The 70,997-nt window shown below is 44.6% G+C and overlaps 2 protein-coding genes and 1 pseudogene across 3 annotated transcripts; 1 reads left to right on the forward strand and 2 right to left on the reverse strand.

The window, feature by feature from the left end:
• Nucleotides 1-209: 209 nt before the first annotated feature.
• On the reverse strand, nt 210-21,029 carry VAMP7 (vesicle associated membrane protein 7). Of its 2 annotated transcripts, none has more exons than XM_062584346.1 (8): nt 20,951-21,029; nt 15,488-15,642; nt 12,283-12,340; nt 11,517-11,654; nt 6,600-6,690; nt 5,896-5,963; nt 3,064-3,156; nt 210-2,390 (listed from the first exon to the last, which is right to left on the reverse strand). In XM_062584346.1, exons 2-8 carry the CDS (start codon nt 15,631-15,633, stop codon nt 2,322-2,324), a joined length of 663 nt encoding a protein of 220 aa, XP_062440330.1. In that variant the 5' UTR covers nt 15,634-15,642; nt 20,951-21,029; the 3' UTR covers nt 210-2,321. The 2 variants fall into 2 exon arrangements, with proteins under 2 accessions (XP_062440330.1, XP_062440329.1); XM_062584345.1 differs by having other exon boundaries at nt 15,488-15,646; nt 20,951-21,020.
• Nucleotides 21,030-21,064: 35 nt separating this feature from the next.
• On the forward strand, nt 21,065-30,036 carry LOC134145437 (DNA-directed RNA polymerases I and III subunit RPAC2-like). The gene is made up of 5 exons (XM_062584923.1): nt 21,065-21,159; nt 26,257-26,354; nt 27,697-27,773; nt 28,798-28,880; nt 29,843-30,036. Exons 1-5 carry the CDS (start codon nt 21,121-21,123, stop codon nt 29,888-29,890), a joined length of 345 nt encoding a protein of 114 aa, XP_062440907.1. The 5' UTR covers nt 21,065-21,120; the 3' UTR covers nt 29,891-30,036.
• A 6,045-nt stretch (nt 30,037-36,081) lies between these two features.
• On the reverse strand, nt 36,082-55,567 carry LOC134145507 (endothelin receptor type B-like; annotated as a pseudogene).
• Nucleotides 55,568-70,997: the final 15,430 nt, after the last annotated feature.

Below are 70,997 nucleotides of genomic sequence, written 5' to 3' on the forward strand. Positions count from 1 at the left end.
ACAGATTTGTGGTAATGGTACTTGAAAGCAGACTTTCTACAGGTGACTTCTCCAGAAGCCTTGCTGGGTGATACCAAGCTTGGACCTGTGTTGTTAAGAGTCCCATGCCCACAGCAACCAACTGCTTTGGAGCGCTAGCCAAGGGAGACTAGTTCCTACTGGCTGTCTACATCTAGCAGAAGATAAGCTTTCACAAAACTAAGGAAAGCTGCTTTCTCTACAGTAATTTTATTTAAACCAGGTTAACTTTGTTTTACACTAATGCCTCAGTGCATCATTTAAAAGGAGAGGAATTATTTTCTTTAAAAAGTGTTGTACATAAGACAAATTATAGAAATGAACACAGCAACAGTCCCTAAAACATGCACAATTGTACACTGAGCTGTGGGTGGCTGTATGAGTAACAAGGAAAAAATAAAGATGATTGTCTTCCACATCCTTTTCCAGATAAGCCATTTCAAGAGGACTGAAGTCTTTCTATGAGCTGTACATTGGACTAACAAAATAGAGAGATGCAAGTGACCACAATGCTGATCAAAAAAGTCACTGACACTTTTTGGATATCATGATCTGACTATTTTTTTGAATTGTAGCCTAGAAGACAAATCCAAGTAGCACAGGCTTACATGGGTACTCTTCAGCCAGCATCTGCCTGGAAACTCCAGAGTCAGTGTAGCACACACCAAGAAAAGGATATGGAAGAGCAGCAATTTTATTTCATTGCCCTACAAGCCCATGTCACACAGCTCAGAGAACCCACATAAGGAAAGAAGTTGCATGAACACTTATGTGGAGTCAAGATTACCTGACACCAACCAAGAGCAAGAGTTTAGCCACTGAATTAAGCCTCCCTTTCCTATGTCTGCACAGCTTCTATCCACCATTAGAAGCAAGCTACTTCTCTGGGCCAAAAAGATGCAGCTCCTTTTTAGATCACTGATGCTTTCATCAGATTTCAGTTGTTTCCATTTTGCATCTTGAAAATGAGCCTTAAGACATAAGACTTAAAAGGCTGTAAGCCACTCACACCCTCCAAGCAACAACAGCTTCTGATCCAGACAACCAGGACCTCAAACTACCATGGTGCCCTACTTCCTTGTGCAGCCCTTCTTTCCCAGGGCTGATAGGACAGAAATAAGGTGTCCACAATCTGTGGACACTAACCAAAGCAGTCAGAATTTTTGCCCCGTATTCCAATAGCAGCATACCATCAGGGGACCCAGACCTACATTTGGTTATTATTAGCCTTGGAGGTTTATTTCTTTAAGAAACAGTTGCAAGGTCCTCTGAAAAAGTAACTCACCAGACCAACAGAAAAAGTAACTGTGCATCAACTCCAGTGTGCTGTCCCTTCTCTGTACTTGGTTTTTAGCACAAACCTTCAGCACAAAAACAAGCAGGTGATACCTGACACCTTATCAAGCCAAATCAGACTGGCTCCCAGGTGTACCCCAACAAGTGATTACATTAGTATCAATTTTAGTTCACCCTCAAAATAAAGAGAAATGAGATGTGACAAAGCAGATACATTATTGCAGCCTTAGCCATATGCAACCATCTCCTTGACTGTAAGGATTTAGCTACAAATTAAGGAGGAGGCAGTGAGGATGAAAGAGGCCAAGTGTTGAGGTGACAAAACACCTTCTCCTACCAACTGCAGAACGACCTCCAGGAAAAGGGAGATTTCATACAGAAGCAGCACTTGCATCTTAGAGCACAAGCTTCTACCCAAAGCCTTTTTGTTACTACCAATATTGCACTGGTAACTTTGGGCTGTTGAACACTACAGAAGGGCTATACACTTCCACATACAGCCAGGGGTGCAGGGAGACAGCTGGATCTTACATCTGTAAGAAAGAAATCCACTCACATCCCATCTCTTCCCTCCCCCATTAGCTGGGCTCAACCCACCCTGAACTACTCTCAAGACAATCTTCATCAGTAGGACAGCTGCTAGTAATTCTGTTGTCCACTTAACACATTCACATGGAAGTGCAAAGCTGCATGTACATATGGGCAAGCATGCGCACACTTCAGAGCTGGCTGTACTGCCCACCCAGCTGAGAAGGTTGTAGTTTGGACAGAAGAACAAAAAAATTCCTTCAAGTAATTTAAAACAGCCCATTCTTGAGGTTACAGCTGCACAGAAGCAGGGACCAGTTGGGCCTGTTTGGGTTGGTAAGGCAAAAAAAGTCTGAAGTCCAGGAGGGATGGAAGAATGAGAAGGTGTCAGTAGTGAAAGATTAAGAGTTATTCTGTAGGTTGATTCTTCACACTCCTGTGATTCTCATCTTCAACTGACCAGCACCAGTTGCCTCCAATTACTTCTGCACACAGCTTGGCCATGCAAGCCCACCACAAGCAGCTGATACAATAATATAGATGATAACCTGGAAAAAGAAAACACTTGACCTCAGCAGAGCATTATACCTCTATTATTCAACTACCAATTTAGTCTGGCAATCAAGACAGGTTTGGAAACTCCACTTTCAACATCCTAAATAGCTTACTGAATGCCCTATAGCACATCATACCAATGCCTGTTCCTCCACATCCCTGCACAAAACAGGAATGAGAACTGTCCTCCAGCAAAATCCAGAGGGCCCAGTAGTGACAAACTACCTTACAATTACAATTCAGCACCCTTGGATGCTTTCGCCGTTCACATTTATTGCAGGTTTGAGGCACACCATCACATGAAAAAGCTACTTCCAAGTTAAGTAACAGGATACCAATAGGACTACAGCCTAAAAAGCCATTACAGAGTAACCATGAACTCAGTGTCATCACTTCTATTGGAGTTAGCAAGGCAGCTGTCCCTGACAGGTGCTTAGAGGCTAGGAAGAGTTTCCTGGAATGTTTTTCCTATTGCCTTAGCAAGCAAGGGTCACTGTGCCAGGCAGCCTGTCTCCTCACTTCATACAAAACCATCAACACACTTGTTTTGGAGCCAAGACTGATCCAGGGTTACAGCTGACTGCGTTCAGATCTAAAGACAGTAATATTACTGTCATTTTCAGATATTTAAGCCTTAAGAGGTAAGTTACTGTACTCCATACTTACAATTGATACAATGATGATTATGATGGTAAGCTTGAGATTCTTCATACACATGGCTCTAGCAAGGTTCCTGCTGGTAGTCTTGAAGGTGACTGACTAAAAAAAAAAAAAAAAAAACAGGTAGAACTATTTAACACCTGAACTTTTGCAAAAGAGGCTGCATCCCAAGAAGCTAGATGGAGGAGGAACAGAGTCTTTGCCAGCACTAGCTCCCCAGTAGCCTAAGCAGGCAATAATGTCACTAACAGGTGGGTGACTTCACTCAGTCAACTAAGCACTTGCATCCCCCCCCCCCTTTTTTTTTTTGAATAAGAACATGCTGACCTGCTACAGTAATCTCCTCCAGAGAGACTAGCTCCTGCAGTTACAGTAATATAAAACTGAATAGGCATTTCCTATGCTACTTTTAGGGGCAAGATAAAGATGAGGCGTAAGAATAAGTCCAGTAGCAGCTTGGCTTTATGCCTTCCCAAAGCCTTACACACAAAAAAACCTAAACGCAGGACATCACTAAGTCTGTTGGCTGCTCACAAGGATTAGTCTACCTTAAAGGAACCTTTGACTACTCATTTAAATTGCAAACTTTGGGGAATCGAAGTGTATGGTAATATTTAGGGAACTACTGATCTAACAACCAGTAACAAAAGCATTACACACAGCTTTACTACTGTAAATATACCTGCTAGAATGAGGCAGCTCATATTTCTACTTTCTAACAGTAGCTCCACTGGGGGTTAAGATGACAAGCCCTTTAATACTAGAAAATGTCTCAGTATTTGGGCTTGCTGTTCTTTATGGTAAGCTTGTGCTTGTCCTGTTCTGACAGTCTTTTCTGTCTCCTGTAATTTTCCCCATTCAAAACAGGCTTTGGTCACCAAGTGACCTCGAACATCCACCAGGCTCCTAAGTATTAGTGCAACTGTTTTCCACATGCTCTCCCTGAACAGCTTATGCAATGAGGTAACTGCCCAGAGAAAGGCTGCAAGATCCAGGTCAGGCCAACTCAACAGCACGCTCTGCTGGTTACTTCCAAGTTCTGTGGCATATTCTCTACCACCCCTCCAGACTACTTCAGACAAGGTCACACCAGACAGAACTGCATTACTAAGAACTGCATTTTCTACTTAAAGCAGACTCTCAGGCTCAGTCCCTGTCTGAAGTTTGGAAGCACTTCTCTTGCTCAGCTGTGCAGTTTCCTAAATGTGGGAGCAGATTGCTGAATACTTACACCCAATTATCCTAGTTCAGAGAACGTAACAGCATACTACACATCTCAGTCCAGATTCTTCCATCCTAGTTCATCCAGAGGACAAGCTACTAGCTTTGCTTGATGTAGCTATCTTAAGTCCTCTCTCCCAAAAGAAAATCCTTGCAATTGTCTCTGGGAGGATTTAATTGCCTTGTAGATGCTCTCAACATCAGGCTATGAAAAAATTCAGACTAGAAGCGCATTTATTTTCTGCATGGTTTCTAAGAACAAACATTCCCTAGAACAGTACATATGACTCCAGCCTTACTGCTGAAGGGATTCCAGGTGCTTTTTCCTAAGGCCTAATATTGCCACCACCTGTGAAAGCACTAAGAACCACCTACCATGCCTGGTTTACAAGGTTTCAAATTACCTGGATAACAGTGAGACTAGCAGGAAAGAGGTAGCACTTCCTCTTTCAACTCCATTTTGGCAGAGAAACAAGTGGGCCTGTTCAGATCAGCCTCCACCCCTGCCCTAAGAATAGGTGTAGGCACATGCTTCAGGAAGAAGCCTCTGGAGCTTCAGTAAGCAAACTTGCCTGCCTGAAGCCTTGTTTAAAAATCTGATAGCTGGAGGACAGTATTCCCTACTGAGTAGTTCAGGCATCTCCATTGCAACTCTCAAGCATGAATATTTTTTGCCAGCTCAAAGATGCTTAGATCTCCACAAGCCCCATGGAAGGTATACAGGCAGTTCAATGGGTTCAAGATTGCCTTCCAAGGGCCGGGTGCCAAAGGCATTAGGCACCAAGCCAGGATTCTGTGAAGGAAGATGCTTAGTCAGCTCTAGAGGTTCAAAAGAAAAAAGATTTCAGAGTACAGGCCACTTCACTAGATAGCAAATACAAAACTCAATTTACATTTTAATTAAAACAAACTTCAATCTTTTGTCCCTTAAAAAGAGCTGATTTGTTCCACCTAGACTCCCTAGGTTCTAGAGCTTCAAGGAGTATTTTTATCATCTGCACTTTCTCTTCTTGGTTAAGAGAGCAGCACTGCAGGTTAAAAGGTTTCCAGTTCATCTGTGTCAAGCTGACTTCAGAAGTTTTAATTATGTTCCATTCTTCATCTGGAATTGTAGGAAGCTAAGGTTTTTCCCCTTTGCTATGCCACAAAAAACAAAAAAACCCACCACACCCCTCAAAAAACCCACCAGTTTCCACAAGCAATGTGGTAGCCCAGATGTTGGTTGTAGCAAACAGGCTAGTTGAAGGAGGTTTTTAAAAGTAGCTGGAAGCCAGCTGAGCTGGTCCCTGGGAACACAGCATTTTGCCAGCTGTGCATCCTAGTATTTAGCAGCCACTCACAATCATATCAGCACTGGAAGGATAGGGAGCAAAATGCATGGGAAGCCTTTTATCATTCTATTAAGAAGCTGCAAGACTAGGATGCAGCTTGTTTAAACACCTGCATGGAAGGAGCCATAAGACAGGACTTGTTTGACACAGAGTGGTATTACCCTTGAATCTAGGTGCTTCAGCATCTGCTCTGTTTGAAAGCACCTCTAGGGCTGAGTCTTGGCATCCACTGCCCACCAACATAACTGATGTAGTACTACTATTTTAAGCTCTTCCCCCAACTTACCGAATCCACAAGATTTTCTGTTTTATCAATCAGCAACTCCAGCTTCTCCCCTCTTTGTGCCACTAGGTCTGGAAAAGAAGAATCCAGATCAGTAGGTAGAATCCCAGTGCAAAGGGCCACTTCCATTACCCAAGTCCAAATGTAAGCCAGAAGCCCTTGGCAACAGGCTTTGTTACTTAAAATTGTCATCAGCCTTTCAGATTTTACCAGGCAACAGCCCTTAAGGAACAGTCTCATGTCACCCAGGCCACATTTTGGGAAAAGTCTCATTCAATGTCAATCAATTCCAGATCTAGCCTTCTGTTTCAGGTGAGCAGACTTGTCCAAACTTGAATTCAGAGTCCTATCTGACAGACTGAGTTACCAAGTAGCATTCTCCTCACAGCAGTTCTCATCAGGCCAAAGTGACAAAGAGACCAAGCCTGAAGCACGTTGCATCCTACCAGGCTGTGGAAGTTCACAAATGTTGCTCCTCACCCCTATGTGTTGAATTTAGTTGAGGGTGGCACAAGTAGCAGCTTGCAAACTCAGAGCTTTTATATGTACCATGATATATTTACATGTCAGTAACCCCCTACCCCTTTTTTTTAATTACATGAAGACATCAGGCTAGACTCATCAGCTGTGCTCCTGATAACTCTCCCTGCAGGACTGCCATCCCAGGCCTGAAGGAACTCTGCATGCATGACAAAAGCCCCAAATACCTATGTTCCGAACCATGATTCCTTTAAGTTCATCGACTTGGGCTTGCGTCTCTGCCACCTGGTCAGTACCCTTGCTCTCTGAATGGTATTTCTGTAACAAACAAACAGTCAGTGAATGCAGGGATCCCTGGCATAGGAGGACCTTAAGAGGATAAAAAGGGGGGATTCATAGTCACTACAGATCGGCACAGAGGCCACAAGTTTGAGGTATTTAGAAGTGGGTAGGAGACTCAGAAGCAAGTTCCAGGTCACTTTCCGGTCACACATGCCTATCTGCTCCTGCAGTGCAGAAGCTGCACATTAGCCATGTATCTACAGCTTCCAGAGCACCCAGAACCAATGGTCACTTTTTAAAGTTTAAGCAATTGGCAGCAGTGCACAGCAAAGGACAGTTAGGACTACTTGCTGGATGTGAGTCACTAAATCCCTGGGCTACAGTCACTCCAGTTCTCACGCATCACTGTTGCCTTCAAAAAAGTTAAAAGCTCTTCACAATCTTCTCGACATATTAAGAGTCCCACAATTTCACAACAAAGACAGAATGCAGGTATCTCTATTACGAGAATGTTAAGAGGGAACCTTGGCAAAGTTGAGCAGGGCCCATGAACTGGAAACACCAAACCAGGCAACGTCTGAGATGGTCAGGAGTCAGGCTGATGCATACTAGGCTAACCTAGGGAGATATACCTAGACTAGATCCACTTGGAAGGAAACAACCTTCCAGCTACAGCCTGTACTTAAGTAGCTTCGCAGGTAATTCAGTCCCTCTGGTGCATTACAGCAAGTGGAAAGAGAGGCAGATGCCCCAGTGATGTGATTTGCTCAAGTTCTGTATCAGTTAAGCTCATCTGTCTGCTTGTCAGATACCTACATTATAACCCACTCTGTTCTGTAACCTCACAGAAGAAAGCTAACACAGACATTACTGTGACTCCTCTCCCTTAAATTCTCTTCTCTTCAGAGAAGAGAAGTTGGTCAAGAACTGTTCTTCCTGCGCAAACGAATCTCAGGCAATTACATGGTTCAGGTTGGTAAGTGGAGGTAGTACTAGCCAACATTCCCAGGTTATGAGGAGCCTTACAATCAGCTGCAGAATCAAAGGAAGCAAACTGAGATAAAGCCAGTATTGGATAAGTTCTACTAGTAAAGGACTGATTAAGTTATTGCTCAGCATAGGCCCTTCCTGGTCAAGCATCTCTCATCAGTACTCTACCGCCTTGCTCTCTTCAAGTGGCCTTCATCCAGGGATATAGGTCTCTAGCAAAACTCAGAGTTAAGCTTTTGCTTTGTTCTGCACTTGTAGCCACTGTATTCACATCTGGTGGAGACCTTCCTGGAGCATCTGTGTTTTAATAACAGTCAGAAGAGACTTGGTGAGAACAGGGGCCAGGACCAGATTAAGTGTTTGTACGTCATGATCACCCAAGTGACTACTTGCACCATTTTTTTTCTGAATCAGTTCAGCTGCATCCATTTCTGACAACATGGAATATGAGTATATAAATGCTGTTAGAGCAGTAGAGACTTTCACTTTAATGAAAGCAACAGCTTCTTTGAACTTTGTACTCAGTGTGTGTTTTTTTTTTTTAAAAAAAAACAGTTTCAGAACTGGCATGTTAAAGCTAGTCATCAGTTTTATTGGAAATTCAACCCTCTTTCAGCATGACTTATGATGCACTTAGTAGTAGCATAGTCTCAGAACTGCTAGATGATCTCTTCCTCCATGCTCACTGTCACTAGTTAAACTGGAGTTACAGGAATCATCTAGATAAATCCTGTTCTTGCACTACATGAAACGTCTGATCAGCAGGGCTCTAATCTCAGCAAGTTTTAAAGCCATTTCAGAGAACAGCTTTGTCATTGCTTGACTTGTTACCCAATGCTTGGATTTCTATCAATATGCAAGAGCTAAAAGGTAGCCAGCTCTACTCAGAGTGCTTTAAGAAATGAAAAGACTTGGGATTTTTAGCAGAATATCACATCATGGCTTTGAAGACTGCCTGGCTGTTCTGATAAGGCAATTTAAGCTCGCTCCGGCCACTGAATCGTTCACATTTTGACAAGTCATCACTTCATATGGTTTCAATTTCTGCATATCAAAGTCTGGTGGAGACTGAAAAGACTTGGTCCTATCGCAGATAGGGAGCTAATCTAATTTATTATGCACAATCCTTTGGGCCCTTCTGGACCCACGCTGACATTGTTATTCATTGCTGTGTCTGCTGCGTAAGCCAAGGAACAGTCTCTGCAGTGAACTAAGCGCAACTCTGAGCTCCAAGTCACCTCCAATAAGTCACCGCTTCCTCTGGCAGTCATCTGACCGAACTAACTTTGACCAATATACACATCCAGCAGAAACAGTGCAAATGCAAGTGCTTCCTTCTCTTCCCCTAGTTTCTCTCCCCCATCCGCAACTCCTGACTTCACCCTATACCTCAAAATACAATTATTACTGTTGGAGTGTTATAAAACTTGCAGTTTCCTCACTCACAGGAAGGAGCATGCATGCTCATGGTCACCAGCAGCAGAAGACCTCTAAACCCACACCTGGAATATCAAACCTGTCATTTTCAGTAGAACAGGTAAAAAGCCAAGCCATTTGTGAAGAGTGGTAACAGCACTAACGTGCTCACTAGCCATAATGGAGCAAATTAAGAACCAGCTGCATCATATGTACAGCTCAGGTTGTAGCTGCCTCAAATACAACCTGCGTAAAAGCCCCAAAAGCCAATATTCCAAGGCCATCTTACATTTAATTTAAAGGTGGTCAAGAAATTTAATGTTGCTCAGGTAATTATGAGATTAACTTTGGAGTCAATGAAGGACTTCAAGAATATGACTCAAATTTTAAATAGAGTTCAAAACACTTTCCTGGGGACTACGCAGACTCTAGATCTTGCACAGTAATGAAGATTTGATCGTGAGTCACGGGGCAGTTTTTTATTCCTCCTCTATTTTCTATCTGACTTTGCTTAATGTGACATTACAGCTAGCAGCCAGGAACAGGCCTGTCCTTTTCCACAGGCCTATTTTCCTTGCAGGTACTGAAATTACAGCACAACAGTCCAAGCACCAAGGAGAAATGCAAACCACAATATTCTCACTGCATTAAGAGCTTGTATTTAAACAGCAGTCCAGTCCCAGTGCTGGGGCAACGGCCTTCTGCCTTTCTTCCTCGTCTTCTCCATAAAACCACACACAAAAAACCTCACTGAAGCAGGGCAGCATGCTGTCTGCAGACTCCTGAGTGTACTCAGGTTACACATCAAGCCAACAGTGCATTAACAACTGTCTGAAATACATCTCATCTCACTTCATAAAGGGCCGTATGCAAAGTCTATGGTGCACACTGACATACCCCAGAAGCTTTATCCATCTGTATTCTTGCATTGCTGTGAATACAAGACAGAAAGCAATACAACTTTATTTTAATTTCTCCTGTCTGGCAGCTCTGTGCCTTGTCACATCTCAAACATAAGTAGTGAGCAAAGCAGTTTTGCTGTATCAGATTCCTGTAACAAAGTGAGCAGGTAGCTCCTCAGCACTTAAGTCTGATATTGATTTAGCCCAGCCCACCTTCTCCTTCAGAAATCCAAGAAGGGATCCAGATTAGCTAAAGTGTTCTGAAATCTGGAGATTTCTTAAAAAGATTTACAGTATTTGCATTATGGCATCATTATGGTACATACCATAATGATGACATTTACAACACAGCTTTAATTGAGCTATTAGTCCGTTGTGTCAGACGACACAAGTCTGATCACATCAGGACAGCAGAGCCACTCCATCCCACCTACTGTGAGCTAACACGCCGCACTGCCAAAGGGAAACCTTGGACAGATTACTGCCTTTGACACCACAGAAGATGGCTGTTGCTACAACTCAGCCAGAACATCAGCCTGTCCCTGTACCAGCTCATTACTTGTTTCCAGAATGCAACCACACTGGTGAAGCAACAGAGCCATTCTTGCAAAGACTACAGAGCCAGAATCCAGCATCATCATAAGCACCATTACAGCCTCAATCAAAAACAATTAGTTGACAGTGAAATATTTGGAGGGGGGGAAAGAGGATGGGCAGGTCCAGGTCAAATCTCAACTCTGATAGTACGACATAACTGACAATTCATTTATCCTCCTGAGTTCTTATCTTAGGAATGGAAATACTTGGAAGCTGTGCAAGACAGCTGGGGAGTCTATCATGGTTCCGCATACAGTACCTGCCTGGAATTTAACCCAGTTTTCTTCCCTCCTGAACAGTAAGTAGCACCACAAGCACGCTCTATTACACTCCAGTTTGCCACTGAAATTACTATGAAGTAAGAGGGGAAGAAGCAGCAAGAGGCAGTTTGTGATTACTAAATACTGAAGTCTTGAAATTCAGTTTAACAGAAGTAACACTATGCTTTTATCCAGATCTGCAAGACAGTTATGTTAAACTGGACTGGGCAGTCAACCTGGAACTAGGTTTGACACTTCAAATGTTATCTTTAAGATTTAATCTCAACTGAAAGGGGGCAGGGCATCAGTCTGCAGGAAGGTGAAGCCAGCATTCGATTCCCTCAAGAGGTAAGTTCCCTTAAGTTCAGCTGTTCCACAAGCAGAGATTCTGGAAGTACAAGGAATCTAACTTGCTACACACATGGAACACATACCATCATCAATACATAAGTTCACAGTACAGCTTTGCAACTCCCTGGTTTGAACAGGGAGTGCATTCACTATTAATCCCAAACCATTTTCATTACTGAAGCAATGAAATGGCTCAGCTCTAGGCAAAGTTTGGCAAAACCACCAGCTCCCCCTGCTTTATATCTAGACTCAGCTTGGCACTTGGGTTCTAAATGAGAAAAATACAAGTAGACTTTATGAGAAGAAGTCTGGGTTATTAGAGAAATTGTTTCACAACAGATCTCACCAGCTGGGCAGCTAAGACACTCGAGAACTCGCTGTTCATAGCATATGGAAGGGCTGTCTGCGCTCTTGAGCCATATGTAGTCTGAAACCTCTTCTTTATTTCATTCAGGAAGTTGAAGGCTCTAGATCGTTCAAAGTCCTGGAAGAAAGAGAGCACATTCACACCAAACATCACTAGAGTTAGCTAGAACTACATCAAGACACAGGGCTGTTAGATAACGAAATGTAGAGAGTATGTAGCCAATTTTAGAGAAACTGATTATCAGTTCTCAACAGGCATGCTGTGCATAACAGACTGAACTGCTTATCTTGTGGTTTTAATGGCAAACAGATTTTAATCCCAGCTTCCTGGACATTCACTGGCAGCAGACATTATTGGAGTATACTGTGTACTAATCCTACATCTCTCAAGGGAGGGAAAAGTTTTTCCTTCAACACTTCCAGAATTGAGGAGTACTGCCCATCTTCAACTGATGATTAAAGACTAATCACTACATATAGATTTTACTGTACTGGGACTGCTGAGAGACTATGCCAAAATAAGAGCTTAATCTCAAAGCTAACTATTCAAAAGCATTTGAGTTTCAGGCTTAGACTCTGGAGGTGTGTTCTTGTTTGTATCAATTACATGCAGTAGCTTCAATGGAAAAAAAAAAAAAGGAATCTCAGATTAGCACCCATTACTGACTTTCACTGACACAGATTTTAAAAAAAAGCTAACACTTGCAGAGAGCCTCTGTGGGCAAGAGCTGTACCAAAATACTTACATCATCTGTGATGCAGAGGTATATAATCCTGTCTTGGCAAATGTAATGAAACAGGTAACTGCAAAGAGAAAGGACAAGCCATTTGGAGCTGCCACACGACTAATCTTGTAGAAGGCACTACTCTCTGTGAGGCCTTAGAGGCTAAGAAGTAGAGGACCAAATTCCAGTTACCATACAGGAAATCACGTAGATGCCATAAGTGATGCCCAACCATCTTTGCTCAGGTGCATCTGGATTCCTGTGAGCTATATTGGAAGAGAGACCACCTACTCGTTAAAGAATCACTGGCCTCAAGTCACTCAGATATTCCAGATTTAGCAATAGCTTTATGGGACATTAATTCCGAAGTGACTTCAGTTCCACATTCCACCAGCTACTTACTTGTAGAAACAAAAGTCCTGATGGGGATCCCAGAGATAACATTCATGTCTAACCCTAACCTATGAGTATACAAACATCCATACACTAGTCAACGTGCAACATTATCTGTAGCTGCAGGGATTGACAACATTAATACTTTGATAAACCTTGTTCATACAGTAGCTTGCTTCTTTAGTCTTGTTTGTATGACTGCAGCGTTGAACTGCCTTTGTTTTCATCGCAGAAGTGATAGAAGACCAACCAGACCACAAAATGAATAGAACAATAATCACATTAAACTGGCTCAAAGCACACAGCTAGGTTAACCGTTCAGAAAGATGACTGATTGTGTCAACAGAACACAGATGTTAGTTAAATGCTACTATCCTGAGAGAAAACAGTCCAAACCAGTTCAAACCAATGGCCTCTCCTCAAAGTAAACAGCCTCAACTCAGACACAGATAAACCCAAACCAGAACTGATGCAAGTATTTTAGCTCAACTCAACTTAGCTGTTGCCCTTTTCTTATATTGTCCCACTATTTGACTCAAGTCAGTGAGGTATTCTTCTGGCTAGTACATCAGGACAGAATAGAAGTTGCAAAAAAGACCACACGAATACTTCAAAAGCACCGTATGTCTGCTCACTTTGAGATTTGCAGACCTCCAGAAGTTTTCTAGTAAGCATGGGGACCATTTTACAAACTCCGGGATAAAAGCAAGCTAACATACATGCTGCACAGTAATTGCTTTGTAGAGACCAGAGGGCTCTGTGCAGTAGTTTTCAAACTCAGGCTTAGCATTATACAGGTAACTGAATACTTGAAATAAGGCTCAAGAGGACGTTGAAAAGTATAACTTGCTGTCTCAAAGGTCTGTTCTCATGAGAAAGGCTCCTTATCTACAACTATTGCCACTCCTTACTGGAAGGAAGGAAGCAAAGCTTATCAGAAACCATCTGAAAGGATACCCAGGGATATGTGGAAGAACCTAAACAGCAGAGACAGAATATCCCCAAGAACTTCAGATGCCAGAGGGCTAGTTTTGCTTGGAGATTTTATAAAGACTCAGGAAGTCTTCCTAAAAGCATTTGTTAAATAGAGTACAAATTCAAGTTCCTCCGCACCCCCACATTACAGAATTAAAGCAACAGTACTAGACATGCAGGTAATAGGGTAAATTTCTAACTTATAGGCTGGGGCCCTGGCAAGGCAGAAAGATCCCTGAAATCATACAGGCAGGAAGAACAACTCTGAGCTCACTCAGCTTCTCAGTTTCAATCACCTCTCCAGGCATCGCAATTGGGTGTAGGGAGAGAGAAGGGCATTCTGCAAGTTAAAACCTTGCTTTCCCACAGCAGGAAGACAATTCCTGCTCCAAAGTGTGCATGCATGTGCATAAGTATCTAACCCCCTTCCCAGATAGATGAACTCTGGGAACTTTTTCTTCACCTCTTCCAGAGGGAAGGCTGGACAGACATATTCTAACAAAAAAGATAGTTTCTAAGCATTTGGACAGCAAACACCAATAGGAAACTTGTCAGAAGACACTAGTTTTAGCAGAAGTGCTCTATGCTAAGCTTAATGTCCAGAGCTGCAGAACACCACCAGTATATTCTAGGAACACTGCGCAGACCAGAAGAAACGTATTATGAACAGCAGTGATCTTTTTGCCACATTTGTTGTGGAAACATTCAGTAATGAGCAAAATAGTACATTTCATCCATAGAATGCTTTGCAAGCGTAAACACACATTACTGCCTCTCAGTGCTCCCAAAGAGCAATAGCCTCTATCACAACTCAAATTTTCATCTATAAAAATGCACTATAGCACTCCTAAAACTCAACTCTGTAGTTAGCTGAATATATTCAAGGAAAAGATATAAAGCAGAAGACTACCATGCCCTTAAAATACACTAGGGAAAAAAAAACAAAAAACAGAAAAACAAACAAAAAAAAAAAAAAACCAACCAGCATCCAGAGAAGCTTAAACCATGAAGCCGGCAGCCTCTTCGTAAAACTTCTCAGGGATTCTTAGCACTCCCAAACCAGGGAAAGGTGCAGGAAGACTATCCATCAACAGCATTTTTACATCCAAGTTCTTGTCAGTGAAGTAGACAAGTATTATATGTTTTCAAATCTTAAGGCAGCAAAACAGCTTTTTAACACAACAGGTTGAACAACATTGAGAACCCAACCACAATGCTAATTCCGAAGCCAGAGCTGAAGTGGAATCCAAGACTTCTAAATTACTCTTCCTTCCACAGTTCTTTTAATTTGCACACCAGCACACTGGTGTGGCAAGTTGGTATAGTCTCAAGAGATGCTATATTAAAGCTATCATTTCATCCACTTTGATCAGGACTACTCAGAGATCTGTAAAAGCCTGGGAAAAAATGCTTCTGTCTGACTGGATTTGTGGTAGCTCAGGGTCACTCTACAAGATATATGGCAACATGACTTATTTTAGAAGAACCACAAGTAATCTGAGAGAGGCAACATCTTTACCCAAAGCTATGTCCGAGCCTCAAAAGCCAGTAAAGACTCCACAAGCCAAATTGCAAGAACCCATCAAGAACTCCAATAGCTTCCAACGTCCATAGCAGAATGTTTTCCAATTCATTTTGGAAACTGTATCCAGTTAGAAAATTTGACTTCATTTCAACACTTACTACTTTAACTCAAGTCTTAGTTATCTTGCAAAATCTGGGGAAGTAAGTAGCTATTGAGCTACTGCATGTGCAGTCAGTATACTAACATCTAAATGTGTTGTAAAGAACTAAAGCAGGCTAGACTCCCATTGTATGTTCAAATCTTTCCTCCTATTTCCAGAGAAGCATTACTCACTTTCCATGAGAATAGGTCAGTTTGTTGTTTTCAGATGGTATCTTGGACAGAATCTGCTCTGTCACCTCCAGGAAGTTTCCTCCACACCAGGCATGTTTGGCAAGGATGGTGGTGCCCCTTGCAACAACAGCAAACAGGATAGCCATGGCTTCACACTATCTGGAATTAATTAAAAAAGTGTTAGGCTTGTATTATTTGGCAGAGAATGTATTACAGTCTTAATTGTATTCTCTCAATTCCCAGCATAGTAAGATAGAGGCATAAACACATTCAATACTTTTACCATTATCAGCAAGCCATCTTCCTGTTCTCTCACTTCCTCTTTTAGGTCATGTTCAGGGTGACACTAACCTCTGCACTAACCTCTAGAAGGTGTTTTTTGTAACTACAAGGTGTCCTGCAGTCAGTGATCCCATAACTAGATTCATCTACAGAAATCTGGATTTTTAAATTTTAGTATATTTTCAGCTCTTCTGACCCTTCAGATTTTGCTTGCTTCTCTTTGAAGAAATCGCCTGCAGCCAGCAAGCTACAGTCCAGAAAGAAAGCAACCATCTTGCAAGTATGTTAACAGGAATTAATTATACAGACACATCCAACATCCATAACACATGACTTCAGTTTGATGGTAATCAGAACTAAGACACTCTTAAAACTGAAGTAGAAAAGCCACCACCTGCTTAGAGTCACACCATATACATCCACTTCTTATGGTCTAGAGATATTACCGAGTGTGCATTGTTCTAAGACTTCTGTAAAAGTACATAATCTGCATTTTTCAAAGCAAGACTGCACACTTGCAAACTGATTATCTACAGTCATACATTGTTTACACAAGGTGACATTCTCGCATATGTATCAAACTGCACAGATTACCGAACACAAGGGCTTGAGGGGTGGAGTTCTGTAAAGTCTCCAGAGATGGAAAAAATGCATGCTATCATATAGAGGGCACATTTAATCATCTCAGGCATCACATTAATCTGCTCACAAATTCAAGATTTAAAATGCAAAACCACATGTCAGGTTGCAGTTGTGATATCTGCTCAATTTCTGTATATCCATAAGCCTCTTTTCTGCTTAGAGAAGACTTAGACTTCTGACCCTGCAAGAAAATCTTATTTTTTACTTTGCAGTTGATACTGCCTATCTTGTTTTGTGTCTAGAAACCTCCACATTCTAGCTGGGAGATTATACAGCTATTTCAATGCAGCTGAGTAAATTGGAAGCTTCTCTACAGATCAACACAACAGCAGCAAAGCAATGGTTTAGCTTTAAGATCCAAAGACTGCTTGCAGAAAGCCCACAGACGTTGCCTAGTCAGCCTTTCTACCCATTTGGCATTGATCAAAATGACTTCTTGATCTTAGTAAGGCATTCTGTACCAACAGCCAATCCTACCAAGCACTGTACAGACAGATCTTCCTGAAGATCTTTCAATTTAATCTGATGTACAATACAGCAATAAAAGAAACACAGCAATAAAGGAAAAGGTGAAGTAGGAAGTGCAGAACTGTTAACAAGACCATGAAGTTACAATACAGTCGCTACTGCACTGTCTTCACTGCTGTAACACTCATGGTTCTTTTTAAATCAGGCAGAACTTGACAGCTTCAGGCTTGGCCAGTGGTCAGACAACTTCCCAGAGGCACAAGAGCTCAACAAGGCAAAAGAATAAACTTATGGACTTACTCAGAAGACACTCCACGACTATGCCACAACTTCTAACTCAGAGCTATGTGAGAGCACTGAGGTATTCAGAACTGGCATTACAAAAGGGAAGAGAAGGTAAAGAATTAATCTCACAACAAGTAAAGCAGAGAGCGTAATAAAAGCTCTCAAAGGACACTGCTTCAGAGTAGAAGACCCAACCAAACCTCCAGAAAGACAGCTGACGGGGGCAGATCACAGCAATAGTAAGAGGGAAGAAAGAACACAAAGCCTCATACCATTCAGACAAATTCTCAGACAAGTTGTTCTCCTTCACTCTTTCTGACTGGTCAGACAACAGAAGAGCATCTAACCAAAGGGCGGAAGGAAGCACCAGAGCACTCAGCAGCAGTCCCCTTCAAACACATTTTCTTCTTTCACTTCCTCCCAGCTTAAAGCTGGCACTCTTCAGACCTGTTCACGTGCCCTTTCTACCAAGGACAGGGGAAGTCTCCCTTGTGCTGCTTTGCACTGCTTGACTGAGCACAGATACTCCTGTGCTCTAATATCCTTCCACTGAAGGAGGAAGTGGACACAGTACTTTTAAGTTGCTGTAGCAGCCACAAGCTGACAGCAGAGGAGAAAAAGTAGTCCGATTCCAGGGATATTTTGCTGCTTTTGGTCTTAACCTACTCCCAGCTCTCCAAAGCACATTGCTAAAGACAGACAAGCCTGACTTCAGTGCTCTATGCCAAGACTCACCTAGCTTTAATTAAACACAAGCTGAATAAATCAGTAATCACAGCTCTCCCTCCACCACCCTGAAAAGACTGAAAGCTGATATACACAGCACTGTGGGTCAAATATGAGCATCTGGATAAGGAAATAAACAGAAGTAGGGATTACTCCAAACTAAGCCATAAAGAAATAAATAGTTTCTTGGAACCTTCCTGAAGGAACCACCTTTACGTGAATAAGTTGAAGCAGAAGAGAAGCCAAGCCACACAGATCCAACAAGTTTATAGACAAATATGAAACAAAGTTAGACCTTGCATAACTCAAGTTAAAGGCTTATCACACCAGAGACAAGAGCAGCCCAGCAGCTGATTCTGATCTTGCAAAAAGAACCTCACAGCCTCCAAAAGCATACAGCTGCTATGTAACTGTTGCTGGTTTCTCCTGATTAAAGAGAGAGCAGCTTATTCTTCCATCTAATAAGGACACAGGGAAAGAGCACAAGCATCTTTCCTTCAAAAAATAAATAATATCTGTGGAGGAAAAGGAGCATAAGTGTCACAGCTACCCACAACAACTAAGTCTATACAAGTTCAAACTGTTCACCTATCCTTTACTTCCTCTAAATTCCTGTAAATAATTAAAGCCAGAAGCGTGAACTACACAAAACATACTTCATTTTGTTTTCTACTCACTCAACACCTCTTCAGCAGAGTACTAAACTCTTCAGGAGCTATCAACAGTGCTTCTTCTACCAGCAAGGAACTGCTAGGGAGCACAAGTCTAAGTATTTGCAACAAGGATTACAACAGCACACTGGTCTGCAGCAATACTAACCGAAACAAGAGAAGTTAATAAAACTGTCTGATCAGAGCCCTTGAGGTAGTCTGCAATGTTTTGGCCAGTCCAGCAACTTAACTAGAATAGTGACCTAATGTTATACCAGAGGTTGACACAGCCAAGGATAAACAAATATGATTAAGCCTCTCAAGCAATCAGGTGATTGACAAATCAAGAAACCAGTCTTTTCACACAGAAATCAAAGAGGACCAATATAAAAGACCATTTGTTATAAAAATCCCACAGGGAAAAAAAACACAGGTACACATCATCTGTAAAGGATCAGCAGTTTGCCAAACAGCAAGTAATCACAGAACTACAGAGCCCACACAAGCACACAGATACCTTAATTCTTGAAATGAAAAACCTCTAAGTTCAAATGGAGGATTCTGAAGTCGCTGCCACAACTTTTAAGAATCTCCATCCTTTCAATTAAGGCTATTTGTAGAACTCTTACTGGCAAGTTAAGAGTTCTACAGGGCTGTTACCAACAGGACACAAGAAAGATGATGCCAGCTGAGACTTTAGAAGCTAATCCAGACAACTTCACCAAAAGATCAGTAAATTGGCCCTGCAATCCTGCATCAGCAGAGAAAGCAGCTGGCTGAATTCAGTTCTCAGCCTTACTGAGTAGCCAACAGCTTCCTTTCTCTCAGCTCCACTGGAAGTAGATTAAATGAAGTAAAACAGACTAATGAGCATATTTCTCTCTAAGCAGTGTCTCATCCAGCTCTAAAAGATAACATAAGCATCTCTTCCTACAAAAAATAAAGTCTATTAAGCTGCTAGAGAACATCTTTCCTCAGAAGTTACAAATAAGTCCAAAATTATATCCATTGAAATAAACTACTTCACCTCTCCATATAACCTAGAAATCGCAGTGTCTGTTTAAACTTATGATACTTAGTGGCTGAAAATAACCATGAGCAAGCCTTCCTAAAGGACAATTTGAACTCACTCAGAAATCCCAGGCAGGCCTTGCATCAATATGCTCCAAGGCTGGTGGGAAAGGGAAGGGGAAAAAAAGCTGTATTCCTCATCCCCACCCAGAAAACAACAGACCCCCAAACCTCCTTAAAGCTGTGCCCAAAGCATCAGGTAGCCTATCGTTTTCAAGTGAAATGAAGAAACAGAACATGTTTGTTGTTCTGACTTTACTGAAGACCAAGAATAAACTGTCTGATGGTAGCTAAGATGCTTAGGCAAGAAGTCAACCCATAGAAACTGCACCCATTCTCTATCACTGTGCAGTGCTGCCCTTACCAGCAAGAGGGGACTCACCAGTGCTTCTGACCAAAACATTCAAAGCTTCAGTACTAAGTGCTGGAGGAAATTACTGCTTATATTTCCAGAAACACACGGTACAGAAGGGGTCTCACATTACTACTGGCTTTAAACTTGAAAAAAGTTTAGGTGTTGCAACTCTGCAACTTGCAAGCTGCCTGGCTGCAATAAATAATAAAAAAATCATTTAAATACAGTGACTCCATCAGAAAGCAGTCTAGACTTCCCTTTAACCCTTCCTTGGCTTCTCCAAGTTATTATTTCTTTTCTTCCTTTTTAAAAATAGCTTGGGGATCTCCCAACCATTCATCCAAGAGCTTATTTGTTCATTTCAAGCCCACAAAGCACAGGTTTCATGCACTAATTTAACGTAAGTTTAGTTTCTCTACACACACAGCTTACTCCAGTTATCTCTTCTGGTTCATCACCAGACAAGTCATTAGCCAAGACTAAACCAGTTTCTCTTCCAGGCCCGTGACCTTTTCCAGAAGGCAACATCACATGTTTGACAAGAGCGGTAAAGAACCGCTAGGACCGCAGCTCGCTAACAGGGTGAGGTGCAGCCCCGAGGATGAGTACCGGCCGCCCCCCCCCGCCCCGGCCTCGGCCTCCTGGCACACGCACGGCTGCACGCTATTCACCAGCGCCCAGCCTTCAAGGCGCTCCCGAGCCCAGGAGCTGAGCTGCACCAGCAGCGCGCACCCCGGGGGCGGTTCACCGCAAGGGGCAGTCGCTGGGGCAGCCCCCCTCGCGGCCCCGGGACGGGACGGGAGGCGCCGCCCGCCGGCCCCCGCATCGCTCACGGGGCCTAGGCCGGGCGGGGCGCAGCGCGGCCCCGTAACGCGCCCAGGGCCTCCCCAGCGGGCTCCGCTCCGACCCACCCGCCCGCAGCCCCCCCACCCCGCGAGGCGGGTGCCGGGCCGGGCCTTTTCCCCCACCCCCGGCCCCGCTCACCGCCCAGCGCGGACAGGGCGCCGCGCTCGCAGGCGCCTCCGCCCGCCGCGCTCTTATCCGCCCTGCGCCCGCCCCGCCCCGCCCCGTCGCGCGGTGCGGCGCGGCAACACGCACTTCCGGCGCGACGCCGCGCGGCCTCCTGGGAGCTGTAGTCCGCGGGCGGCGCGGCCATGGCGGAGGAGGGCGAGCGGAAGGCCGCGCTGGAGGTGGTGGGTGCCGCGGCGGGCGGGCGAAGGCGGCTCGGGGCTGGCGCAGCCCGGAGGGAGGGCGCGGGGCGCAGCGCGGGCCGTGGAGGCCTGCGGAGCCTTGCTCAGCTCTCTCCGTGGCGTGGGACTGCTTGGTCTCAGCCCGACGGCTGGTGCGGGGCAGCCGCTGGTGCGGGGCAGCCGCTGGTGCAGCGGCTCCGCGGAAGCCTCCGCGGGGGGAGCGGGAGGAGCCTCGTGCAGCGGGGAGCGCGGAGGGCTCGGAAGGCGCCTCTGCCTTAGACCCCCCGCCGCGCTGGCGCCTCGCGTTGCCTTCCCTGCGCGTTAGGGAATGGAGGCGGTGTCGTGCCGCCCGGCGAGGCGGGGCGGGGACTGCCCTTGTATAAAATAAGTCCTGTTTTCTTTTTTAAAAGATAAATTGCCAAGCGCTTCTGAACGTCAGGCCTCGGGAGACTCTGCGCTAGCCAGCCGGAGACGCGCAGTGGGTCTCGTCTCCTCTTACCCCCGCCCAGGGCTGCTGGCAGGAGTTTGCTCCGGGAAGGTCCGGTTTTTTTCTCCGTCTCTGGTCCTCGTTGCCGGCGGTGGAAGGGCGCTAGATGGCACTACGCTCCGCGCGAAAGGGTTTGGGGCGCCGAGCTGGCGGGTGTGTGAGCCGTGGTTACAGGGATACCTGACACAGGATCGTCTGCTGATCCGTGAGCCGGTCTGTCAGCCGGAAAGAGGGGCGGCTGAGGCCCAGGGCACCCGTCCAGCAGAAACAAACGGGCTATTTAAATTGCCTGGTTTTAAAAGCTCCCTTTGGGGAGTTCCCAGCCCAGTAGTTTTCAGTAGTCCCTCAACCTCTGGGCTCCATAACTTTTTCTAATGGCATGAGCTACCCTACAGAAGGAACTCCAGTTTCTTGGCAATAGTTTGTTTTTTCTTTTCTTTTTTTTTGCTTTCCGTTTTCAGGTTTTGCATGACCAAATTCTTGCACGCACCAGGAGCAAGACACAGATTGAAAGCCACTGTTGTGAGGAAACCCAGTCTTGCAAGTCCCATATGATGAATGAAATTCCTGTTTGAAGAGCTGCAGTTGTGAGAGAGGCAATCCAGGCTCTTAGAGTGAGGAATGCAGTACCATAAGAAAACAGGAGAAGGTGTAGAAAGTGTTACTGGTTCATAAAAACTGAACTAGCAAAGGACTGACTATTCTGGCATAAAAGACTAATTATGTATAAGTGGCAGTTAGGATAGGAACAGGTGACTTGTAGGACTCTTCCTTTCATGCTTCATATCCATTTCTGATGCTATGTAGCTCAGTGCTGTGCTAATATATACACCACTGCAGTATCTAGGCACCAAATCCAAAGCTAAATAATTTGTCATCTTAAATCACAGCCTCTCTAAGCCGGAGAACTTTAGAAAGATGAGAGATTGTGGCTTTTAGGGTTGCTTAGCAGGTAGAGGAGGAAGATGTCCGCTGCGTGGGTGGCCAGGCAGATTCCAAAAGCTGTCTTGAGATCTCATCAGCTCTGCCTTCTTCCTGTACCGTAATACAAGAACAACTCAGTAACGTTATTGGCAAGTCAGCATGTAACCAAAGACAAAAGACTCCCGAAGAGCATAGTTTTCTACCCTATGGGAATCAGGGCTTTTCTCCAGGTTGGCTCACAGGAGAATGAGTTTTTGTGTGATGGATAGTTTGGTGCCTGGACACCACCTAGATGAGACTTGTAGGAACTCCCTGAGAAATCTCAGCTTTCTGCCTCCTACTACAGGCTTGATTGATGCCAGGACAGGAAAGGACTCCATCCTTCAGGAAGTATGTCCTCAGAGGGAAGGTGGCTGTTTTCCTCTCAAGCATCAGATAGCATTTATGCCAGAGGCAAGGTAACATGACTAGGTGGGCCAATGGCTTGCTAAGAACGGAAGCTTACATTCCTGCTGAGATCCAGAATTTTATCAGAGGAATCTTCACAGGAAAGAGGGGAGAGAAATCAAATCTCTGTGAAGCAAATAGGTTCAGTGCAAGGTGGTTTTCAGCTGAATGAAACAGCTGTACTCTGGCTTTTATCTGCCCGATCAGTGCCCTGAGTGCACAGATTGCAGTAAGCAGACAGAGAAAGCTAAATTCATCGTAGCATCTTGCATAGTGGACTGGCTTCACCAGCTGTGCCATGTATTGCTTCGCTTAAGCGCTTGCTGCTGCCCTACAAGTTGACCCATGAACTGTGCCAGAGACCTATCTTGTCCCATTTCTCACCTTCCCATGCACACATTTTTCTTCAACCCTGGGAATGAGTCTGAAGTCAGTGCAATTTCCAGCACTGTATGTTAAAGCCCCAGTCATCCTAATCTGATCTTTTTTATACAACATCTGTAACTCAACTGTAAACATTTGAGATCAGCCTGGAAAAGCATCTCTTGGCTCTTGCATACACGTTTGTTGGTTCTGTTTCTTCTCCTTTCTGTCCAGGGGAAGAACCTAACAGCTGAAGCCTTGATACAGGATTCAAGAAATTTAGCTGCAGAATCAAACTTTGTCATCTGCCTGAATCTGAACAAATTGATGAATCATCCAGTACCTCAGTTTCCCATCTGTAGGATGGATTTGTCTTTCTTTTCTCTTCTATGCTCTGGCTACAGTGGGCAGGTAGAATTGCTGTGTGGATCCCTCGCTCCATAGGACTTTTTAGCCTAAAGGCAGAATAATACAAATAAAGCTGTCTGGCTGGGTCCATATGCAGTACAGCTGCATTTATACAGTGCTGAATTCATTACTGCAGATCGTGCCTGGTGCCGCTGGAACTGGAGGTGCTGGATAGCACTGTGTGGAGATCCTGGAGCAGTCTGGGCAGGGCCAGAGTTGTCTCTGAGCTAAGGAGTATGCAACAGTTGCGTGCTTGGGCTTCTCACCCATTTTGTGACTAAATTACAAGTGTGTAACTATCCAAGCAAACAGAACTGTACCTGTCTTGTGAGGACAAGGGGCATTTGTGATTTTGGCACATGCCTGGGCACACTTTAATCCTGTGGTGGGGTGCGGGGATGAGATGACCTGTCCCAGCAGGCAGGTGACTCCTGAGTTAGTCTGTTCTTGTTTGAGTCTGTAACCTTTGGAAGAAAACAAGCTCTTAAGTACAATTGGTGATACTAATCTTCATAAATACTTTCTTGGGAGGCCTCACAGTAGGACAGACTGAGGCCAACAGCTGGTCCTGGGAAGAAGGAGGGAGGAAGGATGTTGAGTTTAGCAACTGGAAGAGCAGGCAAGGTCTCATCCATGCTACTGACTGCCCAAGTCGCCTTAGGCAGGTCACCTATACACTGTCTTTCCACACTAAGAGAAGGTGTTTTTGCCATTGCCTTATTTTCCCTGTCAGTAAAACTTATTGCTTTGATCATGGGAATGGATTGCAGGATGCTGTGTGATGACAGAGACCACTTTAGTCCAACATCTTAATGTCACTATAATGTTGCTGCATCACATCTACCCTTCTGTGAGAGCTGGTGCATCGAGAGCTCGCCCTTGAATTGTGCTGCAGGTCTGGGTGATCTCTCCTTCTCAGAAATCAGTCTGCCATCTCCTTCTGAAATGCTGAGTCAATTCCTTGTTGTGGTTGTATCTGCAGAAGGAGGAATGAGACTGCTGTGGGGTGTTGCTACACAATGGGAAATGTGAGGGGATATAAATCTTCTGGAGCGGTTGAGGATTTGGCTGTGGGCAGGATGTGAAGAGTTCAGTGCTCGTCTGGGCCTGGCTCCACACTTAACCTTGAAACCTCTCTATGCTGCTGAGAGAGGAAATGGTTGGGGGCTGTTGGGGCATGTCAGGCTCCGTGGTGGCTGTGCTGAGCCTGGGGAAAGGTCAGGCTCTCTGACAGCTGAACGATTAATTGACTTGTTGGTTTTGGAGAGGATCTCAAACAAGTCTGCTTAGGAAGTGTTAGCTGGCAGTGCTGTTTGCAGGCACTTGAGCCAACAGCAGCAGGAGGATTAGAGGTTGACTTCTGGCTGCAGGCATTGCTGTGTTCATTATGTGTGGGGTTCAGCTCCCTTGAGGCTTGCTGGTGGATGCCTGAAGTCTCAAAGACTCCCTGGGCGCATCTAAGCATATGAATGAGGACTTGTACATAGCAGCTTGTGACAAAGCTTCCTTTGTTTTCAAGCTGAGATGAGATTTCTCTGCTGACAAGCAGTATCCCCACCTTGAGATTTTTTTGACCTGTCGTTCATGTTAGGCACTGGCTGTTGGTGGGACCTGACAACACGCCAACCTGAACAGTTGGTCCCAGCTTTTTGCATCATGAGTCCTGAAGACAGGTCAGCCACAGACTTTATTTGGGCTCCTCTCCTCTCCCTTGAAAAGGAAGGATGCACAGGCACTTTGATACCAGGGGAAATGTTTGCCCCAGAGTCTATAATTTGTTGGCTTTCCTTCTGTTGTGGAGCTGCTCTTTGTCACACTGCAACATCTGAGATGTGAGCTGTGGAGATGGCCCAGTCAGACCTACAAGCCCTCCCTCACATCAGCTGAGCTGCAGTTTCACTTGACCCTGGGACCAGCCTCTGCCACTCTGAACACATTTTTAATGAAATACTGTCATAAGTAGGTTCTCTTTGGATGTACTCATCCTCTTAGCTCTCTTAGAAGTTTTTCTTGCTGTGTGTAGTGGTGCTTTTGTGCTAGGAAAGCTTTTAGAGCATGCAGGCCTCCAAGTACGGTTTAAGAACATTCCCGATTCTTCCCTGAGAGACTGTCGTTTTGGAGGCATCACCCAGCTGGCTCCTTAAGAGACTTTTGACACTGTCTGATTGTGGATACTTATTTTTTATTAAATTGTACTTTTAAGACTCCTTGCATGAAAGGTATGTTACTTGTCTGCAGGTAGGTAGCTGCGTATGACCTGGGCTCACACATGGAGTCCCTTCAGAACAGGTCCTGTATAGAGAGCCCAGTCTGCTGAAATAGCATTGAATATCATTTTCTCAGCCCCTGTTCACAGTTACCCTGATGCAGCTCAATTAGTTGGACGGAGTAATTTATTCTTCACTGTGGGCTTGACCGTCATTACCTTGGAAAGTACCTTAGAGCATCTCTTCTTTTCCAATTTGTGGTAGGTCCAGGCAGATGGGACAGATGGAAACTGTGTCACGTTTGTGTTGCATGATGAGGATCACACGCTTGGCAACTCCCTGCGGTATATGGTCATGAAGAAGTAAGTGGAATGTCCCTCCGTCTCCTCTCCTAACCTTGTTACTAATCTGCATCTTAATTTTTGCTAGAGCAAGATATGTGCTCAGAAACTACCTCCATTCACATCTTTTAGGTTCTTTATGTCAGGCATGCAATGTCAGAGGCCTTCACAGCACCTGATCCTGGTCTGTAGAACTTCCCAGTTTGACCTCAGACCTGGTTCATCCTCATGAACTTGCCTAATGCTCTGGGCTCCGGGCTGCACCTGACTGCCCTCTCCAGGCTTGCTCCACTCCCTCACTGAGAGATGGTGGGATGGGGCTCTGACTGGTGAGGCCCCTGCTCTGCCAGCTGTGTTACCAAGATTGGCTCCCTGTCCTTTAGGGAGCAGCTGGCCCTCACTGCTCTCTGACAGTTAGTTATGGCGGAAACTTAACATCTGCTGTGCAAAAGTCTTCTGAAGTCTTTGGCCATTGGTAAAATGATGCCCAAATCCATGTAAGTGCATGTGATCTCCTCCTGAGACATGTTGCCTTAGAAGTGAGGGTAGGAATAGTTAGTATTAAGCAAATTGAAAATCTTTCATGCTCACTTGGAGACAGAGTTGATGCTTGGAATTAATTGTTTGGCTAACTTCATCAAAATGTACAAATATAGACACACTGGTTATGTAATTTTATTGAATTGGACAGCAGTGAGGGTTTGTGGAGAGTTCCTTGTAAACCTCAGAAGAATTAGAGCAGGGAGTTGAATGCATCATCTCCAAGTGTCAATGGGCAGCTACATTGCGAATGTCATGTGAATTCCTCTGATTAAATCATCATGATGAGAAAAGCAGCAAACACTTTGCAACGGGCTGTTCTTTCCACCAAGCATGCAGATGTTCTCCCAAGCGGAGCCACCTCTGGATAAGAAAGGCAGATGCCATGCAGCCTGCAAACCATCTAAATAAATCCTTGCAGTGCCCTCGTACCTTCAGCTGCTTTTGCCCAGCAGAAGTACAACAAGTTGGTTTACAACTTGAAGTTCCCAAGCAACCAGGATCCCCTGTTTTAACTCTTCAGGCCTGCTACTGTATAGCTGGCAGTATCTGGGTAGTGCCTAGAAGAATGCCAGCTGTGTCCTTCACCTGCAGAGCTTCAGCCACATCTTAAAGAGAGGTGGGGAATAAAGTGTGAATAAGGCTGCATAGGTAGTTTCCCCTTCTGTGTACCCTTCCCATAAGACCCAGTCACTTCAGAAAGATCTTGAGACCAACAGGTTTGCTAGCTGTTGGGATTGCCTGAACCTCTGACTTTTCTGAGATTTGCTGTGAACTTCCCGGAATTTCATTGCTGTCTTTCTCTCTCTCTCTCCTCCTGCAGCCCAGATGTGGAGTTCTGTGGCTACTGCATCACTCACCCCTCTGAAAGCAAGATTAACTTCAGGATCCAGACCAGGGGTATGGGCGCATGCATTGCCTTAGTGCTGGAGTACTTCTGTGGGATTCCCCCTATTTATGTCAGGCCTCAACTGTGGTTGTAAAAAAGTAAGGAAAGCAGTCTTCTCCTCTACTGAGCTGTTATGCTACAGTTTTTCTGTTATCCAGCTGTAAGGTTGAGCAGTGTCCTACCAGCTGAGGACAGAGGAATGCATAGCTTTGCTTGGTCCCAGACACTGGAGTTGACTGGCAGCAGTCACTGAACTGTAGTGTAGGAGTGAAGTAGGTCTGCCAATCACAGTCAGAAGTGATGGGTGCTCCATTTCCCCTTATAGAAGTTTGAGGTTTGGAAAGCAAAGCTAAGGTGTGCTCACTTAAGCAGCTGCAATCGCAAGCCCACACCTCATGAGAAAGTTTATTTCTGCTTTTCCCTCCAAGTCATCCTGCAGTTTTGATCATCAGGCTGTGACCTGAGGCTCTTTTGAAAAGCCTCATCAGTCTGTGCTCTTCCACAAACATACCTCTCAAAGAGGATTTTGTCCCCTGATAATAGATAGCATGAACACCTCAGTCTCTTGCAGACCCTCAGTCCTCCCAGTTCACCAGTACAGTCTTCTTTTTCACCAGCTTTCTCTGCTGCCTAAAGGGATGGTGTTACTTCATTCCTTGCCCATTGGGCTGTTCCCTTGAGCATCAGGTATGTAAAAGACACCAGTTCCTAGAAGCAAGCAGCTAGATTGTGCTCACTGACTTTATTTTTTTAAAAATAGACTGTTGGCCTTGCCAAAAGATCCCTTTCCCCATGTGAACCAACTGTGGGAAAATTTTTTGCTGTCCCTAGACTGCAGGCTGGACTATCACACTGTGCTCAGTTCTCAGACTGATGATGGTGGTCTGGGAGGGGAGAAGGAAGTGGGCATGAATCTAGGTGCTGACATGAGAGCCTCTCCCTGTCGCGGGGCCTGCTGCTATGTGGCAGGGAAGAGGGCTGCCAAACCTTTCTGCAGCTGTCTGCCATTTCACTAACTCATCTTCTTTCCCAAAGGGGCCCTTCCTGCCGTTGAGCCATTCCGAAAAGGGCTGAATGATCTGATGGGCGTTTGCCAACATGTGCTCAACACTTTTGAGGTGAGAGTGTTACCTGAAGAGCTCAGGGGCCTTTTCCATCTCATAGGCCCAGAGGGAGAGGGGTGGGCTGAGAGACGTGTTACAGGCACTTTTAACATGAAAACATGACAATATTATCAGACGTTCTCTACCGGACCTTGATTTGACCCTGGTTTTCCAAGTCCCAAATCACCATTTCAGCCCCTAAAGTTCAGGGAGAGGAGAGAGGTAATGAGTGTCTGCAAAGCCTTGTGGGTCCTCTAATGAAAGATATTTGCATGGGATTCAGCAGAGATTATCATTTCCCCATGACTGTGTTTTGCCCATTTTCCTTGTTGCTAGAGCATTAAGGAGCAGAAACCCATGCAGGTAATGGAGGAGGACATTCTTAACAGACTTTCTGTCTCTTCCCTGAAATGAGGATGTTTCTGAGTTTTTCCCTTCCTGGTGAGAAACAACACCAGTGTCAAAGCATCCGCAAGGGTTTTTGTTTGAGCCAGGAGAAAATTTGAGCTGTAGCCCCCTGCCATATCCCATGCCTGGTCTGTGGACTACATTCTGAATGATACCCCTGGAAGTGCATTTCAGCAGGACAATGAGAGGTTGAACTGGAATCAGTAAAGGAGATCGCGGGAGCTGGAATCAGAGCTGCTACATACGTTCTTGTACAGTGTGCTTGATTGCCCTGAGATGGGTCTAATCCTGCCTTCCTCAAAATCTCTGGCAGGATGAGGCCAGTACCTGCACAGATTCTCTCTAAGGAACGCCCCTGCAGTTAGACCTAAGCAGCATGGCCTGGCTTTCTTTTTCTTGCAGTGGCTGTAGAGCTCAGTCGTTTCTGAAAGTACCTGGAGCTTGCTTGAGTCCTTCAGTTTTTCCAGGCATCGGACTCAGAAGCTGCAACACAGACCAGGATAGTGGCAATGTTGTGTTTGAATTACTCAGACATACTGTTAACATTTGTCCTTTGCTCTTGTTTGCAGAGGAGCATGAGGGAATACAGGGCCCAGAAGGAGGAAGAGATGCAGTAGCATCTGGAGATGGCAGTCCCCAGTGGCTAGTGTGTGTTGTGTGTGTGTGATTCCCCATGTCAAGAGTTTTTTTTTTTTTTATCATTTTTCTTATGACCACTTTGAAGCAAACCTTTATTTCTTCTAATAAAGTTTATGAAGTATGATTTTGCAGAGGTGTCACTATGTTTAGCTCAACACAAGTACAGAAGAAGATAACCAAAGGGCAGTTCCTCATCTTTCACTGTTCTACACTGTCTTGCCCTCCCCAAATGTTTCCATTTCCTGCCTACGATTTTCAGATCCATGTATGATGTTGTGGTCTGGTACACAAAATTCAGTTCAGTAACATCAGGCTTTTAGAGAGGCAACACTATCTTTTTGTTAAATCTTTTTGTTGCTGGCCACAATGCAGTTAACTTAAACAGATACAGCCAGTGCTGATATTTAAACAGGTTGCTATAAAATGATGTGCTGCTCATTTGGCAATGAGGTGAGTAAAAAGCCACTGCCCTTTAATAACCTCCAAAAATGCAGACAAATGCAAGCCCAGACCACTCCTGACGAGAAGGTCTGAAGAGTACAGCATTGAAACCCTGGTCTTGCTTGGATTTGCTGGCAACTAACTGAGTGAAAGCCTTTTAGTAAGTGTAATGTGGAATGAAATTGCAGGAGTTTATCTGCTCTGTGCCAGGTGTGGGAGTGTGAACCTTTACAGTTTACTCTGCTCTGGGAGACACTTCTCTCTCTTTTCAGAGGAAGTCTGCAGTTACCAAAGAACCTGCTGACACTCAATTAAGTATTTAGCAGACTTTGCAGACCCCCTGCCACTTAATAAGAAACACCCAGAGACTTTCCTTTGAAACACCAACATGTTTTATTAACATACAGAGAAATAAGAGAGAACATAAAATGTCAGGATTTCTCTATAAAATCATTCTTTCAAATACAAATTGTCAGAGTTGGTCTCTCTGACAGGCTGGCAGTGTGTTTGTGTTAACATAAAAGGTTGAGAAACCAGCTGAATGCTACATTTCACAATAAGGCTCCTTTGCATCTCTGCTGCAGTAGATTCATCTTTCCCAGATCTGTAGTTGTCTGCTGCCTTGGGTGGCTGCAGTGGCTTTACTTTTGACTAATCCTGTCTGGTCTGATTTCTTGATGCAGAAACCTCTGCCTAGGATAAATATACTTCTGCGTAGGGCTTGAGACCAAGCAGGAGAATGTTGGGGAAGAGAAAGAGGAGCTTTGCCTGGTTGATACCTGGCAATCGTTTCATCCTGTGGCGTGGCAGGCAGGAATACAGGCCTGCAGACATAGCACTGTCTCCTACATGTGTGATCAGACACGATAATGCAAGAAAGCATATTTCCTCGTGTGGGGGAAGAGGGAGAAGGAGTGGAATAAACTAGAACCTGACTCTTGCACCAAGGCTCAATCCCATGACTGCTCAGCAGAGGCACATATTTTTTTAACAGGTCTTGAAATGCAGTTGGCCATTGACACAGTGGTCACTTCCTCCAGCACGTGGGGGATGCTGCGTGCCATGTGCCAGCTACATTTCCTGAGCTGGCCTGCAAGGCTTGCTCTGTTGTCGGACTTCCTCTGTGCCAGAGGAGCAAGGGAAGGTTGAATATAACTGTACAACTCGCCTCTGTGAAGGGCAGAAGGAGCTGGCAGCAGGAAGCTGCATTTGCATTTGCACTTCCATGAGCAGCTAAAACCAGACTGCACATACGTTCCTCCTCTTCTGATGTTCATTACTTTCCCTCTGAGTTGCAACTTGTTGGTCTTGGTCTTGTTTGCGGTCTAAGGGAGACCGAACTCTGGGAAAGTGGCATTTGGATGTCAAAACAATATAGGAGCTTTAAAAATACTGTTTCCGGTTGTGATCTCAGCTGTCTTCTCTTCTCCCTCCTCTCTCAGCCTCTGTAAAACTTTGTGATACTGAGTTTGAAGGGAGACATTTGAGAGGAAAACACAAGGGAAAACCTATACCAAATGAGACTGAAGTCACTGAAGCAAATGTGCAGCAACTGATATTAATGTCCAGAGCTGGGATGAATTCATGGCAGTCTGTTCGTTGCAGTATTAATAATGTGCAGATCTGAAACTTGTCTTTGAACTATTTAAGCCTAAAATGTTGATCTGATTGTAGCTGCTAATGCAGGAATGATTAAATCTGCTGTTGGAGCATAAAAAGAGATGTTACCCACTCGGGACACGGGAGGTTATATAAGGTAAAAGGATTCACCTATGTGACTGTAACTGATATTTGTCTTGTGAATATTAACAGGTTTTATCTGTTCTATCTGTCGTTAGGAGAGGATTGTGGTTCTTGGAAGTTTGGGGTGCTCCTCCTTACGGCATTACCAAAGATAACTGTGGAAAATTTTCAAGGTTCTTCGACCTTCACTGAAATGAGTAGGAGCTGTGCATTTTAATATGCTAATCCCCATGCACTGTGCAAATAAGAGACAGAACAACCTTTCCCCACCTGCTGGCAGGCACTGAACTGAATGATCGCACGTACCGCTAGGTTGGATAGAGCTGGACGAAGCCAAGCTGACCTAACTGAAGCTGTTCTGGATGGAAAGGGGCCTTTGCATGCTTTGCTCTTGTTTAAGTGTGATAAAGGCTGACTCTTACCCGTTGGGACTGGCCTTATTTTGCGACAAGCAGGGCAGGAGCAACCAGGGCCAAGTTTGCAGCTTTAAGCTCGTAAGCTTCTTTCTTGCTTTGCCATTTCACTAGTTTGTCACTCATGGCTTCTCTGCCAAGAGGATGTGCAGGAGGCATGGGTTTCATTTCAGCAAGTTCCTATGTCCCCAGTCCAAACTCTCTCTCACCTCAAGAGAAGAGTATCTCCCTCCCTCCTGACTTGGCACAATGGGCTGGTGTCAACATCCCTGCTGGATCTGGAATGATCTTATTTCTAAAGAAAACTGCTTCTCCTGGCTCTCTGCCCAAGGGATCCTTTCTCCTACCAGCTCTAGCTCTTGTTTGGCATTATTTCTTTTTAATGAAGTGTGGCCCTGTGATTGTCATTGCAGAGCTGGGTTGGAACAAATGACCTGAAAACTGGCACCTCGACTAGCAGAGAAACAACTTAGGTGCCAGCAGAGCAGAGACAGACAGGATGGAGGAAGTCATGCTCCATGTATGCATGCATGCTCATTCTCAACTGTCTCAAGTGCTGATTTGGGACTGAAGCTGGCCCTGCTCATTGCATCTGTTGGTCCTGAGTTACCTATTGTGATGCAGACTTACCAGCTAAACCTGACAATTCTCCCTGTTTCCATCTCCAAATTTGACCCATAGTATCCTCTGGTCACTAGAGCTGTCAGCCTTCTCCAGGTCATCCAGACTATGAGAGCATTGAGCCAGCCTAAATGAGCCAGCAGCAAGTCCACACTGTTCCTCACCTATGGGACTGCCATGGTGGAGTCCTTGACGGCCAGAACTATATTCCAGGCTTAGGCAATGCAATGAGGACTCCAAAAGAAAAGCTATTGGCTCAACCTGTGACCTAACCACCAGCCATTTCAGATGAGTGTGAGGTAGATTTTCAAAGCAATCCTTTTAGATAGATTGCATCCTAATTACTGCCTGTCACTGGGACCCATTTTCATGACAAGATCTGATACCTCCAAGTATTGTGTGGCCCAAAAAACAGATCCTTGTCTGAAGCGATAAGTCAAGAGGTTTCTAATTACTGGAAATCCTCTTGTGATGTACATGGCAGCAAACAGAAAGGTCAGTGCATCTGATCTGACTTTTACTACCCTCTCTTCCAGCCACCAACACAGAGCAGCTGCCCTGGCACCTCCTGAGCAGTCTAGACCTCCTGCTCAGGTGAGTGCATGAGTCGTAGTATCAAGAAAGGATCAATGGCAGAGATGTTAATCTGGAGCAATTCACACTGTAGCAGCTGCTTGCAACCAGCAGTCCTGCCTAGGAGGAGGAGACCTGCCACATCCTGCCAGGAGGCTGCTAGGAAGTTAGGTTATCTGAAGCTGAATTTGCCACAGTTTGGGATGGAGAAGAATCTGAGTGAGGCCTGGCACTGGGCTTACCCACTGATAAGCTTTGAAGTGATTGATTTCAGGTAACAGACTCCATATGCCTTTGAATATGGACAAATGTAGAAATATGTAGAATTCGCATTATTTTAAAAGCACAATCATTTAAAAATTCCTTCTGCTAAGAAGACATCTTTGCTGGAACATTTCAGGGTTTATCGTTTTTCTCCATTGATTTCATTTGTGAAATGTAGCCTGCTCTAGTATGGTTAAGTTGATACAGACACATCTATTCTAGCAGGTATGTAAGACTGTAGAAAACATGCTGGTCTAATTTTCTTTCGGGCCTTCTATTTTAATTGAAACCTGTCTGTCTTCCAAAATATGTTTTTTCTTTTTTTTTCTTTCTTTTTTTTAATAGAACATTTGCATTCTGGTGAACACTAAGCTAAAAAGCCCCAAGACTTGAAAATGTTTTACTTTATTTGCAGGTCTTTGCTCAGCTCCTTTTTTCCTTTTTTCCTTTTTTTTTCTTTTTTTTTTTAATGACAAGAGGTAAAAGGGAAAGAGGAAAGAAGAAAAAAAGATAAAAGAAAAAAGTAAAAAACAACAGAAAAATCATCAAAGACTTGATTACCAAACTTTCTCATACAGGTTTTCTCAACCTTTTAGCAAGAGATGCAAGCACAGTGGTTTTTAGAAAGTCATGCTGGGAAAAGCACTTGGGGATTAATTAGTTTAAGGAGTAAATTTGTGAAAGTTCTTTGTCATATTTCAATTACTCCAGCAGCAATTTGAACTGGGATCAGACCTTCCCTGTCACCTTTTCCAGCCTTGTTTGACCCTGAGAACAAGCATCTCTGTCCTTTTTACAAATGGCCTGAAGCTTAGTAACTTGGTACTGTGGCCAGAACATCCTGAAGTTCATCCCCACTGCCCCACTGCAGCCCTACCTTGCCAGCACAGGGAAGATGAAATCCTGGCACCAAAACCCAGGTCACCTGTTTTTTTCCTTTCAGAGTTGTGATCTTGCAGGCAATCCCCTTGAGAGCCAATGACTGCAGGAGGCTGTGGGATTTCCAGCTGTTTAAGACTGCAGAGCAAGGCCAGGTGCTTCTCTGGAAGGGCTGAGCTCCTTGACCCTCTCATTTGCATCCTGTGTCAGGCGAAGAATTGGCAGCTTCTGGTTACAAAGAGGGCTTGAAAGGTAAGGGGTAGTTGCTTAGTCCCAGCCTTATCCAGATTCAAGCAATCTCTGCCTTCCCTTTACTGGACTTACAAACTCTTCCATGGAAGTACAGTGCTTTGGGCCAGGTATGGTGCATGGCTAGAAAGGAGCTAACCTTCCCTTGGGGAGGAGAAGCTGGAGCAGATGGCTTAGTTGGACGCTGCCATTAGCTTTACCAAGGATCTCCGGTCCCCCAAGCCTTGCTGTCATACACACACACACACACACACACACAGTCATTTTCTTGTGCCATACACAGGTGGGGTGAGCATCCTCAAGAAGAGAACTTGGGTTAGATTTCCCAGGGTCAGGTAGAGAGGAAGGTAGCCTCCAGCCCTCTGTTAGTGCTCCCCAGGGAGGTTGGTCACAGGGTGAAGTTGACTATCCCCCCACATCATGGCTGGAGAATTCAGGCCGTTGGTTTCAACAAGACCTGTGTGGCGCCTAAGTCTTATTCTAGCTTTCTGCCCAGGGACAAGAACAAAGAGGGAGAGAGCAAGAGATGTAGCTTTGGCTCTACTTTCACTTTCTCAGCTGGAAATTGTCCTTCACATTCCTCATCCTCCCCTTCCCATTCCACATCCATTTCAAAGTGATCACATCTCAGCCTTTCTTCCCTTTTCACACACATCTCTTCCCCACCCCATGTTTCCAACTAGGACAAATGGCTGTAAATCACTTGGTTTTCCTACAAGGAACTGAAAAACCCTACATGGATTTGAATCCCCTTCTTCCCCTCCCTCAGAGGCAACTTGAACCAGAGGATGGACAAGTGTGGCTCGGAGGTTGTATTCAGAGCTAGTCCTGGGGTCAGTGAATTGCTGCAACTCCTTCCAGGTGGGTATAACAAGAAGGCAAAAATGATTCAGGCCCAGCCAGGGAGTGGCTGTGCAAAAGAAATGGAGATGTCCTGCCATGTTGTCACAGTGCCTTCTCCTCTCTGCCTTGTGGGCAGTTCATCTTTATGAAGAGCTGTACTTGTTACTCAAGCGGGAGCTGCTCCGGTCCAGACCAAGCTCCTGCCCATTGGTTTTCCACTTCCCAACAGAGCCCTTCTCATCTGTTGGTGTGATGCTCAGAGCTGGTCTCTGGCACCAGCAGCACAGACAAGACTGTGAAGAGACAAGAGGGTGGAGAGAGAAGTTACAAACCTCGGTTACAGGATAATATAAGAGAGAAAAAAATCCCTTAGTGATGTTGGCAAGTCCACCTGCACAGCATTAGGCTGGGAACTGCAGGCTGAACAGTCTGAGCCTGGCTCTCCTGCAGATCTGAGGAGAGTGGGTGTTTCAAAGTAACCACAGGGTTGGTGTGGATTAGAAACAAAGGTCTCAGACCTCCAGGGAAATCTTGAAAACTTTAGGTACTTTTTGCAGTTTTGTTTTCTCAGCCTCGTGGGACAGAAAATATGGGTAATGCTCAGCTGGGCTCAACCCTTCTTCTCCTCCTCTCTCAGGGCTTTCTTGTTCCTGAGAATTATCTTTGGGTAATTTGCGCTGGAATTTTAAAGCAGACCCACTCCCTCCTTCAGTGCTGTGCGGGGTGCTCCTGATCCAGAATGGCTGGGTTTTTTCTCTGCTCTTTAAAGGACTAGTTCCAGGGTAACTTCACAGACATGCCAGAATTTACAGGTGTCTCTTCTTTGTAGGGCTATTCCATGTTCTCATGGCCCTGACTGTGCTTCTGATCCCAGCAAACTGCTAGATTATGTATTTTTGAATTGGTAACAAATCACTGGTGGGGTTTGTCAAGGCCTAGACCAGGGCAACCCTTCTTTCTACAAGTAATGACCAAGATAAAAATGCTACACTTGTAGGTGTCCTTGTTGACCCAGGTCAGCAAAGCTAGCCCCCTCCAGCAGTTGTCAGATCCTCGTTCAGACTAGATGTCAGCTGAACTTTGAAACTGCTCATTAACCTCTCCGTTTTGGGCATGCCCCTTTCACAAAGTCACTCCCCACCGACGAGCAAGCCCTCTGGCTTTGTCAGCCAAAATATGCAGTTGTCATAGCCAGGAACTCCCGGGTGTCCACTCTTACCTGGAAGCAGTTCTTGAATTTCCGGCTGACGAAGTAGAGAGCTACCGGGTTGATGCAGGAATTGAGGGAGGCCATGTTGATCCCAAAGTAATCCATCACGAGGAGGAAACTGAGGCAAGAGGGAAGAGAAAGGGATGAAAATTCTGGAAGCTCACTTAGCAAAGAGCTGAAAGAGGGTTTCCAAACTGCCTGCAAACTGCCTGGCCCAGGAGCCTGCTGGCCAATTGTGCAGTGCTTTTTTTTTCAAGATCATTTACTGAAGAAGCTCAGATTGCAAGATCTGCTTTCCCGTGGGTGACCTTGATGTTCTCAGACGCAAACACAGTAGCAGTATCTAGCCAGAACTGGATACAGGTGTGATGGATAGGAAGAAGAGGGGAAGATAGGCATCCACCATGTAGCTCAAAGTGGGCACTGTCCCCAGAAATGCTGCAGTCCTGTATTCTGCAGTGAATGCTTCTCTGCCCAGGAGATCTCTTTAATCCATAGCTTTACAGAGACCTTATAAAATAGAATTTCCCTTCCTCTTGGGGTCCCCCACACCTTCTTTCTGTACCTTTTAGAAGGGCAATGTCATTTAGAAATGGAACCAGTGAAACAGATAGGGTTTTGGAAGGCAACTCCACCAGCCTGACATGAATGTAGCAGTGTCTCTGCCAGTGCCCGCAGGGGCATGGTGCCAAGGGAGGGGTGCACTCATGATGATGACCCTACCTGAGTAGTTCACATCTGTTGGGGTCCGTCTGGTCATAGATAGTCTTTTTCAGGATGCGGCTGAGGTGGAGTGGCAGCCAGCAGAGTGCAAAGATGACCACTAGGCAGAACACCGTCTTGGCCACCTCTCGGCGCTGCAAGGAGAAAGTGGACAGGGGAGAAGGGATGCTCTGGCTGAGCACAGGAGAGCAGGTGGAGCAAAGCATCAACTTCCTACTCTGAGCAGGGGCTCTTCAAGTCATTTTTACTACCTGCTGAGGGCCAAATACCTCTTCTGAGTCAAGGCACTACCTATAGGTCTCCATTCCTGTGTCATGAGGAAGGCTCTGATATCTGGACTGCAGAAAGGAGTAGGGTACCAGCAGCACAAATAGACCAGGATAGAGACTCCTTCACATATACACACAGAGTCATTGCTCTCTGTGACTTTGGTAGGGTTATTCTCTCTGGAACATGGGGTCCTCACCCTTCCATCCATCACACTACATTAACATGATGACCAGCTGGTCTGCCTCAAAGGATCAAAGCGCAAGGGGCAAGAAGGAGCCAGTAAATTATTCTTCTTGCATCCCTTGTTTGTTATAAGGCACATACAGCACTTGGTCCACTTAAGTGGTGCCACAGCAAGGCTAGAGATAAATGACCGTAAGAAATTGAAAATCAGGCTGATCCATGGTCTTAATGCTAGTGGTTTTGGTTATCCCTGAGATGGGGAATTGTAGAACTGAAGGCCTCTGTACCTCATTTAATCCATGCATGTTGTACCAAAAGCTGTTGACTTCTGTGGAGCTCATATGTTTCCTTTACAGGAACCGGTGTATGTTCTCCCCTTCTGCAGCACTCTCCTGTTTTGAGAAATATCTGAGTTTCTGCCCTTCTGTGTGCCTTACCCGTTTCATGTGGTCATTCAGAGCAATTCTCATTCCATTTTTCTTGCTCAACATCTCACAAGACATGAGGGTGTAGAAGATGCCGGTGCATACCAAGGGGAGGCAGAAGTAGAAGCCAAAAAGCCACCAGTCCTTCACATCACGATAGAACTGCAGGCAGCACAGAGAGGAATGTGAATTAGAAACCTAGGATGAGGGTGTTTGTGCATGGGGAGAGGCTAAATGGGGCATGAGTTGACCTGACAGCTGACCAACATCAGACCAGTCTGACATTCTGACATGAGAAAGAGTAACACCCCCTTTTTTGAGTGTATATTGGATTATATTTCCTCAAACTAGTGCACATGCTTATCTCAAAGAAATAAAGCTTGGTTTACATACCCCAGGACAAATCTGGTGCATCACTCCCACAGCTGCCAGTCCAGTCTAGTACTCTTGTGCAAGAGGCAATTACAAGGAGCTTATCTTGGCAGACAGAGGTGGTAAATTTTGATGCCTTTTTAATTCCTATTCTGTCCCTTAGGTGGCCTTGTGCTGACTGTTACCCATGCAGAATAGTGACCTGCTGTGGCAGTGTAGGAAGTTCTGAAGCTTACCAAGACGGGGCACAGCCTTCTGAGGTGGACAGTGAACACAACCCAGCTTAAGGTCCAGCTCCCCATTTTCTGATCCCGCATTCACAGCAAGACCCCTATGTCAGTACAATACTGGGTCTCCTGTGCTTTGTCTGATACTGCTTTCCCCATGGTCACCCTGATGGCCAAGAGAAGCCATCTGCAGAAGCACCAGATTCTGTAAACAAGGGGAGAGGATGCCTCATCTGCCTGTCTCCCTCTCTCTTGTGCTGCAGCTGCAATAGGGCATAGTACACACCATCATGAAGCTGGATTTCTGTTTAGAGGAGAGCATGCACACCCACAGGTCTCGATCCCTGTAGTTGAGCTCCACCATGTCAAAGGCTATAGCTTCAGGGATTGCAAGCACAATGGCCACTGCCCAGATTAGCGTCACCTCGACTGCCTTCCACATGGGGATTCCTATCCCCTGGATCCGACTCCAGGAAGCCACTGCTCGGTACCTGCCAAACACATGGAAACACAACAGGGAGGGAACCAGGAAGAATGAGAAAAGCAATAGGCAGGAAGGGGGTGATAAGGTGGAAATTAAAGTTGTTCCCAAAGGCCCTTTCTCTTACATCCTCCTCCTCCATTTCTGAATAGAAACAGACCCAGGAACATTCTTTAGAGGTATGGGAGGGATCAGAAATGGGCTCATAAGAGACTCCAAAAGGGAGGAGTGTGAGAGTAGGCATCCTTGTCCTATGTTTATCTGCCCTACACCTCCACTACCACCACCAACCCAACACATTCCAACACATCATGCTCTTCCACTCAGCTTTTTCTGGCAATATATGAGCTCTATTCCCACAGAGAAAAGTCAGTTCCTGGTGGATATCACCTCTATGCGGCAGCATCTGGTGCCCTCTCTGAATTTTGGCCTGGAGTGGAACCAAACTGCCCTGTACTCTGTCCTTCAGTGACAGCGAAGGGTCATGCCACGGTTAAATATGGACCAGGCTGGCAATATAGCAGTAGAAGTTTTTTTATTACCTGTCAATGCTGAGAGCACAAAGACTGAGAACTGTGATGCCCACTGAGGCCTTCTGGATGAATGGGACCAGCTTGCACACCTGCACACCAAAGGGCCAGTCTTTTGCCAAGAGCTGGGGAAGAACCACAGGGTTAACAGACTGCTTTGGGAAACCATGTCCAGCTTCCTGTAATAGCAGATGGTTACCCACATGGTGAGAGAAGCCCACAAACAGCAGCTTAAAGCACTCTGAGGTTACCTCCACTGGGATTATGTGGTGTGTGCTCTCTGGTACTTTATGTGGTACTGGGAACCATTCATTTCCCCAAGGACAAATTTGAGATGAATTGACACATACATGGAAGGATGGTCAAGACACTAGGTCTTGAATCCAAACTCTCTGTGGTTTTGAATTAATATATCCTGAAAGCCTGGGCTTTGGGTCACTTTCTGAAAGGGTGAGTGTTTCATTTTCAGATGCAACCAAAATCCTCAAAGGACAATTTCTTTCAGAATGCTTTCAAAGCTATGTAGTCTTAAGCCTTCACCATACTCTGCCTAACTAGCACACTTAGGATCCTTTGTACAAATCTCCCTCAAAGGTTTTGTGCAGCATTAGTTGAAACGAACAATATTTAATTGCCCGTGACCAAAGGAAAGCAATGGTGGATTTAATCAAGTGATGTAAGTATCCCCAGTGTGTCAGAACTGAACAAATTAAGACAAGGCATGAAGCAACATTTGTTTCTAAGCGAATTTCAAGAGGATCAGGATTACGCAGTGGAGAATGAACTAACTTGATTTCCCTTTCTTGTTTCTGCCAAGGACGAAATTGCACCCAACTCTCCCAGTAGCTTACTTACTGGATAAATAAACAGGAGAAGACCCCAAAGATCAGTGAACAGAGACTCCACTAGCTGAAAAGTATCAAGCTGGTCTGAGATAGGAGGTGATTTACTTTATTTAAAATAACTAGTTAAATCCATTATCACATGGAATGCAACAGCATTTCTCCAGGGATGAATTTCACCTTTCTTTGTTTGAATGAGGGTAGTGTAGAGGGAGAAGGGGGAGTTCACACACCTGGTCTGGATAGGGTGTGGAAGAGGAAGCCTATGTAAGGAAGTGGTTGTAGCCATAATATAGTACATGGCAGTTCTTCATATAGTGACATATATATTCTTGCATTGCCTGGCTGTTTTTAACTATGAAAGATTTCATGATGCTGCCAAACAGAAACTTGATGCCATGCATAGCTATGCGGATCTATGACAGACAAAACACTTGCACTGAGACTGGGTCCTAAATACCCTGGAAATGACTGCTGTTCTTGGCCTTCCCTCACTCCAGTCCAGTTCTACAGTCTATGCCAGCAGCCTCCTTTCCTTCTGCTCCCAAACTCGCTCATCTCTGGCTTGATTCGGTCAGGCTTTCCCTTTGAGGTTAGTAGCTACGTGTGGCCCCCCAGCTCAGCTAGGTCAAGCACAAGTATCAGAGGGAACAAGATGCCCTAGAGGCAGGAGAAATCCAAAGTCATTGACTCACAAGGATATGATGGATCTTGGGCTCACAACCCTCATATCCCTGAGAGAGCTGTGGCCCATCTCAAAGTTGCCCTCACTCAGAACATCCAGAACATGCAGTTCTACATCTAGAGCCCCCAAAGTGATGGAGTGTTTGTATCCCATGGAGGCAGGTTTCTTTATTATTTTGTTGGTTTTGTTATTCAGTTCTTGTTAAACATAAGGTGCATAATGCAGCTTCTTTCCCTTGCTAGATGGTGCAGTTCTCACAAAGCATGGCGAAGAAACGATTACAACGTAAGGCTTCCTGCCTTGGCTTTGGCAGGACAAGTATTGGAGGGCCCCTGTTGATAGTCCTAGCTCAGATCTGATTGTGCTCATCTGGCTGTAGGCACAACCCTCTGCCTTGTCAAATGGGTACAGGATGGGTGCGATCCCAGAGAGAACTGTTAGCACTGCAGCTCTATTCCCCAGACTGTGTCTCCCTTGTCAAGCAGAACAAATCACACACAATTATTCAAAACAAAGGGGGCCTGTTTGAGTAAAAGCAGAGCTAGGCTGCACCCCGTGGGTGGAGGAGGCACTTGAATCAGTGCTTCTGGCCACCAGCTGCTCTGTTTTCTCAGATGATGACAGGAGAAGATTCACATGTGAGTGGAAGTCTGTGAATGGATCAATATACTGACGTCAGAAGGGATCATCTGGTTTTCAGACTTGGCCACCTGGAGAACCTGGAAGAATGACATCCCTCACAAGATTTTTTGGAGTTAAAATCCCGTTATAGTTTTCAATACAATTTCAATAAAAATAGATCTATTCAGAACGATTAGAGTCCCTGACAATTACAGCTGGTTGTTCTCACAGTCAGGTTATGCACATCCTCCTCCTACTCTGAATTTCTCCCTGCCACTTGGCCTGTTTGCTTCAGGAACACTCTGGGATTCAATTTTTGCTTTCTAGGCTGAAGATTAAAGACTTCTCCACAAACAAATTTGAATGAGCTCTAAGACATCCCTTCCAGCCATTCCTATAAACCTCTGACTTCTTTCTGACTCCAGTCCACAAAAACCTTTCTCAAGTGATAGGCAAGAAGTAGCTGCACTGTTCCAGGCACAACACACAGTAGTTGTAACGTAACTTATGCTCTTAACTGCTGTCTCAGGTCTAATGCCCAGGTCTGCCCAGCTCTCTGTGCCTTGGTGTGGCATGCAGAGCTCAGGTTGACCTGGTTATTTGCATCTTCTCTCTAGCTTGGGGAACAGAGTCTCTAAAAGAAGCCCATATTCTATAATTATAGCCCTTTGTTTCTGAATGAATCTTCAAGTTTAGCTAGAATAAGATAATTTTGCTTGAGGCCAACTTACTGAGCAGTGCTGGGAGAGGTACCTCAAGCACACGAGAACAGTAGTATTTGCTCAGCTGAAATAAAATTTGGGTTGTAATGTCATGGGACTACAAGTGATTCTCTTCCTGTGATTTTAAATTAGATTCAGAAGGTCTGGAAGTTAGCTGAATCTTGTGTGTGTACAACACAGCTGAAGCTAAGGACACATCTTTTTTCTCAGAAATCTACTCTGCACTTCTTGTCTATTTTTTTTTCCTTTTGAGAACAGGAATGCCCTTCCCTTCTCCTTTGCGAAAATGGAGCCTGCAGTAAAGAGCAGTAGATTTTACCCAGGGCACTGGACATGTGGGAGCAGATACTACTCCTGCAATTGCAAGGGTGATGTGACATTCATGCTACGTGGGACCTACCTTATACACATTGATGGGCAGAGCAATGAGGATGTAGAGAAGATCCCCGAGGGCCAAGCTAGCAATGAGAACATTTGGCCCATTCCTCATGCACTTGTTCTTGTAAATGATCCTCAGGAGCGTGGAATTCCCAATGATCCCTACTATGAAGATGGTGCAGGACACAATAGTATTGATGTACTTGAAGATGTGTCTGATATCTGCAGGCTTCACACACACAGGCAGCAGGGGTGGCTTGGTCTCAGGGCTCCTCAGGAGACTTTCTGAGTGGTTCGAGAATTTGACATCTTGGAACAGGCTTGGCTGGACAAGACTGTAAGCCTGCTCCTGGCTAAGCACCTGAAAGGGAACAGTGCTCTCCTGGAAAGCCCTTGGGGTCTGGCCACATGCCCCTGAGAAGAGGCAAGTCAGAGAAATGGCTAGAGCTGCAGGAGCTGGGATTCTCACCAGTGAAGACTGAAATGGCAAAGCCCAGCAAATTGTTGGTGCAGAATTCCTTGCAAAGCTCATGGTATGTCTTTGCTTGGGTCTTGATTTGATCTGTAGATGAAGAAAGGGACAAGGGAGGGATATTGATTAGGAAAGGACAGTAAAATAGGATAAAATTGAAAGAAAGGTGTCTCAGGAACAAGTCTGTCATCACAGCGATCAGAGGTAATGCTAGATTGGATCTCATCCAGTCAGAGCAACTGACACCCATGGAGAGGAGTCTTTGCTTCTAAAATTAAACATGCCTATTTAGTAACACAAATTAAAAGGAAAAAAAAGCAGTCCCTTATGTCTCTTTCACAGGATTTCAGCAAATGATATCACCTGTCCCTTCTCAAATAGAGATTTTTATTTCCACTACATGAGAATGCAGGAGTTCTAAATCATGAGGTGAAGGTTGCCCTCATATCAGCCAGGTGTTTGGAAATAGCTATGCACCTTCGGAGCATTCAGCCTGATAGCACTGCTTACCCCGTAAACCTGACTTTCTTCCCAGCACAGCCTTTTACACCTCCCTGCCCACCTCCTACCCTTCTCAGTTTCTAATGGCCTGAAGAACGTCAAAGGAAAAAACGTCCTCCTTTACCCCAACCTGACTGAGCTGACTGCACAATAGGGTGGCAGGACTCACTGTAGGATGCTCTGGTGCAGAGATCTGCAGGATATGCCAAGTAGAGCAGGGGAATTGGCCCTATTTTTCCCAGCCTTGGGCTGAAAACAGTCACTGATACACTGGAATTTTTACCTATGAACACACACCCTTCTCTTTGGGAGGCACTGACAAGGTCTATGAGAAGGTGCCAGAGAGGAATTCTTTTGACTAAAAGCAGATGTCAACAGGCAAGTGTAGGCCTATGAACTAGTCACCTCTACAGTTAGAGGAGAAAAAGAAGCAATTTCAAGGCCCTGGTCTCCAAGGTCTGGACATCTGGATGATTCTGCAAACCCCATCTCAGTGGTCTACAAAATCAGTGAAGCTTTTCTTATGATTCATGGCACGAGAAAACTGGAGCAGCACTAAAATCCTATTCTTCAGTAGATCCATATGGAAGGAGAAAAGACCTAACATATTCTTGCTGGGAACCATGCTGGGAATATACCACAAGAGTTTTTCCAGAAATACTGTATCAATACCTGACATCTTATTCCAATTTATGTGCAAATAGAACATTCCCTCCTTCCCCATCCTTATAGTTGTTAATTGAACCGCTTCCTTTCCAAAGCCACTGTGCCATTCAACTCAATACCTGAGGATATAAATCTCCCTGTTGTTTTCAGTTTTGACTGCTGAGTGCAGTAAAAGATCTCTCAAGCTGTCCAAAGTTGGAACACTGATCATAAATATCACCAGAGCAGATTCTGCTTTGCAAATCTCAGACAGTGCTTCCAAAGAGAACTTGCCGAGTTGCTGCTTTTCAGACACCTGCAGCCTATGAAAAAGTTTAGGATGGCTGTAGCAATGTTCTAGCATGATGCAAATTTATGGAAATGGTTTTTGGATGATCCAGATACCACCACTGGATGAAAGTGAACCCAAAGAGGCAGTGGAAGATGCCAGTCTGTGCCTCAGCATTGACTTTAGAAGCTGCTATTTTCTCCTTTGCAGAAGAAGCTCCTCTTCCCAGCAGCTCTGCTGTAGCTTTCAGCCCTGGGATGACTTTGCTACATGGGATCTTTAAAATGGCATTTAGCCTTCTCCTAGGCTCTTCCATCTACAGATCTCAAAGCACATCCCAGGTCTTAATCTCTTGATGGCATTGCATGTTGACAGTGGTTAGTGCTATAGAGAAGGAGGCAACAAAAGGATTGTCTGAGAGTGTGATTTCTCTAAGTGTCAGGACATGCCGCAGACAGGAACAGATCTTAAGTCTCCTAGTTAAAGTGTATAAAGAATGTTTTTCTCATCGTGTGAAATACTGCAGTTTTGAAGCGGGGGAAAAGTTGCTGTGCCCAGAATGAAAGCAGGAGCCTTAAAGGTTTTCTACGAGGTGATATTTGCCACCCTCTCCCCCCAGCACACCCCAATGGGAGGCAACTCTAGTGATCAGAGTGTCCACCTGGGATTTAGAGATGGGACTTCAATCTCTACTCTAACTCTACCAAGCAGAGTGGAGATTTGAGCCCAAACCAGTATATCTGCTCCCCGGGACCATTCAGTCAGGGCACTGCTGAAGTGTAGCAAGACTTCCCCTGCCCGTGTACCAGGGGGATCCCAGGACCAGAAGTGTGCGCATGGTGGGAGCATACTGTTCCCACTCCAGGATGATATGGCCACGACACCCATGTGCCCTGCCAGGTGCAAACCCAGCTCCTCTAGATACAGCTATTCATTTCTCATGTGTGTAAGAGACACAAATCAGTCTCTGTAGAAACGCCTATACATTTCTGGTTGTTCAGAAGACTCCTGCATAGTCAACACAAAGCTGGGCTGTTTCCTGATGAACCAGCCTAGCCAGACATATCTTCTTCTCAGTTTCACCCTAATATTCTTACCAAGAAATCTAAATCAGGCTTATTTCTTTCTGACCCCTTTAAGTCCTTCAGTCAAGTCCCTAGCACTTTAAACTGTAAACACGCAGCTTTAAGAAGAAGTTTAAAACTTACTCATATTTACACGATAGACAATAAAATAATCAAGTTCCTTCAATCACAATATAAATAGATCTCCTGAACTAGATAATTAAGTTTTCAGTTCCATTATAATTAAGACATCCTGAAAGTGTTTCCTTCCTAGCCTGGCTCCTCATATTAGAATGACACATTAGATATGACTTCACAGAGGAAAATAAAAGATCTCATCACTTTTCAGCTTAGAACCAGCATGCTTTTATCTACTAAAATATTCATGCTTGGTGCATAGTCATCGTCTATGTTCACTGAGCCTTTCGTCTATGCAGCCTTAAACAGCTTTGCAAACTTAACCAGCAGACAACCCATATTGATGTGAGCCAGAACAGCCACTACAAAGCTATCTGCTTGCCTATGGTAGAAAGAAAGCCATTTTCAATGATTTGGAGAGTGTTTAGAGAAAAGTCACCATATGACAGTTGGGAAAAGAACTCACGTCTCTCCTGTAAGAGCTCAGCTCTCAAGGTGTGTAGGCATCCCAACACTGAAGTCGTAACTCCTAAGCAAGAAGTTATCTTAAGACTAGGGAACCCATACTGTCCATCCTGCATGGGGAGAGCTAAGTGCCTGAGGAAAGGATGGTGTGATGTCAGCTTGTCACCTAGATTGGCCAGTATAAAATGCTATGGAAAAAGACTAAGATAGGCATCAGAATAGATGGCTACTGACAAGACTGGGTAAGAAGGAGCCTCCTTCTGTAAAAACTCCTTTGGAGATACATTAGTCAAAGCTGACGACTCATTAAAAAGTTGTCAGCAGGCAGTGTCTGGAGGAAGCAGTTCCATCTATTTGCTGGAACAATCTTGATCCTTGGTGGTTGTGAAGCACGAAGGTCCTGGAGCCACTTCTGGGCTCAGCAAGTCCCTAATTAGGGGATTGCCAAATCTGGGACCTTGTGACCAGAAAGGGTTCTCTGGTACTACCTTCCTTCTGGCATTTACCTAAGCATCTGATCCAACTGCTGTCCTGGAAACACGGTGTGGACCAGGGAGGACTTTTGATCTGACTTATTATGATACTATTCTCATCCATGAATCCTGCTCTGGTGCTGTGCATCCAGCTGTGTTTGGAAGGGGGAAAAGAAGGGAGAGAGAAAACTGGTGAATAACCCTAATAAGCACAAACCTGATGCATGGAGACCTGAGCTCAGATCCCTTCCCTGTCTGGTCTGGTGCAGAGACTTTAGCCTATGCCCCTGCTAAGGTCCCCAGCTCTCTGTTTGCCGCAGGTTACCCTGAGTGCTTCACAGCCACCAAGGATCAAGAATACAGAATAAAAAGTTTTTCATTTGGCCAAAGAAACAAGAGTTAACTAGATCATCTAATGACTGTCTTGATGTGGGAGGCTCAAATTCAGCTCTTTAGTCTGGCAAATCTTGTGCTGGTTATGGTAGAAACGGGGCTTACAGAAGAGGGCAGACCTAGCTTAGAAATCAGCCAGGACACTGTCTGCAGTCCTCCAGGATCAGGGCAGCTCGCATCTAGCAGCAGCAGATGGGCGTAGGCAGATGCCTGTCGTTTGGATTCCCATGCAGTCAAGCAGAGCAGATGGGGGCTTTAAGAAACTTGGTGGTTCCTGGAGTCTGTTACCAGGCAGACTGGTAATAGAGCACCTCCAGAAAACTGTGTCCCGTGCATTTTGCTGCCATGGACTGCTCCTATCTGCTCTCACAGATACAGAACTAGAGAGCCTGATGTTGCTCTTCAGCCCCTGGCTGTTTGGCAGAATAGCTCATGTGAGTAAGGATCACAGGACACTGCCTACTGTACCCTGCCTGTCCTCTCAACAACGCAGTTGCAAAGCCATTTCTGAAAAAAAGCCTCTTCTCCCCCCTCTTGCTTAAAATCCAATGATTTAGTAAAAAAGGAACATTGTTTTCTCCTGTTCAACAGCCCTTTGGCTCATTTACATCTTCCCCTCCATATTGCCCCTCCTCTCACATATCTCAGAGTGTTTAAATGAAAAGGAATGTATCACCCTTTCTCACTTATGGGAAAATTGAGGGTCTTGAGACTTGTTCAGTGCCCAGCAGATGTGAAGCCAAGGACATCATCACTTGACCTAAAATCCACTCAGCTTTGCTCATTCTGCTGATCATCTGAGGAAGAGACTTTGTACCTGAAGTGACACCTGCACTGGCTGGGGCTCTTATGTCAGCAAATAGCTTGAACACTTAAAAATTGAGATCACCTTTCCTCTATGCTGAGTCCAAAACCCAACTGAATGCACTGGAGTTATGACAGGCAAATCAAGAGAATAGTTCCCAGAGAGGAGATTAGACTGAAAACCACTGCTAAAACTTCCCTTCAGCTTGCTCCCAGCTGAAAGTGGTGTGCGCAGGCCTAGGGACTCAAGACTGGTCTTGCCTGGAAGCCTGGGAGAGCCCACCTCATCCTAAGTGAGACTGTTCATCTCAACCTGGCCCCTCCCTCTGCTCCATGCTGCACACTGGCCTGCTCATGGTAGGGCACCCACTGCATTGAAGAGCAACTGTGTGCACGAGAGCATGTGCTTTCCTGCAGACCAGCCTCACCAAACAGAAAACAGACCTTTTCTGCAGATAAACATCTCTTGCAGGGAAAATGCTGTGAGTGAGGAGAAAAGGGGAAAAAGGCTCATATTAATATCACGTTCCAGCTCTTTCTCTCACCTGGACACAACCTGGTCTCAAAGCAGAGGCAAGGTTAAAACTTTAATCTAGAAATGTCCTGGATTCAGGATTTCCAGCTCATGCACCATTTCCCTTTAACATCTCACCCAGAGTGGGAGCCCAGGGTGAACATGCAAAAATTCACACTGAAGCACAAAATCTTTTTGTTTGCAAATTAGTGAGTAGAAGCAAAGCTTTTCATCAGAATTAAGTTACCTTCATCGTGGCTATGAACTTTTGATGCTCCTGAGATCTATTTCTTTTCCTCTTATGGCTTCTTCTGTCTGAGTAGGCAGCTGAGCATGTTCTGCAGACTCCAGGAGAACTACAGTGTTTTAGATCCTAGAGTTTGCTTTTGTGAACATGCTTGTATTCAGGAGAATGTTTCTTCCTTCTTCTGATTTGCTGAGGTTTCTCTGAATGGAGCAGTTGGTTATATAGAAAATCAGAGGGCTCTCCCCGCTGCAACCAATAGGCAAAGCGCAGGACAGCAATGTAGGAGGAGGGTGAAGTATGAAAAAACGCAGGGCAGCTCTGTGAAGGAGATGAACACAATCAACAAATAAAGCTTCAGGGAGAGGAAGAGGGGTAGGGGAAGGCTGACCACGGAGCAGAGTACCTACCTGGATCTTACCTAGCACGTTGCTGTGATGGCTCTGAAGAACACTGTGGCTGTGCCTTGGCAGAGAAGCTGTAGTGTTGACCTCTTTTAGGGAAGGGCTTCTAGAAATATCAAAGCCTTTTTTTTTTGTCCAAGTTTTACAAAGCCAGCTGCTCCATCAGGGGATTTTGAAGATCAAACATTCAGGAGCAAGAAGAGTACTGCAAACATGGCAGAGAAGGTGTGCAGTTTCCCTCCCTATTTGAGAGGGCAGACTATAAGGAGAAGTCTTTTCTGAGGAGCTGGAAAATGGACAGGCCTCACTTTTCCCTCTGATACAATCTCCCTGAGCTCTGGTCTAGGTGAAGCAGGCTGGGGACAGGTTTCAGACCACACTCCCATCTATGAGGAGTAATACTTGTACTTTTTCACATGCAAGCTCTGTTTTTATTTTGTTGTGGTTTCTGTGCATCATGAACTGCCTGAACAGTAGCACATGACTGCTCAAGATGCAGGAAAGAACACTTGGCCCTTCATGGCTGAGAATTTGCTGCTGCCATATAGTCGCATCAGCTTTCGATCATCAGCCATGTGCCTGGTGCCCTCAGCCTGTCCAGGGCCAGGTCTCTGAATGTTGTCCATGCTTCTGAGGTGTCTACGCTGGTGAGGTGCTGCCTTGTTCCACCCACCCAAGTGCTTTGGCAAAGTTTCTAGTATCACCTCACTAGCTCTGCAGTCTCTGAAACACAAGAAGGCCAGAATCTCCCATTTCCCATTCCATTATCTTTACCAGCAAGGCGAGAGGGGAACAGACCTGGCCCTCACTCAAAGACCCCTCTCTACTCTCCACTTGCCTCTGAGCAGAAGGTCATGAGCAGCTCTTTTGTGAGACTTCTGTCTTCCTCCAAGTTACATGAATCTAGATAATCTGTGTGCTTTACAGCAAGTCTCTTTCCCTGTGGACAAAGCTTCTCCCATTCTCCTTGGCTTGTCTGCTTAGAGAAGGACATTTCTTTCCTTATTGTCCTCTGAATCCAGCTGTGCTCAAGAACCTGAAATTTATTTGGTAGGCGGCAGGTTGTTTTTTTAAAGGAATATGCTAGATCACCATGCTTTGGGGTCCTAGATGGCTTGGAAAGGTACGTCGCAAAGCTATGTGAAGTCAAGCCAACTTCACTTTGGTATAGGACCGCCTTGCCCTTTTAGTCCCAAAGCAAGGACGGAAAGAATGGGTTCAAATTCTCTCCCAAACCACCCTATCTGTTTTGTGATTCCCTCTCAGGTTAACTAGAGCTTTTTTTTTCTCTTTGGTTCTCTGTTGTAGAGCAGAATGAAAAGTAAAGCTTTTAGTTTGCTATAGGTTTCAAAAGTTGGGGAAAGAGAGGTCATATCACATTCAGCACAAGGGGAAGTGTTATCCCTGACAGAAGAGAAAGGGAAAAATAAAGCAAACAAGAAGATTATTTTATATAGAACAAAATAATTTACTTTAGCCCAAACTACGGAAGAACAGGAGAACAGCTGTGCTGAGTCAGAACAGCATTCATCTAGCTTAGGATCCTGCCTCTGACAGTACCCCAAAGCCATTGTCAAGAGGAGAGAGTGAGAATAAGAGAAGAGTATGTGATGCTGACTTGAATTCCTTTAGGTCATTTAGGCTGTTCATGGATGTCCTGAGGCAGATATGATTTCTAGGTACCAAATATCTCGGTGGATTTGTCCTCCTTGAACTTCAACTCTAGCGGGAATCCATGTACACTTTGAACAACCACAACATCCCTCAGCCAGGGGTCCGACAGCTGTAAAGGATTATCTCCCTTTGTGTGTTTTGAATCCCGGTTTGCTAGACCTCATTCACATCCCTATGATATTTCAGTTTCCCCTTTTCCACACTAAAAGTCTAGCTCTCTTGTAGGAAGCCATCACATTGCCTTGCTCATCTTTTTTGCCTGTCTTTGGACTTTTTCCAGTTGCATCATGTTATTTGTATACTGTTTGTTTTATCTTCAAGTTACGATCTTTTCTAATCTCTTTTCTTATTATGTCTTTCATTACCAGTTTTCAAAACATAATTGCCTTTTAAGCATGCCTGGCTTTGAAAAAGTCATATTTTTATATGTTCGTTCTTTTTTGTGTTTTTTTCCTTATCTTTCCTACCTTTTGACTGAAATTACTGAACTTTGGAGCATACTCAGTAATGTTTTTAATGTATTTTTAGAATAAACTAATAAGTCCCCCCCCCCCAAAAAAAAGAAGGAAAAAGAAGAAGAGAGTCATGCAATACTTTTGTAGAAGTTATTTTTGTAGATCTGCTACAATCCACTTTTGGAGACAGACTCCTGTACTACGTGTTCCTTTTGTCAGTCTGAATAAAGACAGTTCAAGCTTGTGTAACATGAAAACAACAAATATAAAGCTCACAAACATTTTTGATTTATTGAAACTGAGACGCAGATAAATCACTGACATTCATCCTGAGGTGGAGGGAGATTTTGGCTGGCTGCATAGCTGACTGCAGGGAGAGCTATTCATAGCCTTGCAGAAGAACATGTTTCCATGGGAAACACGATCATTTCTGTTCTTCACTGTAAACTCCACACTGATGCTGGGAAGCAGATCACCTGGCAGTGTAACTCAGGAGAGGTTCACATGCGTTCTGGGTATGCAATTTCCCTTGCAGTTCCAGCAAACCACCCTCTTCCTGGACAATCACAAGACCACTGAGTTTAGATCCAACATTGTTGTAAGTTTTTAGCCTCAGTAGGCTCCTGTACTACATGTTTATGATTCCTATTTGCTCTGTGTGGGGCACATATATTTCTTTCACTCTCTGTTGGAAATGGTACTGTGAACTCTGACTGTTTGCAGCCCCACTAGTCGCTGCTGATTTTCAGTCACTATATCTTAAAACATGTTTTACACACAGTGGTAAGACATCTGGATGCATTTCTCCTTTCCTCTGTTACAGAGATTTCTTTTGGACTTTACAAAGTCTGAAGCTCTCACCTCCAAAATCATGAAGCTTCTCTTCTTTTGTCTCTCATGGCTATAACTTTCTTTCTCAGCAGCTCTGTCAGATAAAAATAGCATGTCTTCCTTTCTCCCTTGCTACCCAAACTTTCTTTGTCCCGGGAGCCTTCCTGACATCTTAAGATCCTGAATAAATGCCTAGTTTCCGGACCAACACGTAGGGAAGAAAACCGCTTTCCAACCTTGGTGCTTCCTAGAGGACAATTGATTGTACTGAGGTCACAGAGATTCTTTCTCGTCTGTTTTTTGAAGAAATGAGGTTTGTGTGACTATGCCATCTCTCTCATGCTTCCTCCTTTCCAGTGAACTTCAGGTCCAATCAAATGTTTCAATAAGTCGGACATCTCAGAGGGAAATTGTTTTCCACTCTATTTTCTGAAAATAAGTAGCATAGCAGATAAGAGAAACCCAAACCAGTATCCCCAGTGACTAAAAGGTAAGCAGAACTCAGTCACTGCCTGTTCTGGCTGATGACAGGTAGCTGGTCAATTGGAGCAGGGGTGCTGGTCAGCCAGTCTGCACCCAGAAATAACCCTAACAAACACTCAACAGTCTCCAGTGATGGAAGTATTTAAGGGTAAGAGCACAAACCAGTCAGAATCCAGGGTTTGGTACATTATTCATCATACAACTTTGCTGTTCTCCTGGAAAAAGATTCAGCCAGACTATGATAATGACTGTTTACTGTTGCCACTTCTTGTCTTGTTAGCAAAAGATTAGAGGCTTAGATGTTAGAATTTAGAGAGTTCATAAAATCAACAGCAATTCCAAAACTCTCCCTACAGAGACTCCTCCAAACAGCCCAGTCAAGCTGTATTGCACCAAACACCAAGGAGAAGCCCAGGCTTGACTGCCACCTCAACAAACCACCTCAGAGTTAAAGGTGGAGACTATCTAACCCATAAGAGGAAGTTTTCCAAAGACACCTTTGAGACACAAACAGAAAAATGTCCTCAATAATGTTCATGTGACATATGCAAGTAAATCTCTTCTGTGACTCTGAGAGATTCTGTCTTGGCCTTGAAATGAATCATAGTTAGAAGGCAGAACAGATAATACAAGTCTTTAAGGAATGGAGAAAAGGAGAATAAAAAGTAATGCTGAAACATAAGCAGTACTAACTAAATCAATGAGGAACAGATCTTGAAATTAATAAAGAACTTCTATTTTCTAGAAGAAATGAATATCAGATCATGACACCAGAGATAACTCCTAGAAGTGAAATTTTTCTAGCATTTTTACTGGCATTTGCTGGGCAATGCTACATTTGGCTTGACTGTTAATTGGCTGCTATTCTTTTCATAAGGTGTGTAAATGTGTCTGTACAGTATTTCTACTACTTATGAGAGAATGGTAGAAGTTCACAATAAACTATTTTAAGGTGTAAATGCTGTTACACTGTTATAAAGAAAATCTGAGTGGATCCAGATCTCCTATCAGGGTTGGAATAAAAGAGCTTTCATGAAAGATTTCTGATATAGATTTTCAAGTTGAAAACCTCACCAAAACATGACTCCTCCAGAGTGTCCGATGCTCTCTGTTCCAGCTGGGAACCAGATATAAGAATGGATTAGACTTGGAAGAAGACTTCCTTTCATCTTGACATGTTGTCAAAGATGCTAATAAGAATTTGGCCAGCCTTATTTTTACTTAGAGAGTACTGGCCTCTGCCTGACCTGATTTTAGGAGGGCTCTAGAGTAAGCTGCAACTGCATCACCAGTGTGAAAGGGTTTGATGACAACCAGCCTCACTGTAAAATGTATCAGTCTCAGCTCAGTTTTCCTCTGTGTCACAGTGTAAGAGCAGATTAAGATAAATACTGTGATGGAAATAAGGTGAAATCTTCTGAAGGTTGACCAGTTAGAAACATTCTCACCATAAAACATGCAAGAGCTTCCAGAAGTTTCTGTATAGGTTGTTTTAGAGCTTTCTTCTTTCTTGGGGTGTAAGCAAATTATTTGTGTTTCTTCACTGAATCATTTCCATGATTACTTGCAGCTTTGATGAATCGGAGCTGTGGATAATTTATAGAAAAGTTCATTTACTGCATATCCTTGTTGGTCAGAAATGATTCTTCATTCAGAAGAGGTGACAACAAAACTTCCATTCAGAGCCTTCTCTCTTCATCCTTTAAAGCATCCCAAATTAGAGACTCTGTATTAAAGATCTTTCGCTCTGTCATCTCTCCTTGTTCTTCTCCAGTCTTGGCACTTACTTACTCTGCAGTTGGAGATATACTGACATATGGACAGACACATTTCCAGCAACACTTTGATCTAATCAGCTCTGGTGACAGAAGTAACAAAGGTGATAGGCAGATGTTGAGCAATCTGGTTTTGCTTGTCGTGATTTCATTTTAAAATTGGAGGTTTTATTTATTATTGTCACTTCATGACTTCATACTTTTTTTAGAAGGCTGCTTCTGGAGCCTGCTTGCGGAGCCTGTTTCTCACTTTCTTTGCTGACATGGCCTTGTAGTGATTAGAGCTAGTCATTCTGCTTTTTCCCTTCAGCTTCAGTCTTCCTCACCTATCTTCATTGTACTCGTTTCTTCCTGGCATATTCTCTCTCCCTGGCAGACCAGATGAGCCTATTAGGATAGAAAGGCAATTAGTACTCTGGGCTTGAAGGGCACAACCTCACTTGTCAGCAGAACATTTCTGCACCATGTGGATGCCTCTCACACATTTGTAGGCTGGCTGGACCGTCAGTCTGAGACAGGGTGAGAGTAAACAGATTTAGTACTTGCTGATGTCTTCAAAGGGCATTTGGAGGTGACCTCTGATCATTCTCTGAGGGTCTATCTGAACTTGCCCCTCTGCACTCTTACAGTGGTCAGACTGATCAGGAAATATGCATCTTCAGCAGTTCCTCTCAGCATAGGGCACAAATTGTAATTTACTGGTTGCTGACTCCTCTAACCCTTTGTCCTGCTCTGAGGGTTGCAGCATTTCTTTGGCTCTCTTCCCAGAACACCCAAGTCTGCATGGCACCTCTCCTCTTGGCCCCACTAGGGAGGTATCCTGCAGCCCTATTCTGGGACAGTCATGTTTCTGCATGTGACAGAGGAATGAATGGCTGTTCTGTCCTGCTGGAAACAAAGGACAGTTCCAGCCCCCTTCAGAGACCCCCCAGGAAAATAGCAATCTGATTGCACAGTCAACCAGTGTCCTCAAAACACATGAAAGCATCAGAGACCAACTCCCAAACTGACATCTTCATTGACATTATTAAAAATATGTTATGCCTTCATTGATAACTATTCTCTTTAAATCTTGCTACCAGATTTCACATAGGGAAGACTTTACTCTCTTTCTGTTGCCTAAGAAGCCTGGAGTACAGTTCTGGCATCTTTCCGAGGTCGCTTTTCTGTTGCAAATGTTTTCCTTCTTGCTAAGCTTTCTGGTGCTGCTAATCTCTGACCTTCCTTATATCCTTTACCCTTTCCAAGCTGATGCTCCCCAGTTTTATCCCCTAGTGCAATCACCACAGGGAACATATTGCATAGTAAAGAGCAAATCATGGAGGCTACATCTGCCTTTGGAGGTGAAAGGAAGGGGGATGAGATGTAAGCACCTCCAAGTCAGTCACCCAGCTGTTTCTCTGTTATGCTGCAAGCTGCAGCACAGCTTTCAACATCTACAGTGCGTACGGGGACAGCTCAGCTTAGAAAACTGTTGGTAGGCTAGGCTATAAACCATGCCTGGCCTTACCTGGCTTGATCCAACCTGGCCATGCAAGAGAGAGCTTTGACTAGAGCTTGCATGATTTGGCCCTTCTTCTCTCGGGGAGCCGAGGGACAGGCTTGCATAGTATAAAGTGGATGTGTGAGTCTGATCAACAGTGCAAGCTTGGAGCTGTGCTTAGCCAGCAGCAATACGGAAAGAATATCCATCATATTGAATGCAGGGGTCAGTGTGGTGTCTGTCCTGACATGCACCCCCTGAGCTGCCTTTGCATTCAGTAGAGAAGTCATTGGTGCAAACTCCGGTATGATTTCTCCGTGACTACTCAGGGAGTCCAGGGCAGCCAATTTATGTGAGCCCATCAATACTGGGCACACATGCAAGTAGTTAGATGAAGCCCTCTGAGATGCACAAGAGGTACTCTTCATCCCAGTGAGAAGATCTCAGTCCTTCTGCAGTCTGGAGAGATGCAGGCAGGTGCTGGCTTTAGTTTCTCTCTCTCTCTGAGGGAGCTCTCCCAGCTGGGCTCCCTTTTATACTCTGCTGGCTCTCAAGAGAGGCTGCCTGTGTGTCTTGGGTAGAGACAACCATTCTCTGAATGCCCAGATTTGGATAGATAAGTCCCACTCTCTGCTCACTTCTTCCTGGAGAGTCCAAGGAGGTGCCCCTACCGGCCTGGAAAAGCTTCAATTGAGGGAGGAAAACCCTTTCTTCTTCTATACCTTTGTCAATGCTCCCCAGTCTTGACCTGTGCCAATCAAAGAGGAACTGTAAGTAACCTTGCCTGGACCCTGCTCTGCAAAACCTCTATCAGTTCCAGGCTGGGTCACACCAAACTCTGCCCATGTGCTCCTTTGCAAAGGGATAGAAAACAGTTTTTGTGTGAAGACTGGCATTTGCCTGTGCATATGCATTTGTGTTTGCAGCTACATCCCTTCCCATCAGTCAGGATGGATGTGTGGAGAAATAGATTTGTTTAGAGCACACACAGTGCTGGGACTCTTCCTGTTGGAGGAGGGGCTGTCTCAGAAGGCATCTCTGCACTGCAGAGCCAGATCTCTGCTGTTCCCATGAGCCTATGCTGACCCTGCACTTGATGTGTTTTTGCCTGTAATGCTCTTATCAGCTAGGGCAACCGAAGTCAAGCTGGCTGGGAATGACAGAGTCTTTGCAGCTCTTGACTTCTGAGAGACAGCGAGTTTCAAGACAGTAACCAAAAGAAGGAAGGGAAGTTTGCCAGTTTCTTCTCTTTGAAGGTTGCCTGTTATGTCCCAGTATCAAGGCTGAGCGGGTATGTGTGTATGACTTCCTGCTCCACACTGGATACACTGGGACTTCCTATAATTGGAGGCCTCGCCAGTTCTTTGGATGCCTTAAAACAAGGCCTTTGCTGCAAGCCTAATTGTATTAGGGCTCTGGATAATTCTGTAGTCCTTATGGGTAGAAAGAGTCATTAAGGACTGTGGACATCTATATACTCTGAAGCTATCACCAGAACCAGAGTGAGGAAAGGATGATGATCCAGATCTTGATGAAGAATGGAGGGATTGTTTTTCCAGAGACCCTACAAATCCTAAAGATTCTCCCTAGACACAGGGAAACATCTACCAGGCGTTAAACTGGTGCTCAAGCACACTTTGCATTGTCAGTGAAATGCAAAGTGCTGTGAAGTATGTGTTACCTTGCAGCTCTTTAGGGAGAGATATAGTAAAACTCTAGATCAGAAATTATGTGAGAACAGTACCCTCTCTGTATTGCTTCTAGTAGGGATTTTCTGTCAGAGCCTTTTGGAGATTTGGTTTAATTTTGATTTTCTTGATTTCCATCTAAATTAGAAATTTCTGTAGAAATGTTCCAGGTCTGGTAATAACGCTCCTCGAGTCTCCACCGGAATGTGCAGTCTCCTCTAAAACTTATTCCAATATCCTTGCGAATGCAGCACTCAGGTGAAAGGCAAGGCACCAAGTTCAAGTCCTTCCGTTTGCCCAGCTTAGACCACAGATTTAAATTTGCCTCTACCTGCAATGAACCTGGCTCTCTGAGTGCCTTCATATTCTGTTATCTGTACAAAGTGAAAATGCACCGGCAAGAGAGAATGAGAAAGTACTTAGTGGCTGGGCACAGAGCTGGCATATGGGGGACTGAGGTCAAGGTCTTTGGTCTGATTCAGGAGAAGAATCTGTTTACTTGTTCACTGTCTGCTGTACACACCAGCTCTTAGGCATTTAGTTTTCAGATGGGTGAGTTCTGCCTTTGTGATTTTGATGTTATTACACAAAACTTAAAATGTTGGCAGCCCAATGCATGTAGCCAGGTAGGAGGTGTTTAGTCCAGAAAAGTCTGAGAAAAATGCACAAAACCTCAAGGTGCCAAAGGACACAGAACAGCTCCGAACAACTATAACAAGAAATCACCAGCTTTCTTGTACTAATGGAAAGATGTTAGTGTGTGATGAGCCCTAGAAAAAAAGTAGGGGGAATCGAGGAGATCAGCCTATTTCTCACAGAGGGAATTTGTTAAACATGGTTCCTAACAGTCCTAGGGAGGGATGAATTTCCCTGTGCTACTTGGCAAGGCAGTCTCTCCTGTCTTCTCCTCTCCTGCCAATCCAGACCCCTATATGGGAAGTTTTCCTACTGGTGGATGTGTCTCAAGTACTTAGTGAGCTGTGGAAGGAAGAGCTATGCTATCTATGATCACTTCATGCTATACTTCATACACTCACTATAGGGTCTGAAGGAAGCTGTCAGGAATCTCTAAAGCCAGGCGACAAGGACAGATGTGGACCGGGCCTGCCTCTGCTGAGGCTCAGCAGGGAGAAATACAGAAGTGAGGGATGTGGTCTGAGGGCAGCAAGGACATTTCCCAGGCTGGATCTTCCAAGCTTGCAGAGTTCCCAAACATTGTTTTGTTCAAATGTGGGCTAAATAATCACAGGATTTTTAAAGAGCAATAGGAAAATTAGCATGGCACAGCTATTACAACAGTGTGGTCCTCCTTCTTTCCTCCAGGGAATATCTTTGATAACTTGTTATCAAAGTTTGCCTTGATAACAATTCAGCTGTAACTGGCCATCCGAATGGTGGCTGCTATTCGTTCTACTCTTTAAACAGCCTTTGACCTGTGTCATGTCTGGTTGGATTATGGAATAAGAACAACCAAATGAAAGCACAAGACAGAAGGAATAATCATGATAATGGTTTCCTATGAATACAAATAAATAACAGGGATGTTTTGGTCTTTCTTCTTGTCCCTATGAAACTTGAGGGAAACTTCCCATTCATTTTGGCTGTGGTTGTTACCCCCCTGCTGAGACAGACTCCAGATGACGAGACCTATGGAATGCTTTACCAGACTTCATAGTACATTGAATTTAAGAAGCTAAGAAAAAAATGGAGCTGTACCTGAATAGAAATGAGCATTTCACATCCTAGTAGTGAAGCAATGCAAATCTTCAAGTGCAGTCCCACTTTTTAGGATCACATGGTCAATGCTGCTGAAGTCTGCATGTGGTCTAAATGGGAGGTGATTTTGGCTTACACAATATGTCCCTGAAGTGCTTGTGCTGGACTCTGTCTGAGGAACACTTTTATTAACCCAGGCCTTTTCCAGACTTTCTGACTCAAGAAGATCCTAGAGAAATCTGGAATTATGGTTCACTTAATGGTTCACAGATTAGTTCACAACTGATCTCACGGACGATATGTTATTATCAGTGTGACACAGCATTTGAGCTCCAGCTTCTGAGCTCCTCCCAGCTGTCTAGGTGTGTTACTGGGATATTTGCAATGCACATGGCTTCAGCGGTGAGAGACAAACAGAAGATATCCCGAGAGCTCAGGTAGTACATGATAACAGAGTATGAATGTTTTCATGTGTGCCTATGTGCTTATGCTTGTATAACCACTGAAGACACATCCTAAATAACTATGCTGTCTTAATGACTATATATTAGTCAAGTCTATAGTTTCAGAGGCATTTCCTACTCTAGAATTCACAATTCTTTATTTCTTGTTCAAGCAAACAATAGAATGATGTTTTGCTTGTGAGCACAGACTCCCACAAAATCACACCTGCCAGATTGCCCCAGTTGGGGACTTGTATAAGATTTTCCATAACAAGTAAGGAAAACACCCCTTGTTACATCTAAAATTCAAATGAAAAAAATGCAGGTAACCCCCTCCCCCCTCCCCCCCAAAAAACCCCTCGTACGTATTCATATACTAAATTTCATTTTCTTTTCTGAAGTTTTCAAGTCAGATATTTGCAATAAGGTGGCTGTGCACTGATGATCTCAATTAAGGATAGGTCACAGAGTAGAACTGAGATTTATATACTATATTCCTTTCCCTTTACCAGTTCTTTGACTGAAATTTAAACACTGTTAGTATTAAAAATTAAGATTAATCATATGGCTTCCTAGGCCTGAGCAAAGTCTCCTATATTCCCTAATCACTATATTATATATATATATATTCCTAATCACTATAGCTTTTAAATAATCATTGACTAATTTAATCCAATGACCTAATTAATCTGATAGAAAATGAATTTGAATTTTTGTTCATTACTTTGAATTCTTTCATTTCACTTAATGCAATTGTTTCTTTGTTCACTAGCTCCACATATTTTACGGTCTGCTTCATTTTATTAACTACTTCAGGTAGAGAACTAGAGACCTGTGAAGAATGCGAATTTGTCCTTCAGATGTCAAACTGGCCCCATGATGTCTTTGGGGACAATGGCAGATAACACCACAAGCAATCAAATGGAAGGCCATGCACTCTGCTGCCCTGAGGCCTCCCAGATGGATGCTGGAAGCATTGACGTGAACAGTGGAACACACTGGGATATGTGCTTTCTTCGCACAGGAGCATGATGTTTCTGTGCCTGCAGCCAAACCCAATGTTGCTCTCATCTTCTGATTATGGTTAGCCTGTGAATACACTCTCCATTTGGTATTCCCTCAAAGACTTTTGTTTTTGTTGGCCATTTTCATGCTCAAGTGTCTTCTCTCCTGACTGGAGTTAGCTGAAAAGCAGGACATGTTCTTTCTTTTTTCTTTCTCTTTTCAGTTTGCTTGCGGCTTGAACTGAGCCAAAGCAATGCATTTTTTGTTTCTCCACAAAACAAAAGTTCTTTCATAATTGCACCCTATAAACACAAAAAAAAAAAAAAAAAGAAGGGGAAAAAATGCCTATCCCAGAGAAGCAGAATGTGGGGCAGAGAGGAACCTGGTTACTCAAAGCCTATTCTATGTGATAAGTCCAGCAATTTGATTGCTCCAGAGCCACAAACTCAGGTTTATCCACCAGAGGCCTTGGAGCAACTTGTCAGAAATCAAGGCAGAGCTCCATCACTTGGGTTTAGTAATGCTCTGTCAGATTTAAGACGTTTTGAATCAGTCTTTTGGAATCAAATGTGTTGATATTTTCTATCAAAACTTCATGTCCTTGAGAAAATTCTTGCCTTAGTTCTGTGTCTCAGATTAACATCTTAGAGTAAATGAGCTGCTATCTTCCTCTCCAAACAACATTTCCACTGCACACAGCAGATGTTATTGCCACAGGGGCTATTCCAAGTAGAGCTGAGAAGGATTCGAGTCAGGCTGAGATTTTTCTAAGCATTCTTTCTAAGTAGGACTGAGTCCATGGTCCATATCCAACTTTGATAGGAGCAAGAGAAAGTTATGTGCAAGTTCAGGACTGCTTAAGGCACTTTTTCAACCTCAACAGCTGTAAATCCTTCTGTTAGCTCTGAAGAAACTCTGAGAAACTGCCTCTTAGGTTTGCAGTGCTCTGGTTGGGGGGAGGACGGATGAGAAGCACTTGACCAAAATTTTATGTATATTTTGGACTGAACAAGCTACTGTTCTGACAACCAATACCCTGGACATGACTCCATCTCCCTGCAATTGATTCATCTTGTAAAAACATTTTAAAACTTTCCTGAAAAATGGAGGGAAGAAATATCATATATAAAGTAAATCCTAGTAGTTTCAGTACAGATATTGATCCAACCATTTCATGTACAGCCCATAAAGAAGCTGAAGAGGTCGCCGTTTTTTCTCTGTTTCTTCCTGCATTCTTACCAACATGGAAATTAGAGACTGGTGCATCAGACAGTGCAAATGCTCATTGACTTTGACAGGATAGTGTCAGCAGAGGAGCACTGATAGCCACTGTATGCAGAAGATCAGTGGAATATTTCCCAATCTCTCCTACCTTTTCGTCCCTTACTCTGCTTAATAAGTTTCTCAGAAAAGTTTGGAGAAATGAGTTATTGCCCCTGAAATAATTGCAGTGAATTATACAAAGATTAATAGCCTCTTCAAAAAGAGTCTAATACACTAATATAACTTTCCTGCTGACCTTTCCAGGAACTGGGAATGAGGAAACACAGTGTAAGATGGATTGGATAAACAACATGTAATTTGGAGTCTTTAAAATTATGGGGAGAGCAAGACTAATGTGATACCCCACATTCAGCCCACTCCACCCCCCTTACTGCAGCTCACGAACTGTTGGCAGTTCACCAGCAGCAAAGTCAGAAAGGCTAAAGTGCAAAATGCCTCAGAGCTAGTAGAGAAACGTATTGGGAGTAAGAGAAGACAGAGGAAAACATGAGTGTATGTCATATCTCCCTAACATCTGATAGAGGCCATCCTCCTTCTATAGTCTGGGCTTTGGTTGTCACTGAAGAAAGTCAGTACCTAACCAAGGAGGAGTTCAAGGCCTTGTCTGCGGGCTGTACTGTCCCAAAAGACTGATTGTAATCAGCTCTTTCATGCAATGATTTTACATCCAAGAGCAGCATATCTTGAATGAGCTGCAGTAAACATGTAGAAATCACTGTAGTAACGTTCATTCAGGGCTACATCCCAGTTCACACAAATTTTGATTTCAGTGACTGATCTCATGGCTCTGGTTCATGGTTTTCTTTCCCATCATTTAATTTCTCTCCTCGCCTCGCCTCGCCTCGCCTCTCCCTCTATCTATCTATCTATCCTGTTCTCCCTCCTTTCTGCTCTGATAGTCATTGCTGGACTTGGGACTTCCAAACTCCTCCTTCCTGTAGAAAATATAAACAATTCTCCTGGATATACAGCCTTACTCAAGGATATTTCAGAAAAAAAAAAAAAAAAAAAAAAAAAAAACCTCTGGACACAAGTAGTTCTCCACCCAATTATCAACTATACTTTTGATGACTACTTAGTCTTCTGGCACAATTCATCATCTCAAATACCGTCTCCTTCTGGGGCATAAAGATAGCTTTAGTAGCCACTAATGCAAAGGTCCCATTTTTTAAGCTTAGTGTTAGCCCCAAGGTTCTCTTAAAAACAAGAGTAGATACCAGAGCTCAGTTCCATTTCTGAACTTAATGCAAGTAGCCTCCAAGCCTCTTTTATAAATTTGATAACCATCCTAAATGTCCTACTCAGAAAATGTATAGGTAATATGAAGGTGCCTGTTCCAACCACAGTGGCTGACTATCTTTGGGAACTTCTTGCTGGATAGGGTTTTCTGAGAGAGGCAATGTGAAATTAGCCCCCAGACTCTAGGGTAAGTCAAGTGACATGAACATACTGAGGGGCTCAGACAAAGTTTTCATACCACTGGGCTAAAACAGGAATAACAGTAATAGTGGGGAAAAAAAAAAAGTTGCCTTGTAAATCAAGGATGGCCTGGAGACAAAATCCAGTCACGTGTGTTAGGACTGACTACTTTCATGTGACGCTTCTCAATAGTGTCTCTGTGCAGAGGAGACACTGGGCCTCTGTGGAGAGTTACACATCCCAGGAGGGCTGCTAGGTCACAAGAAGCGCATGTGACTGGAGACTATTTCCCAAACCTGGGGCCCTACCATGGTCAATCCATCTTCTTGGTGGAGTTAAGGACAGTGCCTGTGGGGACATCCTGTGTCAAGAAGGCTCTCTGTGCTCCATCAGCTCTCACAAGAAGAAGAATGAGAGAAGGAAAGAAAGAACAGCTTTTGGAGGGCTTCATGCTAAAACTGCTTCCCAAAGTCACAGGTTATTTAGACTTTTAAAAGATGGCTTTCCAGGGACTTTTGGAAGCTCCTGCACAGAACTGTGCAGAATGGTTTTTCACTGCTGTGGAGTGATGAGCAGAAGGCTTTTCTTGTGGATGCTTTTCACTGGTTGCACGTGGCTTTCCTTTGGGATTTTGGACAGGAAAGCAGCTTATTGGAAGTAACTGAGGCCCACTGCTAAGTGCCTTTACATCTGGTGATGGGGCGGTCCCTCTGTACTGAGATGTCTCTCCCCTAACCATGCACCATGTGGTGCATTTGGAACAGTGCACTATGGACTCTGAATATTCGTTTTGCTGGTCAGTGTGACAGCCCTGTGTGCTCTGTTCACAACCTCTGCAAGGGAAGGACATGATTCAGATTGCTGGGTTGCTATGGGAATCTCACCACCCATCTGTAAGTAGACCAAAGACAGCAGAAGGAAAGAATACCAACAGAAAGCCACAGAGAGCAGGGGAAAGCAGGATCAGGTGGCAGAAGAGTGTCTTGACACAACGATAGAAAGACTACAAGAGAAAACAACATTTTATTCCTACACTGAACAAAGAACATTATCAAAGTAAGGAAAGTGCCTGGACCTTTCCAGACTGTTTTCTGTCTGCTTCAGTGTAAATCACCATCAGTCTTCTCTAACCTTCCTATTCTGTAAGAAATCTTACCCACCGGGGAATCCTAGAAGGCATCTAGTCCATCCCCTTGCCTTCACCTGCAATCAGCTCTACCTAACCCACTGATAGGGATTTGTCCATCCTGTTCTTACGATCCTCCAGTGCTGGAGACACCAAGCATCCAGAGGGTTACATCCAAATACTTCAGAAGCCTTTTGATTGGAAGACTTCCTACAGGGGTATGCAGTCTGCCAAACTCAAGCAACTCCTTTACCTCTCCTGGAGCAAATCCCCAGAGTAAGAATCTTCCTTCCCAATCCAGTTAGTGGAGGGAGGACCAAGTCTTTGAAGATCTCAGAGGGAGATCTTGTCTGCTCCAGTTTAGGCAAAAGTCAGAGTTAGAGGAACTGAATCCCAGCTTCAGCCTCCTCTCCTGAAATTAAGGGGTATCATGGCCTGCCCTCTCCAAAGTGGACAGAGAACAAGTTATTCTTGTCCTCCCTCCCTGCAGATGCTCTTTTCCTGTTCGAAGAATTACTTTGCTCTGCAGAGCCTCTTCTTCTCTAAAGCGAATGTTCTAGTTGGTTTTCTGTCCCTTTTTTACTCTGTTTGGAGTATCATAGAATGGTAAGGTTGGAAGGGACCTCTGGAGATCATCTAGTCCAACCCTCAGCATAGCCCATAAGGAGATCGAACCCGCAACCTTGGCATTAGCAGCACCACGCTTTAACCAACTGAGCTAAACCTGGAGGCTGCTGATCATTTGCACTTCTCTCTCTGCATTTTCATTTTAGTTGCTCCTCATCTTTCTTAAATTGTGATCCCCCAAACTGAACACCATCCTGTGGCTGAGGCCTCATGGATACTGAACAGAGCAAAAAAATCTCTTTCACATATTTTACTTGCTGCACTATTGTTAACGCATTACAGTGAGGAGGTGACATTTTTCTCAGCTGCTTGACGCCTTGGACTCTGCTTCAGCTTGGGACACAAGTACTTCAGACTGGAGCTATGCAGCCAGGCCCCTGTTTCCCATATCTTACTTGTGCAATTTGGCATTTCAGTGTGAAGTTATGTCAATGCCAGCTGAGCAATCATTCTCAGAAGGTAGATTAGCCAGTGCTTTCAGACTGAGACTCCCCAGAAAATACCTGCTATCCAGGTATATCCAACAGACACATTTGTCATCACCTATTTGTAGGTACCAAAGTCAAGATCCTAGCCTTACTTGCTAGTTAATTGGATGACATGGGCTCTGAATTCAGCTGCACTAAATTTCCCTGTGGAGACACCACAAACTTGCAAAGGCTCATTGACTGACAATTTCAGGTGCTTAGAATAAGGTGGAGTAAACATCTCCCTCCCAACAACCCCTCTACTCTTCAGTTTTAAGGCACACTGCCTTAGCCTTACCCAGCCCTTGAAGCGCTGCAGAATGCGATTGCTGCAGAGGGACATTGCTCATGGAGTGTCTTGGGGTTGAGATGAACTCTCAGCGCTTTCCACTTGAGGAGATGAAAGAAAGAGCAGAATAATAATTGTAGTAAAACCCAGGAGCCTGATTCATCCCCCTGAACTTTGATGGGACAGTGGCATTGAGCCAAGGGTGAGCTAGGTCCTGCCTGTTTATTTTTTAACTGAAAGCCAAGATGATCATGCCATTTTTTTGAAAGAAAAAGTTTGTTTCTGTGTCTTGCTAATTAATATCCTCTGAGAGACACCCAGAATCCATCTGTGGGGCCCATAGTGTTGAACAACACGGAAAGGTTAATTGAAGGCAATGGGAAAACAAGAATCCAGGCTTTAACCTTCTTGGTCTTTCCTTGTTATGCTAACAGCATGGTGCAGGCAGATTTAATGACTCCTCATTACCCTGCTACCTAATTAACCTTCTGCCCTAAAACACAGAGAGTCCAAAAAAGAACCTCCTTGCCTAGGAACCCATCCTGTTGATAGCCCCTGGGGTTAAATGAGACATTTCCAGCACTGCTAGGCTCAAATCCCCGTATGGCTTCCAAATAATTCCTATTAAATAGAGAAAAAGGGCAGTGCTTTGGTATTTCTTTCCATCAGGATGGTACAGATTGGCTTCATGGCAGCCAGCAGTGCTGGTTAAAGGATAATCCGTCTGCCCATCACCCCTGGTGCTGAGACAAGAGAAGTGTGGCTCCTAGGGAAAGCTGGCACCAGGCTGATGCTGGTGCAGATAAAATTGAAATTTGCCACTGTAAGCATGCTCATGCCAGAGATAACGGTTGGAGGAGGTCCAGCAAGCCAGATGAGAAAGGGCAGAGCTAGACCCCCTGCACCTGCCACCACAGGTGGAAGAAATGGTGGTGATATCTGCTCTTCCTAGAAGCAATCCTCTCTGTAGTAGCATGGCAGCACAGCTACCACTCCAAATGCTCTGGCTCGTTTTGCAAAGTAAAAAGAGCAGCTGCCTATTGGTCTGGTAAATCAAGCAGAAGATGTTACCCATTGCTTCTGCTGGATCAACTTTCCCTTCCTACCTCAAATGCTACTGGCAAGTGAAGACAAGGATGTACTTTGGTCCCTGGACACTGGGCTTGCATGAATCATGTTTTAAGATGGTAGATTTTCCAGTTCTTGCCCAGCTCACACCCCTGGGTATCAATCCTATAGCTGCAAATGTTCTAGGTATATTTTAGCTGATTTTCACCCCCAATTAAATGAATCACCAGCCCAGTCAGTTCCTCAGAGATCAACATGCCCATGAATAGTCTCTAGTAACCAATTATGTCATCAGCTCTGCCATCAAAAATTCAAAGGGCATTAGTAGAACCTACAGCTTCTCCCAATGCATGGGACCACAGATGAGATCCAGCTCCAGTATAACATTGTTGTTGCACACAGTGGTTTCCATTGGAGTCTCATTGCAATAGGTGCTCTGGTATCTGTTTTTTTCATGTCTGTCAAGGTGACAGTAACCAAATATAGAATCCATGTGCATTCAAAATTGTGGAAGAGGTACATGGATCCCTAGTTCCTATAGAGCAGTTAGGACCTGAAATTGCTTGATGAGGCTTGGTTCTGCCTCTGTATGGTGAAGGTTATGCCATTTGTAAGAATGCTGAGCCACCAAATACAAAACTAATCATCCTGTTCTTGCCTCTTGTTATGAAAACTGTAGGCTTTTTTCCTGGTGTTCCTGTCCGGAACAAGTCTATGTGTGTTAAATATGGACAGAGCACAGGGCAATGTGGTCATGCTCTGCAGCAGGACTGGTGAACATCTTGATTCACATTAGCACTCCCTCTAGGAGCAGCTAGGTGACTATGGGAGCTCTGGGGCAAAAGATGGGCATTGGGGGGATAATGAGCAGAAGCAAAAATATCTCAGTGGGCTGCAGTCCTGTGATGGGAGAAGAACGCATAAACCAGAGCTCAAGAAAGATAATGTTACCCCAACCCCTCATTGAAAGTGCAATGATCTGTAAGGCTTATCTCAGCTTTATTGGCAGTGCATGAGTCTCTTTTGATGTGTCAGTGAACTAGAAAGGAGAAAGGACTTTTTGGAACTCATTTTCCAGAACACACGCCTGAAGTTTAACTTATTTCTAAGCCGCCAGTTTACTCATATCCTGTCTCTCCATACGCAGAGATACAAGGTCATTGGCAGGGACTGACCTAGACTGCTGTAAGTTCTAATGTCTGTATGGTATGTTTGTCTGTTGGGCTGCGAGAGAGCCCACACACATAGGGTGCGTGAGAGGGGTGGTGCAGCAGTATTACGCTTCGTTATGCCTTTGTTCTCACTCACTTCCTGGAAAATTTTAATCTTGTTCCTACCAAATGGTGGGAAAATGACTTCCAAGGTCAACTGCTTGAGGTAGGGGGCAGGGGGAGGAATAGCAGCACACCAAAGGAGTCCCAGCGTGCTGCACTGCATGTAGATAGGTAGGTTCCCTGCTAACAGTGGTGAAGTGATTCCCCTACATACCCCCAGCTTCTTGACTGTGTACGCTGGTGGCAGGAGAGGAGAAGACACTTGCTGGAATATGCAAGACAGTATGGACTCTGACAATGCTTTTTCAGGTGGCATGACATGGTTTCTCTGTCTCTCATATACAGTCAGCTATGAATGCTTAGCTTTTCCTCTTACATCTGTATCTCTTTAACCTATAGATATAATATAATACCACCAGTGTGGTCTGTGGAGCTGGTGTGGGTCTAGAGTAGTCCCAATATGCAACTTGGATAACAACCCTGTTGTGGAGATAATCTGGTGGTATAGATCAGACATACCACTTCTTTGCAGGAGAGGGTAAAAAAAGACCCTGGCACCAGTCTGCTTGTGTGTGTGTGTGTGTGTGTGTGTGTGTGTGTGTGTTTAAAATCTTTTCCAGCACTACTGGCAGCCAGAACTAAGAATGAGAGGATATTTAGTTATCTCCATGAATGAGGGAAGAAAACTTCTCTGCCTACCAGTGGCTGCTTGTCCACAGTGATAGAGCTGCTTGGTTTGAACATAGTGTCCGCAGTGTGGAGATGGAGAGAAGCTGAGATTGGCTGCTGCAATTGCTTGGTGGCATCTGGGCACCTGCACCGCCTTAGGTATCTCTACCAAGAGGCCACCAAGAAGCAGACAAAGACCCTGTGTACTAGTGTTCTTGGCAGAACAGTGAAGCCCAACCACTCTAACCAGGAGAGAGTGCTGAGAATGGTTTCTTCTAGACTCAGTCTGAAGCTGAAGGAGGGCAGGGTCTGGAGGGTGTGCAGCAGCTGATGTGATCCTTGAGGAACTAGTTGCTGTGCCAGGAGTACTGAAGTGCTAAGTCAAAGTGGAGCACTTGGGAAGACTTTTCCTCTCTCTTTCCCATGAAGCTAGAAGAGCTGCTCTGTGGCTGCCTTTGTGGGAACTGGAGTGACTGTGTGAGGAACCGCTCTCCCCATTCATCACCTAGGAAGTGGGATGCTGCTGGAGCTATTTTGAGGCAATTGCTGTTTGTTTTGGCCCTAATTTGACTGCTTTGATCACCACCTCACTCAGGTAGTTATTTTTGGTCTTGCCAGGAATGGACTTCCTGAAGGGCAAAATGATGTTAAAGGGAAAGGAGACTTTACTCTGTGTTGCTGAGCTCAGAAAAGATTGCTGGTTGCTTCTTAGTCTTTCCTAAGGAGGTGACAGGGAGCACTCTGACTGCATAGGCAGAGGCCAGAGTAGGAGGAGCTGGAGATGGAACTGCCCTGTAAGGATGGTCATGACAGTCCCTGAGGCACTGGGGCAAAAGGAATACAGTGTCACCTGGTGATCATTGTAGTCCCTTGGTTGGGGATAAAGTGCTGGAATGAGCTTTTTAGGGCTACCTTGAAGCCCTAGCTCCAGAGCTCACTCAGGAACAGGCTGGCTACCTTCCTGGTGCCCTTGAGTGACACTTGTGGGATTCCCACTTGTAAGTAGTAGCTTAAAGGACTAACAAAGTTAGTAGTAGCTTAACGGGCTTAAAGCAAAGTGATTTGTGAGTGACAGTGAATAGAAACCTGAGAAAAAGTTATCAGGTAAAATAACAGCATTTCTTGGGCTGAACTTCCATTTCCCCAGCATCTTGGTGGTACCAGAAATCCCAGCTTCCTGATGAGAAACTTCCTTTCCTGTCACTTTC

The sequence above is a fragment of the Rhea pennata genome, chromosome 11 (genome assembly GCF_028389875.1).
Source record: "Rhea pennata isolate bPtePen1 chromosome 11, bPtePen1.pri, whole genome shotgun sequence".
Taxonomy (NCBI): Eukaryota; Metazoa; Chordata; class Aves; order Rheiformes; family Rheidae; genus Rhea; species Rhea pennata.

Bases quoted from the DNA above. Each gene is read 5' to 3' on its own strand.
- VAMP7 (XM_062584346.1), bottom strand. From the start codon at position 15,633: ATGGCTATCCTGTTTGCTGTTGTTGCAAGGGGCACCACCATCCTTGCC. The intron at 11,655-12,282 runs GTAAGTATTTTG...TCTTTCTTCCAG, and splicing joins ACCTCTGCATCACAGATGAT to GACTTTGAACGATCTAGAGC. The intron at 3,157-5,895 runs GTAAGTTGGGGG...TTTTTTTTTTAG, and splicing joins CAGAAAATCTTGTGGATTCG to TCAGTCACCTTCAAGACTAC.
- LOC134145437 (XM_062584923.1), top strand. From the start codon at position 21,121: ATGGCGGAGGAGGGCGAGCGGAAGGCCGCGCTGGAGGTG. The intron at 21,160-26,256 runs GTGGGTGCCGCG...AATTTGTGGTAG, and splicing joins GGAAGGCCGCGCTGGAGGTG to GTCCAGGCAGATGGGACAGA. The intron at 26,355-27,696 runs GTAAGTGGAATG...CTCCTCCTGCAG, and splicing joins CGGTATATGGTCATGAAGAA to CCCAGATGTGGAGTTCTGTG.